Below are 60,948 nucleotides of genomic sequence, written 5' to 3'. Positions count from 1 at the left end.
GGGAGGGAATAAGTGTTTGGCTTGGCTTCTAATAAATGGATGGATTATTTTACTTGCCATGTTGATCCTGAGCATTTTGGGAGGGTGCCCATAACATGCTCTCAAAGTTCCAAAGGTGTGCACTGCCCCCCCCAAAACTATATACCTCTGAAAAAACAGTATGTATTTCAGTAAATACTGTTACTGAAATAACAGTAAGACATTGGTATCTGAAAGATCCAGGGCCTAAAGCAAAGGGTTTCTGAGTATTAGCCCCATTTAAGAGATCTCTAAGGTGATAACATCTGCCAATGTTCATGGACTCCGAGAGTCATGTTGGAGCCACAGTTTCGAACTAAGACAGGAGCTGCGTGCCAATGCAAAATGCGGTTGCTTCGGCTTTAGTGCCTCCACTGCGCGTTGCCCATATTTACTGCAAAGCATTACCAATCAAATATATATCTAAAAGGTTCACTACTTCATGTTGAATTACAATGTAATGCTACTTAAACTAACAGTTGTGATATTGAGGTCTAGTTATCTGTACTGCTTCAAGAGACATTTGAAAAGGAGAAGCTAATCCCATCTGAAAAATAGAGAAACGCACATGTATATCAGATCCATAGCCAAACACTGGCTAAGAAATGCACTTCTTGTCAAGAAAACTAAAGCTACAGCATTGCCCTGAGATGCCTGCATAAATTAAAAGGAAAAGGTTGCCAATTAACTCATTGTGCTTCCTAGCTGTGGGAGCATTTTTTCATACTTAAAATTGCTTCTCTGCATTGCTTAAGAATCCAGCAGGGTACTAGCCAAAGTAACATTACATTTGGCTTCATACAACATGCTAAGACAAAATGTGGTTTGTCTGCTTGTGGTTTATCATCTGATGTGTATCCAGCTAATGAGTTCTGTAAACAATGGTTTAGTGTGTTTTGTTAACACAGCCTATACTTTACATTTTTATGCAAATTGGAGGGGAAGGAGAGAAAAGAAAAACGGAGACGCAATTAACAAGCTGCTTTAATGTCTTTAAGGATTTTTAAAAAAAAGATAAGCTGCATTGTATGGAATGCTAAGAATTAATCAGATACACATTAAAAGCAGTTCTTAACAATTCAGAAATAGAAGTCAAATAGGCCAGCCTGGACAACTATTATCACTCTATATCTAATAAACACAGAATTACACAAAAGTAATGATGTGCCCAATTTCACATTAACATGTTTTTGTCTACGAACTCAGATATAGAACTGAATGTTTAAGATACTAAAACTGAGCTGATATGGACTTTGTTTTCACAGTCTTTATTCCTGTTTATGTTGCTTTTTTTGCTGCCTGATTAAAAAACTGGAGAAATACTCTATTTACATAAAATCCCAGCCCTCAACATTCATATGCACAAAAATTATACAAATTTTACAAACTGTTTTGGACATGAAATTATTTAGCAAACCTGCCTCAGCTGGAAAATGATATTTAAACTTTGGCTCTCTTCTCCCCTCAATTATTCCATCTTGAAATTCTAAGATTGAATAGTGAAAGCACTCTTTGCTGACACCTAATAACATAAAAATAATTGTGAAAACCAGTTTTTAGTAGCTGTCTCCAAGAGACAATGGAAAATTGGACAACAGTAATTCCATCTATCACCCGCTGAAATGCAAACAAAAATATTTTATGAAACAGCTGAATACTACCTCAGTATACTGTTGAAAGTTGTTAAAAAGGAGCATGGAGAATTTTGGGGAGTGGTGTGGTATAGTGTGATGAGCTGAGGGAGAAAAGGAAAATCAGGAAGTTTTTTCCTATTGTTTATGGAATACCTGCTGTCATGAACTCCTGCCTGGAACACTGAAGAGATGGAAGTTATTATTTTCACATTTACTTCACTCGTTTTGTTGCAATAGTGAAATTAACCAGGGTAAAATTGTGATTTGTCATAAAACTATGCCTCTGCCAGAGAGTGGTCAGACTTTTGGGTTAGTGGCGGTGGGAAGAATAGTAGCCAAGAAGATGTCTCCTCTTTAACAGGTGTAAAACACCACTACCACACAGAATTTCCATCTTTCCTCTACTTATGTCAGATTTCTGCAGCAATAAGAATGACCTGTAGGAAACATGAGAATAATAATAGATAAACCTAATGTTCTTTTCTCTCAAAATCAATTTATAAGATAAATATAGAGGGGTGGAAAGTTTAATAGTAATTTATTCTTAAATATGAGAATTATTTTGTCCAAGTATCAGTTTCTACAATAAAAAATTAAAATAAAACAGTAATTGAAATATGTGAAGAGCCACCTGAGAACAGCTTTGGCAACACTTCATCTTCTCTATGACATCTGATCAAGCTTCTATACTTTGCCTAATGTAAGAGACAGTTTTGTGTTTTATTAAAGTGTTTTCAGCTGTAGCATGTGGCATTTTGACTTGCTGCCCCTTGCCTACAGCTGTCAACATCTAACTTACATACGCTAAGCCAAACAAGGGCTGACTACTAACACACGACGGAATGTCGATGTCATCTTTTTCATTCATAAAATATAGTTAATACCTCTTGTACACAGCAGTTTATTAACCCAAGTAGCTTTCTAATTTAAGACTCCTCACTTCTGTCAGAGATTCCATTCCTCAGCCGGTTATGCCTTTCCAGAGAAAGCCGCTGAAGATCCTTCCTAATGTCTGGATAATCTTCTAGATCTTCATATAATGAATGAACAATGTCTAATTTCCTGTAGTTTCCTGGTTTCACTAAAGTGCGGACAACCTGGAGACATCTTTCTTTCAGAGTGAATACTGTAGAGAGAAGAGTGGCTTTTTAGTGCTTGGTTGAAGATACTCAAACACTTAATGTGAAGCAAGCTTAAATATAAAATATTCTTATTAGCTATCAAAACAAAAATCATGGTCCTCCATGATAAATTAGACTAACAGGAAATGTTACTAGGAAAAAAAGGGAAGTATACATGTAAGCTAACAACAGCAACAATTAACAAACAGCCTGAGAAACAGCATTTATCTACTTCCTCAATTTCAGTCCCTCCTTATTCAGCCGTATAATTTATGACTTATTTTGAATGTGAATATTGTAGGAAATACCTAAAACGTTTGGCAAATCAGATATTGAGATGATTATTTACAGAGCTTTACAATACTACAGAATCCCTTTGCAGGAATTTCCCCTGTGTGTGTTTTTTTTCATTCAGTGCCTTCGAGTCAGTAGTGACTCCTAGCAACTGCCTGGGCAAGTCCCTGCAGTTTTCTTGGTGAGGTTTTTTGGAAGTGGTTTACCATTACCTGTTTCCTAAGGCTGAGAGAGCACAACTGGCCCAAGGTCACCCAGCTGGCTTTGAGCCTAAGGTGGGACTAGAACTCCCGGTTTCTAGCCTGATGCTTTAATGACAACACCAAACTGGCTCTCCTAAATGTGATATAGCATATATTACAACAATTCACTAAAATACATGAACAAAGATTTGTTAAAAGAACGTTGTAATTCTACCACTTTCAGATTCCCACTTTCAGATTCTTGCCTGACAGCACTGTGACAGGAAATACCATCTGATCTGAAACAGAGCATTAGTGAATCAAATACTCTAAAGAAAAAGCATCTTCTTATTTCTCTAAGGGAACAGCATTTGGCCACAATTCCTGCACCATTTAAGTGCAGGAAACATCTTGTAAGGGTGTGACAACAACCTGAATAAAACATTCTGCATTCTGGTAATACCCTGTAAATAAACCCAGAGTTAGGGAGGACCTCAACGTATATGGTGTCAAAGTTATTAATTTGTTCTTATGCAGAAATGTGTAACTTGTAAAAATGTGAAACTTGTAAAAAAAGAAAATATGAATGTATGTGTACTTTTGTATGCAGACATTCCTGTGTTGTCAGCTGAGAACTTGACAGATCTGCAGTGAATTTTCAATAGACTGTAAGATGTAAGGAGAATGGCTCTGAAGATCATGTATTGAAGACTGAGGTAGTTGCATCTGAGAGAGAAAACAGACTGAACAATTGCAAGTTGTACACGAATGAATAACTAACTAATGGCCGGAGTGGGATGGAGGCAGTGCATCCATCCTCGCTCTCCTTGATCTCTCACCAGCTTTCGATACCATCGACCATGGTATCCTTTTGGGGTGGCTCAGGGAGTTGGGGGTGGGTGGCGTAGTTTTACGCTGGTTCACCTCCTTCCTCCAGGGCTGATCCCAGTCGGTGTTGATAGGGGAGGAGAGATCGGCCCCACGGCCCCTTCTTTGTGGGGTGCCGCAGGGATCAGTACTCTCCCCCCTCCTTTAACATCTACATGAAACTGCTGGGCAAGATCATCCGTCACCATGGGATGAGGTATCATCAGTATGCTGATGATACTCAATTGTGTATCTCCATCCCAGGTGAAGTAAGTGATGCCGTGACCACCCTCTCCGAGTGTCTGGCGGCTGTGGGGGCCTGGATGGGGAACAAGAGGCTTCAACGGAACTCTGGTAAGACCGAGTGGCTGTGGGTTAATGGTTCTTCTGTATCCGGGACATTAACATCTCTGGTTCTGGATGGGGTTGCACTGCCCCAGACAGACCCGGTGCATAACTTGGGGGTCCTCCTGGACTCACGGCTCCTGCTCAAAGAGCAGGTGGCAGCCATGGCCAGGAGAGCCTTTGTGCAGCTACGTGCTGTGCACCAGTTACGCCCCTTCCTGGACCGGGAGGCCCTTCGAACAGTCACTCATGCCCTTGTTATCTCTCAGATAGACTATTGCAATGCGCTCTACATGGGGCTACCCTTGAAAAGTATCCGGAAGCTTCAGCTGGTCCAGAACGCAGCTCCGCGAGCTGTTTTTGGTGCCCCCAGAAGGGCACATGTAACACCGCTGCTGCACGAGCTTCACTGGGTGCCAGTTTGCTTCTGGGTCCAATTCAAGGTGTTGGTTATTACCTTTAAAGCCCTACATGGCATGGGGCCAGGTTACCTGAGGGACTGCCTCTTCCCCATTACATCAGCCCGTCCCACCCGATTGTGCAGAGAGGGCATGCTGCGGACCCCGTCTGTAAGAGAACTCCATTTGGCAGGGTCCAGGAAGTGGGCCTTCTCTGCAGTAGCTCCCACCCTGTGGAACATGCTGCCCCCGGAGGTGAGATTGGCCCCATCGCTCCTGGCATTTTGGCGGAGTCTGAAGACCAGGTTCTGCTGCCTCGCTTGGGGCAGAGAGGGGAATAGATCTACATGGGGATGGCTGCTATAGACCACTCCTCCCACTCTTGGATTGTTTTAGATTCTTCGCCACCTGGATTCTTTATTTTTACCTTGATTTATATTATTTATTATTGTATTTTATTTGGTGTTTTTATGGTTATTGTTTTTAATTGATTGTTGTAAACCGCCCAGAGTTCCCCGACGGGAGATGGGCGGGGACAAATTAGATAGACAGATAAACAAACAAACAAACTAGAGCAAGTTGATGAATTTGTGTTGGTAGAATGTTTACTAAAGATGGAAACACAGATGGAGAAATTTTAAGATGTGCAAATGCTGGCAGTCAGGTAGTGGCTAGTATGTGATCTGTGGTAAGGAATGAATGTTTGCTGAAAGAAACAAAAAGGCTCTGTGTAAAAGGGTGGTTCTGGCCACTTTGTTATATGGAAGCGAAAGCTGGGTATGTCAGGAGAAACATAAAAGTAAGTTGAATGAAGCGGGAATGAGATACTTAAGAAGTGTATCTGGTAAAACAAGAAAAAATGGAGCCAAAAGTGAATGCTGAATGTTTAATGAATCCAAAGGAGTACATTGGGGTGGTTTTGTCAGAGAGAGTAAAGGAGACTGCAAAACAAACACATAAAGGAAGAATGAAAGAGATAACAGGGAAGGGAAGGCCAGCTGTGAGATTGGGTGCAGTTGATGTGATCTTCAAAAAGAGAGAGAGGTCAGGAGTTCAGAAAATTTCAGCTATACAGTATAAAACTATACTGTAATCTTATTATGGAATATCCACTGCTAACTTTACCTGGCAATGTAATATTTGCAAATAGGGGTTGTCCATTCACATTGCGAGTAGCTATGAATAGCTCTGTCTGGTTGACAAGCAGACTATCATCTGTCCCAGCATCTCTGAACAACCAAAGATGTTCTAGAAAAGAAAAACAAAGTATCTGCTAACAACTATCCAAGTCATATATATATTGAAGAGTCACACATTTTTGTAGACACACAAATTGCTGGAAGAGAATGTCAGTAAGTTACTGGGTTTAGCAAAATCCACAAGCACTTGCAAAGATGAAGCCTTCTATGGAATGGGAGGCAATTACCAGTATAATAAGAGTGTTGTCAGAACTGCAGTGAATGCAAAATAACTGTGGAGATGCAGTTAAATGTGTGTGTGTGTGTGTGTGTGTGTGTGCGCACCTTCGAGTCAGTCTTGACTCCTGGTGACTATCTAGACACGTCCCTGCAATTTTCTTGGTAGCATTTTCAGAAGTGGCTTGCCCTTGCTTCCTTCTTAGGGCTGAAAGAAAGCGACTAGCCCAAGGTCACCCAGCTGGCTTGGTGCCTAAGGCAGGGCCGTAACTGGGGGGGGGGGCGCAAGCGGGGCATGTGCCCCGAGCGCCGTGCTGGGGGGGCACCAAAATGAGCGGGGGAGGCACCTAAATGGGCGCGGAATCCATGTTTGCCCTGGGTGACACAGACCCTAGGTGCGGGCCTCACCTAAGGCAGGATTAGAACTCTCAGTCTCTTGGTTTCTAGCCTGGTGCTTTAACCACTACAGCAAATCGACTCTCCAGTTAATTTTTGATATATCAACAATCACATTGAAAGTGCTACTTTTTATGAAGTCATTGGGGTATAAAATGCCCTTTTTGGGAAATATGCTTATATGTAAAGGGCCAAGATACAGAGTTGTGAATCATAAAGTCTCTTATTCAAATTTTGTACCTACTATAAATTTATTGATACCACTTTGACGGCTGAAAGCGAAGAGGAACTGAGGAGCCTTATGATGAAGGTGAAAGAAGAAAGTGCAAAAGCTGGCTTGCAGCTAAACCTCAACAAAACCCACAAGATTATGGCAACTAGCTTGATTGATAACTGGCAAAAAGAGGGAGAAAATGTAGAGGCAGTGAAAGACTTTTTACTTCTAGGTGCGAAGATTACTGCAGATGCTGACTGCAGTCAGGAAAACAGAAGACGCTTAATCCTTGGGAGAAGAGCAATGACAAATCTCGATAAAATAGTTAAGAGCAGAGACATCACACTGACAACAAAGGTCCGCATAGTTAAAGCAATGGTGTTCCCCGTAGTAACATATGGCTGCGAGAACTGGACCATAAGGAAGGCTGAGTGAAGGAAGAGAGATGCTTTTGAACTGTGGTGTTGGAGGAAAATTCTGAGAGTGCCTTGGACTGCAAGAAGATCCAACCAGTCCATCCTCCAGGAAATCAAGCCAGACTGCTCACTTGAGGGAATGGTATTAAAGGCAAAAATGAAATACTTTGGGCACATAATGAGAAGACAGGACACCCTGGAGAAGATGCTGATGCTAGGGAGAGTGGAAGGCAAAAGGAAGAGGGGTCGACCAAGGGCAAGGTGGATGGATGACATTCTAGAGGTGACGGACTCGTCCCTGGGGGAGCTGGGGGTGTTGACGACCGACAGGAAGCTCTGGCATGGGCTGGTCCATGAAGTCACGAAGAGTTGGAAGCGACTGAACGAATAAACAACATAAATTTATTAGGTGGTTTTAGGCAAGTCACCCCCTGCCTTGAGAAATTATTTATCTTATAAATTATTGTAACAAATGTAAGGAGATACTGCATGCAAAGCTCCCTGTATAGCTGAAAGCACAATACCTGTATTGATTTCAGCCTGGATTTCTTTAACTGGCATCTTGCTTGACAAAATTCTTCCAAGTATTTTAGTTAGAACTAGTAGGAGAGTTAATTCTAATTCTTGATGTTGGGAGGGCCCACCACATATACACAGCAGTCCTGCAATAATTCTCATCATCCAAGCTTTTAAGCTCCTATAGAAAAACATATGTATTCTGGGCGGCTGCTCCTTGTGAGGAGATGGCAGGACAGTGGTTTTCTGTCCGTTCGAGTCCCAGAAGATGACAGGATCTTGCTAGCAACCCTGCAGAGCCTTTTACAGGACACTAAGTTCACAAACCTCACTTTCTAGTCACTTTCAGAAATTGCCTATTAACTATCTTAAAGCTATTAGAGACCTTCAGAACAAGTTTGAAAAGTCTTCATCGGGTAAGTTTATCTTCAACTCTGAACAAAAGAAAAATTAATTACAAGCTTAAGAACTTAAAGAATTTGAAATAAACAGCAAAAAGCTAAATAAGATTTTGATCTAAGAAAGTTATAAACAGATTGAAGGTCCAGATAAATCTAGAATATTGACTTTTACTATAAGATTTTGGAATTAACTATAAAAATAAACAACTTGTGGGAAACAGGTTTATTTTGGCTATCCTGCTTACTGCAAGTGATAACAAAAGATAAGTGATGATTTTAGAAACTGGACACTGGAGGGGACTAAACATTTTAAGAAGTAAAAAATAAATAAATATACACCTGATGTCAGTTAATACTGGGACTTACAAAATGAAAAGGAGATTTTTGAAGAATGGAGCCAGAAGTTAGTAACTATAATATCAACACTGTCAGTAATAATGTCTGCTTCTATGGATAGCCTATGTCTAAAAGATGTTAATGAAGGAATGATGGATGTGGAACAAATTTTATCTGGCAAGATAGAGAAAGTATCAAAGGTGGAACTACAACTGACAGGCCAAGATAATGATTTGGAAAAGGATGCTTTACTGGATATACAAAAGAAACTGGCTGAAGTTTTAAAAATTAAAAGGGAAATACAAATGTTAAACCAAGAGAATTACCTGGAAAATGTTTTCTTATTGGAGCTACAAAAGAGGCTTGTTAAAGCCTTGAAAAAATCTGTGTGATGGGATAAAGAAGAATTGAAATCAAATCCTATGACAGTATTTGACTGAATTAAAATTAAGACTGTTAGAAGTAAAAGGAATATAAAGTTGGTTTATTTGATCACGGTTAAAATAAGACCATTTTTTGGCAATGTTCTGGCAACCCTTTATGGACTTTTTGCTGACACCAGGATTGGAAAGTTGATGTTTTATAGATTTGCTTATAGATAAGGGATGGAATATGGGACAGAGAGATATCTGTTTAACTTTATAGGGGGTGAAGAGTTATTAAATTTGTTTATACTTCTTGTGATGAAGGTTGGAAATCCCTTTTTCTTTTCTTTTTATTATATTCTTTGTTTCCTGCACTATTTTTTCTTTCCATTCTATTTTCTTTCTCTAAGTTTAGTTTGTGTTAGTTTTTACTACTGTAATTAAAATTCTTAATGAGAATTTTATTAAAGAAAAAGTTATGGCCATTGCAGCACCCCTGCAGTGACGTGATCAAAATTCTGGCGGTTGGCAGCCTGCCCGCATTTATGACCACAGCATGTGCTTGAACTCCCCCTGCCTGCCTAACTCCCCCCCCCCAATCTCTGCCCTTTTGGCTGCTCTGCACTCCAGGGTGGAGGGCAACCAAAAGGGCAGAGATTGGGGGGGAGCTGAAGAGAGGCGAGTGCAGATGGGCAGGAGAAGCATGAGGTCCTCGCCTAACGACCAGAACCAGGGTTACTGGAATTGCCGTTGCTAAGCAGTGCAGTCATGTGATACTTTGCCTCAGAAATGCTTCACTTAGCTATGGAAATTCTGGTTTCAGTTAGGGTTGTTAAGAAAGAGCTACCTGTAGTTAGATAAAATTAGGCCAATCAGTAGAAACATATATGTCATTGCTTCTGAAGCTCTACTGCTGGTACCTAAAGAGTTGCCTACTGCCTCGGTATTTGGAGACCTTGTTGTGATGAACAAATGGTTAGAGGATCTTTGTTTTGTCCTTTGAAATATTTCCCACACTGAGACTTGTTTGGTAGCTAATTTGACCTTTTTCCAATAGTAACCCAAGGTTTATTTCTTTAATTTCCTAGATTTTTCCATTGATGAAAACATCTTAGTATTGCACATTACTTCTGTTTTTATTCTGTTTTAGTTATTATTTTTACTGTTTTTGATGCCTCAAATAGTCCTGGCAATTTTTACATTTACATTGAAATGCAAGGATATACATATACAGTTTTATAATAGAAATATTTTCCAGAATCAGTCCCTTGCAAAGAGATTTGTAGGGCTGTTTCTTGGGGTCAGAAATGTGCCATGACATTCTCAATTTACCCCCAGGCTGCTGCAAAGGCAGCTTCTGCTGCTCTTTTCTTACTCTGCATCTGTATTGTTTCCCAGCTTCTGCTGGTACAAATGGGGCTGTGCAGTCTGCCTGCTATGCTTCATTTGGTTGTAGGCCAATATCTTGGCTCCAGCTGGTCATTGTGTGCCTTCCTAGTTCACTGGTGGACCAGTGAAACCATGGACTTTTTTTTTAAAAGGTGAAATTGACAAGTGCCCCTCCAGCTTCTCCTTCTGGCCTGAGTGACAGGCCCAAGTGAACTGGAAGGAAGGTAACACTGAGGCCTTTTTCCACTGGCCCACCAGTAGATGCACCAGATGGAAGGTGTTAAGCATGAGCAGAAGTCTCCCAATGGGTTCATTCAAAAGGTTTATCAATAGAATCCTCATCCACTCAAAGACTGACCCAGGGAAAAGAAAGTGATTGGCATTTTCTTCACAGCACAGCAGGGAAAGATAAAGAATTGGGAAATTCACCAAGTCAGGGTGGTAGAAACCACTGTCAAGACATGCTTTGCATCATTGCAGACACTGAAGACCATAATTTTTCATCACAGAGGGAAGCATGTTAAAGCTGCAATGTGGGAGAGCCCACAGACTGAATTACACTACTCAGGCCTGCTCTTTTGCTGTCATTCCAATTCTTCATCTCCAGGAAATTCAGCCCTCTTTCTCACAGGCACCTCCCTCTGCCTCCTTACAATATCCTTTGCTTAAAACCTGCTGCTGCAGGTCTGCCTTTTCTCTACTACAGTACATGCTTAAATCTGCCAACGTCTTTCGTGGCCTTTTATGGAAGAGCATGACAGAACGTTCCTTTCAGATTCACAGCAGAAAGCTTCACCGACTGGATATAATCCGCCTTTCTAAGGATCCTGCCCTAAACAATAGATTGCATATTTTCAAGCATGGAGGGCGGGGAAGAAAAGGGATCATCCACACGTTGCTTCCTCACCCAGCCCTTCTACGTGGAGTCTCAAGTCACCGCAGGGCCAGCTGTTCAACTGAATGTTCCTGTTTTAAGGCTAACCGTGCAGTATCTCATGACTTCAGCATCACCCAACTGCTTTGTGCAACAGGTCTCGTGCAGAGGATGGAGCATCTACGGGTTTTAGCGTCCTCTCGTATGCTCCGAGAACTGAAGAACTTCCCTAACAAACATTTTGCAACGTTAACCCTTTGCAAGTTAAGGCAACCCCAGCGGCGGAAAGGCGGCGACCCGCATAACAAACCGCGCGCCGCGCCACGCCCGTTACGCCAACCGCAAAGCGCCTAAGCCGGCAGCGCCCCCTCCCCAAAGTACCCACCCAGGTAGCTGAGGATCCGACGGCCGGTCCCCGGGTTCAGAGTGGGATAGGGGCGCGGCTTCCCGTCGAAGTCCAGCCAGACGGGGCTCACCAGGCGGGGGGTGCGATTGCAGAAAATAACTTGGCAAGGCTGCCGCGTGTTTACCGAACACAGACGCCGAGCAGCCTCTTCCCGTTCCCGCTCCTCCTCCTCCTCCCCAGGTCTCTGTGGCATCCTGAGCGCCTCTGGCCCGAGCAAGCGGCACCGCCCGCGACCCAAATCTGGGGGAGACCTAGGCACGCAGGCGCCCCCGTACGCAAGCAGCCATTATTTTGCGGAGAAACCACCCCCGACGTTCTACGCATGCGCACCCTCAGCAGCCATTGTTTTGCGGAAATCCGGTTCCTTCGACGCAGAGGGTTTGTGAGCGCCTGCGCAGTTCGGGTTTTCTGGAGGAAGGGGGTGTAGGCTGACACCCTTTGGAATAAATCATACGTATATGTCTGTTCTGTAAGAATTGCTTGAAAGATACATTGTAAACCTCTAGTAAAATGGTCACTAGTAAGAGAAAAGCATTTGGCTGAGATTTGAAACAAACTGTAGAAAGCAATAGTCAAACAGCAGAGACATTAAAAAATAACCCACAACCCCAACACTAGCTTGTAAACCATCTTCAGTTGCAGATTAGTTCCAAGAAGCAGTGTTAATCTCCACTTTTTAAAGTGCCTTGAAAATTTACTGGCTGTTACTATTTTCTCCTTTGATGAAAAGAAACTCATTCATTGTAACTACATTGTTACCACCTTTATTATTTTTAAAATCCACCTCACAAAATGTTTTTAAGGTGGGTTACAAAATTACATAAAACATAACCTCCCCCCAGTAAAATAAAAAGAATAATCTTGCTGCCAGATACAGCAGTAATGACAGTGTTAAATGGAGCATAATCCCAAAATACAAAAATGAGAAATTTTGTGATTGCGCAGGTTGTGAAAGACAAGGGAATCTTCCATGTATATTCCAACACCTGAATTGTTTGCACCTATTTACCTGTATCATAGTAGTCTAGTGCTCATGATAGTTGTCCACATATATTTTGATAAAAAAAACCCTCCTCTTTCCACTCTGGGTCTAGAATATCCTCAAAATACCACAGGGAATCCATTGTCTAGATTGCATGGCAGGGTAAAATAGGTAGTTTTCTTTCTCTTTTTCAAACAAGGCCAAAGCTAGAATACAACTAACTGAACCGGATGGGCTTCAAAAGTAGCTTTCAGTACAGAATGGGCTTTTTCATGTAAGAGCTAATTGTAGAAAAGAGAGCCAGTGGTATCTTCTCTGCAGTCATTGTTGCTGCTGTTGAGAATCCCACTTCCACAGGAGAAATCTGTTGGGGTTTTAGGCCAATAGTAAATTCAACCACTCCTCTTTCTCTTTGGCCATCATCTTTCTCCCTTCTTTTATGCCTTGCACTGTCACTGTCCTTTCTGGTGGTTAAAAAAAACATTTCTCGAATAACCACTGCATGGGTTTTGTGACATAAAATTATGACAGTGTGAACTGGCCCAACAATGATATGTTGATTTAATACAGGTTAATAGTTGATAGCCACTGGAACGTGCAGCATTTACTTTATGATGGAGGAAGGAGGGCCATTTCTGCCGCCTTGAGCACCTGGAGGAAAGGTAGAATATAAATCCATTTTTTTTAAAGGAAAACTCTCGCTTCTTTCCAATTGAAATTTATCATGGGACTGAGGAGAGACCTAGTTCAGCTCTAAAAAGAGCTGAACAAAATAAGGCAGTTCCCAAGCTCTTTTTCTCCTAAGCTGTAAGTTCCACTTTTGAAACATTTTGTAATTCAAGAAAGGTCTTAACAGAAAATTTAATGTCAAGGAACCAAGTTGTGTCAGCAAACCTTCAGAAGTTTTACCTCAAGCCCACGTCAGAAAAAAAAATCTCCTTCCTTCTGCAATTTTGAGATGATCATTTACAAGGAAATTCTTAGTCTTGCTTACGCAGGCGGAAGCCTGTTTTATAAAACACTGAAGGCCGTACAATATTGAGGGCCACCTTTCCTTGCTTGGTGATGAACCATAATACTGTACTGAAATGCATTCAAGGCAACTTTCTAGCACATGCCTATAGTGTTGGACTCGGATGGGGGAGTGCCAGGTTCAAGCCCACTTTTAGCTATGGAAGTTCCCTAATTGACAATGGAGTAGTTTCAGATGCCAGAGACTGCTAGCCCAGCCTACCTCATAAGGTTGTTGTCTAGGGGGCAGAAGAAAAGGGATATAAATCTCATAAATATCTAAACATTCAGTAAGACTCAAGCTATTAGTACATATTAGCTCTTTAGGGATCAGCCCAAACGTGTAAAGTTAATTTTAGATCCCAAATGTATTTTCTTTGCTATCCGCCTCTAATAAATCGGTGCTACAACACTGCTTGAAAGACACAAAGCAGTTTCGTACTAGCATAAAACTGGGCTGGGTGACCTTGGGCCAGTCACTCTCTCTAAGTCCAACCCACCTCACAGGGTTGTTGTTGTGGGGAAAATAGGAGGAGGAAGGAGTATTAGGTATGTTTGCCACTTTGAGTTATTTATCAAAAAAAAATTAAGGCAGGATATAAACAAACAAATAAATCTTTTAGTCTCTTTAGAAGAAAGGAGATGGTACAAAATTTATACTAACTGTGTTTTCTATAGGAACTGCCAGATCTCTTTATAGTTTTCAAATAACAAAAGCAAAAAATTCCCTTAATAAATCAGGTCAAAGGACTAGGTTTAAAGTTACAGGTATTGGGCAGTTGAGATATCACTAAATAAAAAGTGCCCAATCACATCTGGTTTCAAAATTCTTCACTTACAAAATTGATGTTTAATTAAGAGAATTAGACTAATTATATGTACAGTATGTTGCAAAACATTTAATATGTAGTTACAATTTTGGTTACATTCCAAAAAGGTAAGTTCTTCAGTTTTAAAAGGTTGATCATTTGATAATGGGCAGAATAACAATCAAAACTGATCCTATGTCCGATTTTCTCAAAAATGCTTCATTGGAATACCAGATGCATTATTCAGTAAAAAAAAAAATGCAGGTAATAACATTAATCAAGCTAATAAAAATAAACTTGTCCCCAGAGACCCTCAACAGTTGTAGTCCTTAAATTAATTTCAGTGAATCAAACCACAACTGTGAAATTGTCATTAGTATTTTTTTTAAAAAATACTTATTTTAAACTGGAAAGTAAGGGTTTCAGAAAGTTCTCTCCCAACAATAGAAAACTTAAATTACTGTATCATATTTAAGAGAATGAATACAAAGGCCTTAAACTCTTAGTTATAAACTTGCATAAAAAGAATTAAGATAATTGTAAATATGAATAACAGGCTTCTGATTTTCCTCTGAATTACAATGTTAAAGAAGTAACAAGTATGCCTAAATAACTTGCTTTACAAGAAACTGCCAATATCATTTTATATGTATGAAAATAAACACCAGGAAAAAAAAAGGACAGATAATCCTGGTAAAAACTTTATTATGTACAAGTAAAAATTATAATGTTAGAATTCAGTGAACAGCAACAACTAATATGAGAACCAGAGAAAGCCCTGCAGGAGCATGGAATAACAAGCAGATGATGGGAGTTGGGACTGCAGATATGTTTAAAGAATAGACTGATCTTTCTACTGTACTAATACTGTGGCTTTATTTCTCACAGAGGATCAGTCAGCAGCCCAGTTTTCTTTAACCTCATGCCATGGAAGTATGTTTGGTCTACAATTTCAAAAATTCTCAGCTATATCCAATTCTTGAACACATAGTTCTAATAGAGGGCTGCAATAACATTTCAGGGCTGCATGATAACCAATGGGACGTCACACAGTTGTGAGTTCCCCTGTTCATTTCAAAAGACAAAGGCCATTTTTCAAATACAAATGAGTTTCAATCTCTACCTTTTGAACTGCATCCAATGTACATAGTTTAAAATAGTTTTTATGACCACTCATTTCACATTGCTGAAAAAAGCTTCAGATTTGACAGATGAGCTCTAATACACATATAAATAGTGGACACAATCCATTTATGGTATTTAAGCATAGCTATGATCTTGCATAAATCTCATTAATTTGGACCATGTTCAAGAATCATTACAGGTTACGGTTATTCAACTATTGAGCACATTCTTCAGCTGTTATTTTCAGGTTAAAATTAACTGTATTATAAATATTCTCATGTATCCTGCAGGTTCAAATCAACAATAGTACATGTGAAGATTACTACTGCATTTTTTACTTTTAAATCTGAATTAGAACAATGAGAATGGAAAATATGAAGGCTTAAAGAACACGTTCTCAGCTGTAGCTAGAAGTATCATATGGCATATGACTGTAAACAAAGGATTTAGCACTTACATTGAGACAGCTGATAAGGAAACATCACAAGTGAGATCAGACTGTAATTCAGAGCCCAATTATTTATGTTTGTAAAACTCTACTAATTTTATTGCCCCTGTTTTGGCATGCCAAACAAAATAAAATGGAGGTCATTCTCTAGTGACAAAATATTGTACACCCTCTTACCTAAAGATACTCTAAACTGAACAATACTAAAGGAAATAATCCTCGAACACTATAGTATTTGAAAGGAGCTCTTCTGAAGCTCCTATTAGCTTTTTTACGAATTTGGGTAACTTGCCTTATGAATATAATGCATTTAAGTTGACACAGTAACTGTCATTTTCAGGCTTATAGAAGAACTGCAAGCTTGATCAATTTACTACATTTTCCTGCTTAAGCCCTGAGAGTGCCTTCAAGAGTTTCAAGTTGGGTTTGACACAGTAAGTTTACTCAGTAGTTCATTTTGCTGAACCCATTTAATTCTAATATTGACCAATTTGGAATCTCAAGTTAAGCTATCAGATTATGCTAGATATGCCTAAAACGTTACCAATATGATCTTGTCTGCTCAATTATTTCTGAAGTGCGTTTCAGGAGATATACAGCAGCACAGAGGCCTCCAACATTAACCCAGATTGTGTGAGACTTTTGCCACAGGTGTCCCATTTTTGACAATGCCTGAAATACAAAAGAATTCAAAATTTTTCATGAAGATTAGCAAATCAACTTCATTTGGTAAATAAATGCCTAAAGCTAAAGCCTTATTGCAACCCTGAGCTGAAATTTCCATTATTTTCAGTCACCAAATAGATATATATAACAGGAATGCAGTTATAAAGCCTGCTTCTGTTTCTGTTACAAACAGCCTTCCATCTTTAATTCTGAGGTATGTTTTCACAATCCAGAACTATACAGATTATAATTAAGGAAAAAAGGATGGGGGAATGGAGAAAGAATGGAATATTAGCATTCATTGTGAAGATGCCTTTTCGTTGGTATGCAAAGACATTCATTAGTGGGTAACCTACATTTTTAAAATTGTGTTGTTCTTCCCATCTATAGAGCCCACCACTACTCTCTTTTTTTGGCCAAGCTAGTAATACAAGATTTACAGTTATTACAGGCAGGTATCTTAACTTTGCTAATGCATACTGAGGATAGTATTAAATGGGAAGAAGAAGGGGAAATATACTGTACTTGGAGCTGTCTTTAAAGTTCCCCTTGAAAGATTTTATCTAACTTACAGTGCCTCATGTGCAAGCTGCAATTTATCCTGGGCAAGGTAAATGTGACCTCTTATCTAGCTTACCAGTGTAGAATTGGGCTTGTTCTCATGAATGTGGGATGGATAAAAACCAAAGATTACTGCTTTTGAAGATGACTTGGAAGTTACAGTTGGTACAGAATGCTGTAGCAGATCTAGTGGGGAGAGAGTCACTACTGCAGCGTAACAGTGAATCTGCAGACGCTGCACTGGGTACAGATAGGCTTCTGGGTCCAATTCAGACTGCTGGTTTTAGCCTGGAATACTTAGGAAACATTTCATCCTGAGGAATTCTGCCCATGCTGTGTGGTCAGGGAGGCAATGCTGAGAGTTCCAAATCCTCATGTAGACTTTTTTCTATGCGTCCCTGACATTCTGGAATACTTTTATGATTTATTTATTGGATTTATTAAGACTGCCTGACTCCACAAAGACTCTGGGTGGTTCCCAAAGGCGCACTTCATCCTTCCACTTCCAGTTTTTCACAAACCAGCAGAAACTGTTCTGTTCAGGCAGGGTTCTGAAGCTTAAAAGAGATGGTGGACTGCCAGTTCATTAGGATTTCCTAGCATATATTCTGTCCATGAGTGTTTTTATGTATGATGTTTTACTGGCTTTTATGGTATTTTAACATTTGTAAACAGTGTGGGATCTCAGAATGTGCCCTAGGTTCTTAGGGCTATAGTGTCTTTGTAGAAGATGCAGAGGATCTTGCTGATACAGTATTATATTATGATACCCTCCTCACTAGAATGGCTATGAGGAAAGCTTGTTTGATGGGCACACTGGTATCAATCTAACAGTTTAGGAAGGCTGGTGGTGGTGGAGAGAAATTGTAAGGCCTATAGGACAGTATGAAGATTTCAGGAGGAAACTTAGATTGTAGACTTTTCAGAGGTATTTGTCAAAAAAATACTGTGAGATGTGGATGAGGCTGTAGTGGCTTTGTATCTATTCAGGGCAATACTGAAAATTAAGAATATTTGGTAACTCTCAGGGCCCTGTTTTTCTGTATTCAACCCTGTTTATTGTGTTTTTGTCATTGTCTTATGACATGGGACTGTTGTATAATAGACATGAATGCTGGAAGTAATCAATGATTTCAAAATTCCACCAAGATAAAGCTGTGGATTGTTTCCTCTCTTAATCAGAAAGCAGCAGTCATCTGCATCTAGGTTAAGAACTGGCTCCTGATGCTGGGAGCTTATTAGCCTTTATTGTGGGCCCTGCATTGGTTACTATCTCAGTTCCAGGTAAAGTGCTGGTGTTAACCTTAAAGCCCTTTATGACACCTGGGTACCCACAGGACTGCCTCCTCCGATCAGATTTGGTACAGCCTGTTAGATTATGTAGGAAGAGTCTCCTTACTCTCTCGCATTTCTGGGATGTCAGGGGATCCAAAGCTAGAAGGGGCGGTTTCTCTGTAGCAGTGCTCATGCTAAGGAATGGGCTCCCTGCTGAGATCAGACTGGCCTCCTGCCTGGTAGCTCTTAGGAAATGATTAAAAACAGAGCTTTTTCAAAGAGCTTTCAGTAACATCATCTCTGCCTGTTCTTATTATTTTTCTCTCTCACTTTGTTTTTTGTTTTGGATTGTATGTTGTATTAATTCTGTTGTTGCTTTTATTGTGACAGTGTAACTGCTGAGTGTTGTAAGATTTTGGTGGGATAAAAATTGAATGAATGAATGAATGAATTCACATACTGCCACCACAGGCTAGCCATCCATGCCTACCTTGGCAAAGCATTTCCTATCTTCAGTCAGCAGCACAGCTCTCCCAGTCCTTGGTCTACAAATTCGGGCCATCTCCATAAGGCTAGAGGGGTAGAGATCCCAATTCTTTTTCTTGGACCCCATCCTACAGTGAAATTGATTATCAGTAGAAAATGAGTATCTTTAGAAGCGTTCACATCCTTGATTTCACCTCCATATTAGTGCTTGTCCAGCAATGGTATTTCACAAATGTTATAACAATTTAAATTAGAATGAGAAACTAGAAGAAGCCAGTAAGTTGTACATTGTGTTGTAATTGTGAGCTAATCACCAAATAACCGAATCATGATCACATGACAGTGGGGATGCTGCGACAGCTGCAACCACGAGGATCTGTCCTAAATACTTCTCGTTCAACGTCATTGTAACTCTGAATAGTGGCTGAACGAGTGTACATTAAGTGAGGACTATCTGTCGTTTGATCATTTATTACAAAACAAATATACGAAGGAAGACTGATTTTTTTTTTTTTTTAAATCATATGGCATAGCAGTTTGGTGTTCATGCTGCTTCTTCTTGCTGGGAAATCCTTGTGAGGTCCAGCAGCCAGATGTGTAGACTATTTAGCCGTGACAAGTCACGTTGCCTGGGGTGCACCACGAGGAGGCTAGTCTACGTTGCACCAAGTTGGGCTGAGAGGGAGTGACTGGCCCAAGGTCACCCAGCCGGCTTTCATGCCTAAGGCAGGACTAGAACTCACAGACTCCTGGTTTCTAGCCTGGAGCCTTAACCACTAGACCAAACTGAATGGGTGGAAGAGGAAGATGAAAAAAGGTGTGATTCGATATTGTTAATAATTTCTTTCACTTACTATTTCTTATACAAGTTTTATTATTATTGTTAAATGCTAATAGAATCTTACATTTGCTTCATATAGATAAGCTTTATGGAAAATCAGAAATCAAAATCTGCAAGAATTTTTAGCACAGATATAGCAATGGAGTTTGGCCTACAGAAATGTGCTACACTAGCAATAAATCAGGGTAAAATCAAGAACAGTAATGGAATTGAAATGCCAAATGGCCAAACCATCAGGAGCTATCAGGATGAAGCCTACAAGCATCTGGGCATTTTACAGTTGGGTAACGTCAAGCGTGGACAAGTTAAAAATGTGATTAGTAAACAATACATCCAAAAAGTGAGAAAATTGCTAAAGACAAAACTGAATGGTGGAAATCATCAAAGCCATCAATACCTGGGCCACACCTGTTATAAGATACACTGCTGGAATTATTAACTGGACACAAGCTGAACTGGACAGTTTGGATTGAAAAACAAGAAAACTCATGACTATTCACTATGCTTTACATCCCCATAGTGATATTGATAGACTGTACCTGCCCCGCAGTAATGGAGGCAGACATTTACTTCAAGTCAAACACACTGTCAAAGAAAAAAAGCACACATTGGCTGATTATGTAAAAGACAGCCATGAACAAACACTGATACAAGTTAAAAACTGGAACTCACTGAATGAACAGGAAATAAAAAGGAAATATTGAAATAATGTAATAAAAACACATACAGAATGCTGGCAAGGAAAAGCATTACATGGTCAATTTCTACATAAGATTGAGGGGAAAGTGGATGAAGATAAAACCTGGCAATGGCTTACAACTGGAACATTTAAAAAAGAAACTGAAGGCTTGATTTTGACTGCTCAAGACAAGCTATTCAAATTAATGCAATCAAAACCAGAATTGAAAAATCATCAAATGCTTCAAAGTGCAGATTGTGCAAAGAAGCAGAGGAAACAGGAGATCATATACTCAGCTCATGCAAGAAAATTACACAAACTGACTATAAACGACATAACACAGTCACCAAAATGATTCACTAGAACATCTGTAAAATTATCATTTGCCAGTAATGAAAAATTGATGGGAACATATAATTGAAAAATAGTAAAAAATGAGGAGGTTAAATATTGTGGGATTTCCAAATACAAACTGATAAAAGTCTTGGTGCATAACACACCAGATTTAACTGTGGTTGAAAAGAAGCAAGTGTGGATAACTGATGTGGCAATACCAGGGGATAGTAGAAGACAAAGAATTGGAGAAGATCACAAAGTATCATGATCTGAAAACTGAAGTTGAAAGATTATGGCATAAACCGGCAGTGGTGGTCCCAGTGGTTATTGGCACACTGAGTGCCACACCAAAAAGCCTTGGACAACACTTAGAAAATCTTGGCATTGACAAAATTTCCAAATGTCAATTACAAAAGGCCACACTGCTTGGATCCGCACATATACTACGCTGATACATTACGACATCCTAGGTTCTTGGAAGAACTCGAAGCGAATAAAGGTCAACACCAGCTAAAGAACCAGCAGCTGTGATTTCACATTGTGTATATAATAATAATGGTCACTGCTTACTTCAAAAGAAAACGTGATAGAAAATACATAAACAGAATAATTTCTCTAAATTATGCTTACTTTGCATAATCAAACACTGTATTACTAATTAGCTGGTGACATTCGGAAGTATTTCAATATACAATTCCATACCGTGGGACAGTAACTTTTTTGTCCCAATGGCAATTTTTGCATCTGACAATAAAGGTCAAGACCCCTCTATTTCTTAATGATCAACAGGGTAGAGGAGGAAACTAAAGAAACATGCAACATTTTGAATTTGGATAGTAATTCCATGATCAGTAATTCCCTCCCACCTGAAGGAACAGAATCATCCAAACAGATTTAATGGATCTTTACCTTTTTCCAAATGGTAGATCTGTTACAATGACATCCACAGAGCTGGTCCTCAGGGGGAGATTGCAGCTATCCCATTGGATGGTATCTATGGGCTTTCCTATAGAAGTGCTGTTATAAATTAAAAATTCCCATCAGCAGTAAGTTATTTCAAGGAGAAAGAATTGCTCAGATCTGCATATCCATGATTATGAATTGCTAAATATTTTCTATTATTTGGATGTTTAAAAAATAAATATGAGATTATACTACTTTGTTCTTAATTCTTACCTTTCTTCACTTTGAGTTTGCTTCAGTAAAGAGGAGATATTATTTGCCGTTTTCTTCACAGCTTGTGAATGGTTATCCCCGGCAATATGATAACAATTTGACCATACAGTAACCCCCTGTTAACAAGAAACAAAGTGAACTTGGCAATGTAGCAATGCATCCGAAACCTATTTCTGAAAAACAATTTATATTATATGTTTTCATAAGGAAAACAGAGAGTGATGCTTAGTTCACCACTGTCCACAGCACTCACTTTAGAGATGGCCTGGAAGAGAAGGGATTTGCTTGCAACAATCCATTTGTACTGTTGGGAGGCTGGGTTTCTAATAAATGGTAGAGCAGCCTGCTGACCTGCCTGACTCTAAATTGCCAGAAGCATTTCTTTGCTGTGTACATAAGAGCCTGCCCATAACTAAGTAGCGTATATTTAGTATAAATCTAACTGGTTAGGTTGCTTAAGTATATGAGATCAAGATTAAGAATTTCTTCCCTATGTCCCTGGCCTTAGGTAGTCCTCGAGTTACAACGGCAATTGGGACTGGAATTTCTGTTGCTAAATGATGCAGCTGTAAAGCATGTCACACGACCACATCGCTTAGTGATGGCAACCCCAGCAGTTCTGATTGCCATCGTTAACCGAATCCCACCAGTCGTTAGCTGAGGACCCACCCCGATCCAAGCCACTCCTGGCTTGGTCCATCCCAGCCCTGAGCCCCGAGGTAAGGCAAGGGACTGCCTCCTCTTCAACTCCCCTCACCCACCTGTCTCCCCCCAATCTCTTCTCTTTTGGCCACCTTACACTCTGCTGCCTCTGCAGCCTTGCCACCCTGCACTCCACTGGCCCTGCCAGCCTGCTGGCCTTGTCACCCTGCTTTCACTTTGCCATCTCCTTCCTGCCGCTGCTGCTGAGGTGCACCCTGCCTGGCTTTTCGTGAGGCAGCTGCTGGTTGTGACAGGCCTTCTTTCCAAGGCTGTGCCCGCCCCTTGTCCAATTGCTTGTGGCCTTCTTGCAAGGTTTTAGAAGCCTCAGAACCCTTGCAGGGGCAGCAAGGCCAGTGAGTGCAGGGCGGCAGGGGCAGCAGGCTGGCTGGGCCAGCGGAGTACAGGGTGGCCAAAAGGGCAGAGATGGGGAGAGATAGGCAGGTGGGGGGAGTTGAAGCGCCCCTGTGGTTATAATTGAGGGTGGGTTGCCAAGCACTCAAATTTTGATCACATGACCATGGGGGTGCTGCAACGGCTGTAACTTTGGGGACGGGGCGTCACTACCATTTGTTCAGCACTGCTGCAACTTCAAACAGTCGCTGAACGAATGGTCATAATCAAGGAGTACCTGTAGTGTAATCAGATCTGAGCTCAGCCTAGAGTAGAAACCAACCTGCTCTTTTGGTCTTCTATCATTTATTTGCTACCCTCTTCAGTCAGGCAGTACAAAGACAATTCCTTTTTCAAATTCAGCTACAACGTGCTATTAGAGTACAACACACAGCACTGCAGTCACTGAAGAGTTTAGGCAAGCCCTAGACTCAACACCTCCAAGAATCAGGATGCTGTAAAGATTCTAAAAAGACACGAAAGAAATACGTACCTAATAGCAGTAGTGATTTACATTATATATAAAAAGCCCAGACAAAATCTAAGATGTGCAGACTACCCCCCCACATCAGCAAGGAATAACTGATCTCTGACTTCCAGGTAAACATGTTTAAAATGGCTATATAACCCCTTCTTATAACAGGCCATATTTCGTAACAATTAACAATGCCATGCCAGAGCATCTCTGCATCCTGATAAGACTAATATGGCATACTAATCTCAGCTTCAAAGCTGGAAGCTGAAGTTGCCAGTAGATATACACATCTACTCAGAAACAAGAAAGACCCCACATGCTTGGGGGCAAGGAAGCAGGAAAGAGCAGTACCTCGATTGGTATAGCGCCTGTCCCACACATGGGATCAATTATTACATCAGCTGGCTGAGGATCACCCAATCTAAACAAAACCAGGATGAAAAGAAGCAGAATATAGTATTAAGACACAAAAGAAACACCCACTGACCATAGCAAGGACTGTGCGAAGAGCAAAATAACAGCAGCAAACAAAAACAGAAAGCAAAAGACTAAAATAAATACAAGCTTAATATCATTAGTGTTTTCATCTCCCTCCCCTCCACCTCAATAGTAGATAGCACCAAGGACATTTTTAGAGGTTTTTTAAGAGTGTCAATAGGCATGAAAATCGCGATGACCCTGTCAACACTTTATCTATCAAATTTATATACTTGAATTTTCAAAAAGCCTTTGGAAAAGTTCTTCTTCAAAGGTGCTTCAACAAACCTAGCAGTCATGGGATAAGAAGACCTTCCTTTTATGGACTATTGGTTAAAAAAGAGAAAGTAAACAGTAGGAATAAATGAACATTTTTCTCCAATAAAGGGAAGAAAGATATGGAGTCCCTTAAGGAACTCTGTTGGGACCAGTGACCATAAATGATCTTCTCAGGGCTAAGCTGTGAACAGGCCAAGTTTGTGGATGATTAGTTATGTGCAGTTATTCAGATCTGAAGTGGATATGGTGCTGGAGGGAAGGTGTGCTTGCACGGTAACTGTGCAGCATCAGGAAAATATATCTTTGAGCTCAGAAGCTGGTAAGGGAATGGTGATAGGGTGCAACCATTTTGTTGCACTGTGTCCATAACTCAAACATGTATTTTCTAGGGCTACTCAGTTACGCTACTCAGTTACCATGTGAACCCAGGAAAAGGTGCAGCTTCTTAAAGGAGGCATCAACAGGTATAGCAGTGTGCTTTCACCTTCTTAAGTGCCTTTTCCACTTCACATCTGAATAGCTGCACATGCATAATGGTTTGAAACTTTGGACAGCTCACTGAATATTCCTATGAAAAACATTAAAATATTCTGGACTGGTAAAAACTAAAAATTATCATGAAGCACTCCAGAAGGATCTCTAGCAGTTCAATTTAAGAATGTTTAAAATAATGCAAACTGGATCAAAACCTCATTTCACATATATATACTGACATGATCTGAGTTATCTATAGCTAGCCAGGAAAAGAATAGTGGATAATTTAGTGATGATGTCAACTCAGTGGACATCAAAGTGCTACTGCCGATCTTGTAATACCCATGTGTGTGTGAGCGTGCATGTGGTATGCCCATCCATATCTAGAATTCCATATACCAATGGTAGTCATATCTGAAAAAGGATACAACAGAGCTTTAAAAAGTGCAAAAGAGGGCAACCAAAATGATTTGAAGGCTTCAGTGAAAAGGCTATAATATTTGGAACTCTCTAGCTCGTAAAAAAAAGTATTGGGGGGGCACATGATTAACGTATATAAAATCACGCATGGCATGGAGAAAGTGGACAAGGAGAAGTTCTCTCACTCTCAAAACACTATGACTGGGATCATTTAATGAAGCTGATTGGAGGGAAATTTAGAAAAGGCAATAAAAAGCAGTTCTCGCACCACATAATTAATCTGTGGAATTCATTCCCAGATTTGGTAATGACATTGAGGTTTGGATGGCTTTAAAAGGAACTGAATAAATTTATGGAGAACACATCCATCAAGGTCTATTAGTCTCGAGAGTCAAGTATTATCTCTGGACATGGGCAGAGATACCACCTGCAGGAGAACAATGGCAGAAGGGCATGTCTTCACCTCCTGCTTGTGAACAATACAGAGGCATCTGGTTGGTCTCTAAGAAACAAATGCTGGACTAAGATGGAATTTGGCTTGATATGGCAAGACTATTCTTATTTTTTGAGATGTATCTAATTTTTTAAAAAATCCCAAATGCATTTTCCACTACTAGAAAAACAGCTGTTTGCATGCAGAGACAACCTTACATAAAAGGGAGGGCTCCTTCTACCCATAGAAGTTCTAACTTAGGAAAGTATTTCTGTTGGGGACCAAGTGACAAAGCAATGTTGCCACTACACCCTCTGCATATGTCCTCCCCTCCATAAAGATCCACTCTAAAGAGTTTCCCAGAACAGTGGGAAAGTGCTCCAAGTGCTCCAGAGGAAGAGAATCAGTAGAGATCACCCATCTCTTCCTGCTCCCACCGGCAAGAGCGTTCCACTCAGGCAACACTACTACCGGCAGAAAAATACCTGGACTCAGCGTATCAGAGGTAGTTGTTTTTGCACTATGATACTAATAGGCTGTAGTTCTTCACATAAAAATGCAATGAAATCACATGAAACTTATTTTTTAAATGAAGCAAAAGAAACTACAGTAAAACATCCTGTGGAATAGTTTTAAATATCATAATGTATAGAATACTAAAACATATACACACCAGGTCAGAATGTACGGTATATTGCACAGTTTAGGGTAGTATGTCATATGATTTTGGTCCAAATTTCAAATAAATCTTCACACATACCTCAGCATTCCATATGCAAGAGTGGAGCGAAGAGTTGTGGGCCCAAAATGTGTAATATTTCTTCTATGAAGACTCTCCTCTGTTAATGCAATCCCCACTATTACTTCATTATTGTGGATATTGAGAAGAACCTTGAGTAAAGTATAAGACGTACTAATATAGGATTTTCTAAAAATTTCTCGTTCACAGGCATATATCATGTTAGAGAGGGACCTAGGGAGTGTAGAAAAACTTGTCTGTCATAAATTTTGGACTACAACTTCCACAATTCCTTGCTATTAGATACATTGACTAAGGCTAATAAAAGTTGAAGCACAAATTACCTGGGGGGTATCAGATTGCCTATTCATGGTCTAAGCCAGTCATGAGTAACCTCTGAAACCTCTGGGGTTCAAGGATTGCCCTTTCTAACTGGTGAGGTCTAAAAAATGAAAGGGCTACATCTTATGTGTGGATAGAACTGGTTGTTAATTTCAAGTCATGCAGGTTTTCTTTGTTTAAAATATGATATGCCAGTGGTGGGAAACTATGCTATCCATTTTCAGCAATCACATTCAGAAGGTCCTCTATGGTTAGCAAAAGGAAACCGGGAGCTGTATATGACCCTGGGGCCAACAGCTTGCCTGCCCCTGGTCTAGACCCTCCATAAACACAGTTGTATTTGGGGAATAAAAACCCTGTCCTTCCTCACTGTAGTGTACACTATTCATGCATCAGGATCTTCTGGGTGAATACCAGCTGTCTGAATAAAGCAAAAAAGCTCAAATGCTACCCAAGTGGTGACCCCACTATTTTGTGTTCTTTTAGGAGCTGTGAAAAGGAGTAGGGTAGGGATAGGCTAAGCATCACAAGTTGCGTGGGTTTATTACACATGTGAACAGAGTTGAGTTGGGGGGTTAATGGTGGGACACTGTGCTGTTTGTTTTTGCTATTTTGGCCAGTGGAGCTCTGAGAACTAGAAAAAAGAAAGTCAAGGACTATGGTTGTCCAATCTTGAATTAATACCTTTATTTCCGTAGTTGTCTGAACTTCAGACAGTATTCAAAACTTACTGAGATGGGACTGAAGCAGTAAACCTCTGATTCATACAGCCCTATCTATTCTCTCCTGCTATAGCTGTGAAGAAACTGAAAACTTTCATTTATCTTCCTGACAAACTAAAATGCATTTGTGTTGCATCTAAATCAAAATAACTGTGATTACTCCTAAATATGTTACTTGAAATATAGCTGCTCCATACCTCATTGTCTGAAGTTAGACTATCTGAAATAACCCAAATTATCCAGTGAATCAGGATCAGATAAAGCATAGTGCAGCATTGTATTAGAAATCAAAGTTTTCAAGCTCTTTTCAGTTGCATCAGAGAAAAGTGGGAGCCCACAAGCCGAAAGCTTACTGTAGTTCACTCCCATAACGATAAATCATAGTTTACAGTACTATCTGAAGTAGCCCATTGCTCAGACACAGAGTTAAATCTTACTGTATTTTAAACTATTGTTCCCACTGAAGATGCAAGAGAAGACTTTCAAAGAATGAATTTTACCTCCACATCGAAATTGGTCATGTCTGCTTTCCACTGAAAGAAGTCTTGCACAGCTCCTCCAAAATCTCTTGCTGCCTCATCTGATTTAAAGTTGTGGTTATCACCAGCTCTATTGCAAGTTACCCGGAACTTCAGGGTTTCAGCTTCCATTTCATGCTTCCTGCCATCACCTGCTTCATTTCTGTTTTCACCATTGGATGTTAACTCTTCTTTGGGTTCAGACTGTTCATCATCATCGGATGGTTCTATTTCGTTAGTATTTTCTGGGTCTTGGACTTCAGCAGATTTGAAATCATTTTGCACAGGTTTTTGCAATTCTTCATTTCCCTCTTGATCCTTGTTTTTCTTTAGCTTCTCCTTCTTTGCATGACTGTGATGGTTGCCCTTATTTCGTCTAGTTTTTCTTTTCTTAAGACTTGTATTTAACTTCCATACTTCCAAAGAGTTGGTCCAAGGGAGTTTCTTAACCAACCCCTCTAAATCCTTTAGAGCTTCTTCCTATAACAATTTAATCAAAGTTCTGAGACAAACTCATTTTATACAGTTAAACATTTTCCATATTTGCTAATTTCAGAAAATGAATTCATTTTTGGAGAGCAGAGGATGGTCTGCTGATACCTGTGCATTCTGTCAGTGCTGATCAGAGGACTAGCTTCATGAATGTTCTCCAAATAATGCTTAGTTAATACCCACTAGGAGCAGAGTCTTTTTAATTTGGTGCAAATAATACAGAATGCCTCTCTGAGGAAGGGTCACATGTTATGTAGTTTCAAGTGACTTTTAAAATTTGAGTTAAATGGGATTGAATCTGCTATCATTTGGGGGCTTTTTAAAGCTTTTTATATGGCTATGTTTTTTTATTTTAGTTTCAGATTTATTTATCAAATTTTGCCACCGCCGCCCCCCAAAAGAGGAACTCTGGGTGGTTCTATTCCCCCCATTTTTAGATGGTTCTATTCTCCCCATTTTTAGCTATTTATGCTTTTTGTTTCTATATTGTTTTGATACTATGTATTAAGCATCTTTGGTTTTTCTCTTAAAAAGTATGGTGAGTATATTTCAAAGAGAAGCCTACAGTTCAGATCAAAGCCCCTCAAGTCTTCATTTTTACAAACTGTTATAAAGTCAATATATCATCAAATCAAACCTTTATTATGGTCAAAGTTCAGTATATAAAATCAACACAGGTTTGAAGATATGCTGCCTAAGTTTGCTTGTTTTTCTCTTCCCTATTTCTTCTTGCACTGTATTTATTAGACTGCACATCTAGAAACAGAAATAAAGCTTGGTAAATTGTAGAAGCTTTGGAGAATTAAAAAGTATCAATACTACCCCCAAATAATAGACTAAATAAATACAATTTCTTATCGCAATTTCTATGTATACCAAATTATATAAGGCTGTAATGCATCAAGAAATTGTGGTATTTATTTTGGGGCTCCAAGGACCTGCATGAGACACCAATGAACACCGCATTGTCAGTCCTTGTCTCAGAGCTCGGGAAGACCGGTTACTCCGCCATTTTTCCTGAAATGGTATTTATTTTGTCTATTATTTGGGGTTAGTATTGATACTTCATCATTCCCTAAAGCTTCTACAATTTACCAAGCTTTAGTGGGCTCTAGTGGTTAGTGGTTATAACCCACTAATTATTGAACTATTTTTGTAATTTAAAAATTGAATTTGCTGAGAAATATGGAGTGAAAAAAATAACTTACCTTAGTTTCTTTGAACTGATAATCTCTGAATTCTTGAACAACGACAAATAAATTGTCAACTGATCTTAACTGGTGAACCTGGATGAAATTACAGACAGTTCTTAATTTTGGACCAACCTCTTATTTTGTTTACAGTACAGGTTCAAGGTAGCACCTACATTTAGCTTCAGAACTTCCAATCTTCAAACATGACAGATGTAGAGTACACTGTACAGTTTTAGTTTGCACAGCTTCAAAACTGTACAAGCTAAAATTGCTGCATTCCATAGTACTATGTTTTTTTTAAAAATTGAGGATTCTATTTAAAAGGTAGAATATAAATCTACCAAATAAATTAAATATACTAGCAGGTATAAATCCATTACCTTATGTAATTTGGTATAATGTGCTGTACTATGCCAATACCAGCTTGGCTGGCTTCAAAAATGGTTGGATCAATTCATGGAAGTCATGGGGATCAATGCTGATTAGCCCTAACGGCAGTGTGACTGCCTCTGAAGGCCATCGGCTGGGAAATTAGTGGGCTTCCTTGTGCGGTTGGTTGGCCACTGTGAGGAGAGACTGCTGGACTATATGGATCAGTGGTCTGATCCAGCAGGGGACTGCTTATGCTTATAGTTTATGATCTTAATCCACTCACTGTGATTTGTAACTATCCAACTCTAACTTCTACAACAAACCATGATTAAACAATATGTAGTGTATGAACTAAGTCCCAGCATGTGAATTTGAGATAATCCAGCATAATCAGTGAAGTAATATTATAGAATTTCTTGCCATGAGCTGGAATGATTGTTAAGCTATAAATCTGAAATTTGTAGCCATTAGGAACATGTACATGTGGGGAACCTCAAGGAATATTGCAGCCTCAAACCAATATAGAAATAGCAAATTGCATAAACAATAAAATGTCCAAACCTTTGGAAGACTTATAACTGGAATTTCAAAGTAGATCTTCCCACGGCCCTTGCTAATTCTAGACTTTGATCCTAGTTTCTCTTGTACTTCATCAGCTGCAGTCAGCTCAAACCCAGTTGGTATAGTAGCTCCAATAGTGATCACAGCATCTTTAGGACTTGCACTGGAAAGACCTTCTTTATTCTCATCTAGTGGTGTACATGTGTCACTGAGATTCGCTTCAGATAACTCATCAGCAACCTTTGCAACTTCAGACATTCTGGCAGCCTGGTAGCTTTTAAAGACCTTCCATAAAGAAAATATAAACGAATAAGCAAACATCTAAAATAATTTGCTTGTTACAGTCTTTGAAACAGGAATAGGAGTAAAATCCAAAGCCAATACAAGTTCTTGTATTTTTATCCATGTAAAAACATGTGTTCATAACACACAGAGTATCTTTTTATGTAAGATAATTTGATGGTATTTATTCAAAATCAATTATACTAAATTCAGTGAGCTTACAAAATCATCTAATGAGGCCCTCCTCCAGGTTCCCTTACCAAAGAAAGTGAGGTGGACCTCTACAAGGGGGAGTGTTTTTTCTGTGGTGGCATCCCATTTATGGAATTCCCTCCCCAGAGAGGCGCTCACATTAGCATTATTTGGTGTCAGGCTTTTAATTGTATCCTAATTCATAGTTTTAGGTTTTGAAGGTTATGAATAGCCTTGTTGCTACCTAGTTTATATGGTGCTTTTATTTTGTACAGGTAGTCCTCGTTTAATGACTGCCCTGTTTAGTGACCATTCTAAGTCATGACAGTGCTGAAAAAGTAACTTTACGACCAGTCCTTCCACTTATGACCATTGCAGTGTCCCTGCAGTCCCATGATTGAGATTGGGGCGCTTTGCAACCAGTGGGCATTTACAACTATCACAGCATCCCACAGTCACATGATCACCATTTGCATGCTTCACAGCCAGCTTCCAACAAGCAGAATCAATGGAGAAGCTGGCAAGTTGCAGTCACGTGATGACTTGTTTAATCATCATGGTGATTTGCTTAACGACCATGGGGAAAAGTGACACCATAAGTCTGTCACAGTCATGTGATGGCTCGCTTAATGAGCACATCACTTAGTGACAGAGTTGCCAGTCTCAATTGTGGTTGTTAAGCGAGAACTACCTGTATTTTATTTGATTTTATTGTATATATTTTTATTCAGATTTTATTTTAGTGTGTTTTATTAAAAATCACCCAGAGTGCTTTGGCTATTGGATGGTTTAAAAATTAAAAATTAAAAATAAATATCTTGACCTGGCATATAGAAAACTGCAACTTGGAATGTAAAAAGAATAAATGATGAACATAAATTAACAAATCAAATGAAAAATAGATATGTGTCTGTGAAATTAAGATAAAAAGGGAAGGTGCTAATAAATCTAAATGAAGATGGACTGATCTTATGGAGCTGATGCTGTTAGGTAACATGAATAGTGGATGGGATGAGAATACAGAAAAAGTGATTGGGCAATTCAGAGATGCGGTAATAAATGAGAGTGGTGATTGGTGAGTAACTGCTTAGAAAAGATACACGGTTTAAGTATATTTATATATACACATAAAAAAGAAATGAATAAAAAAGCATTGATGTTTTAATCAGCAGGATTAAGAGGGTTAAAGAAAAAGTGGTGAGAGGTTCTGAATGTGGGACAGATCATTATTTGGTACCATCAAGAGTAGATTTGGAAAAAAAAATACATGGAAAGAAAGGAAAGATGTGAAAAAAACAAGATTGAAAAAAGAACTACAAGAAGGGAAAATACCAGAAAAAGGGTTAGAAGACAGATGAACTTTCCAACAGAATGACTGGAAAATGAGCATAAGGAAAGAATTATAATAATTGTAAGCATGCAAATGGAGGTTTGGTGGAAGGATAAAATGATATAGGCTGTGGATGAGGAAAAACTACATATAAGGAAGTTATTCTTGTGAAGAAAAATACAAGGATAAGAGAAAGCTACTTTATAATGTGCATAAAAATGGTTGCAAAAATGTACTCAAAGAAAGCAAGGAACAGTTATGATTAAAAGAGGCAGAGAAAATGCAAAGTGATTTTGGTATTGTTTGGAAGTGAATGAAGAGGGCTAAACAAGGAGTTTCTGCAGAGGAATTAAAAATGAAAGTGATGAAATTACTGAAGATAAAACCAAAGTGAGGGGGAATGCTAAAAGAAGTTTTTTAGAGATTTGAACGATAGCAATATGTTGAAGAGTGGAACTAAAGAAATGCTATTAACATTAATAGCATAAACATTAACATTCATTAATGCCCAAGGGAAAAAATGATTAAAAGGAAAACACAATGCTGTGAGAAGGTTGAAAAATGATTGTAGGACCTCAGAGTTTCTGGTGAGCTATCATGGTAAACTGACGTTCCTCTAGAATAGAGGGACACATTGCAACTGAAAACGGCACTTGAATGCAGGATTCAGGCTGCTGAAATCTCTCTGGAGGGAAGATTGCAAGATTACCCGTATTTACTCTGCACAGCTGTTTTTTTGAGGGCAAACTGCAGGAACTGCATTTTTGCAGTCAGCTTGTGATAGGTTTGGAGTTGTGAGATTTCATTGTGCTTATAGCTGCTAATGTTGCCTATATGGACTTTAAGTTCACCCAAGGCTCATCTCTTAATCATTTCAGATTTAATTTTTCTTTTTCTTTTGTGTTTTTTAAAGATTGAGAATCTTCAGTCTGGCAAGTTTTATTGAAATCACTGGTTGAGTCTCCTTCAATCCTTTTAAAAAAAAAAAGGAAGTTTAATTACAAGTGTAAAGATTTGTAACAAAAAATTTTTTTGGAATATACAGCAAAAGGATGATTAATGTTGGGTTTAGAAAGTTTTAAATGGATTAAGGGCTCAAATGGACTTGATTTAAGACAGGTAGGAACCTAATTGAAAGGATCCTTTCTTGTGGGAAAATGTCTTTGTTTATACTTCAAAATAACTGATGACACTAGAGGGCACCAGATGACTACCTTAAAAGAGATTTTTGATGAATGGGTGCAGGTAGTTTTAAAGTTATTTACCTTTATAGAAGAATCAGAAGGTGTTACTGAAGAGGAACAAGCCCCACTGAAAATTGAAATTGACTTGCAGGTGGATTTAAAAATGATAGCTTACAAGAAAATGATGGAAATAATAGATTTACAAATGAAACTAGATGATTTAATAATCAAAAAAGACATACAAATAATAAATCAGAGGAGTGATGTGGATAATTTTTTTTATATTGGATTTGCAAAAGGGATTTCCTGGAGTTGCCACATTGGAATTACAAGGGGGACTTGATAAAGATGTCAAGAACTTTGAGAGAAGAGACAATGAGAGTATGAGACAGCAGATGTCAGAACTTTCTTTGAGAAACTTAAAGATTGTTGGGAGAAAGAAATAAAGAATACAAAATTGGTTTATTTGATCAAGGTTAAAATAATGGGTTGCTATTTCTGGTAATGTTTAATGGTTTTTTGATTGGGACTGAATGATGATGTCTTAAAGATTTTGTTTATTTGAAGGAATAGGAGGGATATATTTAAATAGAAATGGAGATATAAATATAAAAGGAAAGATTCAAATTGGGTGTAGTAGTTACGTTATTTCTGATAACGCTTAATGGACTCTTGCTGATTAATATGGAGAGATGAGGTTTAAGAGGGGTTTATAGAGAATGGGGTGAGGTATGGGATGAAGAAGTGTTCAGTTTTATTTTAAGAGATAGTGATAAGTTGTTAATATTGATTATACTTGCTGGGGATGAAGGGGAGGCTTTTTTCCTCTCTTTTTTTTTCTTTTTCCTTTTCCTGCACTTTTTAATTTTAATTATTTTATTTTTAAAAATATATTCCTATAATATGTAGGTTATATTAGTTTTATTTGTATAATATAATCTTCAATAAAATTATTGGAAAAAAAGAAAAATGATTGTAGGAGCTGACAGTGTAAACAGAGATATATTAAGGTACAGATGTGGCCTACTTATAGAGCATCCTAGTGACGTTTTTAACATGTGTGAAGACGGCATCCATGCCTGGAAATTGGAAGAATGCTATTTTTCTTCTATACAACAGAAAAGGTAGCAAAAGTAAATGCAAAAATTACAATGGGATTAGTTCATTATGTGTTCTTTGGATGTGTTTGGCAGAATTCTGACTGAAAGGATAAAGTAATAATGAGCAGAATTTTGGAAGTATAATGTGCATTTATGCCAGAAAAGTGGTACCAGATTTTTGCTCTTCAGCAAGTCACTGAGAAACTTATGAGTTAATTGTATGTTTGTTGATTTAGAGAAAGCACATAAAATGAATAGGCTTGAATTATGGAATGTTTTGCACAAATATGGGGTTGAAGGTTAGTACTAATGCAGTAAGAATGGTAAATCATGGAAATAAAAGTGTGCATGAAACTAGAATGTTTAGCAAATGGTTCAACACTGAGCTAGGAGTAGACAAGGATACGTAATGTCCACTTGGTTGTTTAATGTACTTATGGATAAACACATAAAGATTGTGGGGATGTTACAGATGTGTTAGCTGTGCACATCTGCATGTCCTTTTGTACACAGATGATGCCATGTTGGCTGAAAATTCAACTGATTTCCAGTGGATATTAAATAAACTGTATAATACAATGAGGAGTATGGATCTGAAAATTAATGAATTTAAAAAAAGGGCAGAAAGTAACGTGTAGCCTGTTGTATGGAATAAATGATTGTGGGAAGAAACAAGAAATACCTACATATAAAAGTTGTGTTTGCCCACTTTGTTATTTAAAAATGAGAGTCTGGCATCTCAGAAGAAAGATGAAAGCTGGATGCAGTGGGTATGGATTACTTAAAAACTATGTGTGGTAAGAAGAAATTAGGATTAAGAGTGGGGTACAAATGTGGACTGAGTATAAAGAGAGCCAGTTTGGTCTAGTGGTTAAAGCACCAGGCTAGAAACCAGGAGACTGAGAGTTCTAGTCCTGCCTTAGGCCTGAAAGCTGGCTGGGTGACCTTGGGCCAGTCCCTCTCTCTCAGCCCAACTCACCTCACAGGGTTGTTGTTGTGGGGAAAACAGGAGGAGGAAGGAGTATGTGGTATGTTCACCGCCTTGAGTTATTTATAAAAATAATAAAGGTGGGATAGAAAATATATAAATAAAAACACTTGACTGTACAAAAGAAGCACAGGTGAGGTGCGTTGGCCATACAGAGAAAACAAATGAGGATCAAACTGCAAAGCTGGCAGATGAAGAAAGAACGGATGGCTGGAGAGGAAGATCAAGAAAGCCGCGACTGGAGGGAGCTGGCAAGGTCCTAAAATACAGACACATTTAAAAAAAGGTGAAATAAGGACAGTTTGCGAGGACAGGAAGATACGGAGTGTCAAAGATGTGGATCTGTAATATTCCTTTTCCTAGCTATCGCCTTATTTCTTTGATTTACCATTTCTTATCCCTGTTCTGGGCTTTACGGAAACTGCTTATCCTGACGGCGAATACTGTGATGAGCACGTACCTCGGTATGCTGGTAAGAAATCGGGCTGCTTTGGGTTTTTCAGCCAAATTTAGAGAACACCCCCGCCCCACCCCACCCCCCAGTCCCAACCGACGCCAAGTGGGTGGCTTCGGAAAAGAAAAGGCTCTCCCTCCCCACCCGGTCAGGTCTGCCTGCCCGCGTACCCTGGAGCCCGAGGCGCTGCGACGGAGCGGGGAGAAAGAATCGCGGCCACGCCGGGAGAAGCCGAGGCCTGCGCGGGGCGCCCCGGCTTTCACGACGACCCGGCACGCTTTCCCCCGTCACGCCTGGGCACGCGGAGCACTCGCAGCCTCTTCCGGGAAACGGAGAGAGGTGGCGCGCGGACGCTTCCTGACGAAAGAGTCCACGCGACGTTGACTTGGCTTGCCCCCTGCGCGGAGACAGCGCCGCTTGGTGGGCGGTTCCATCTCCATGCCATGGGGAGTCTGCGTTGCCATAGAAATCCAGCGCGAGGATTTCGCCAGGGCGGGGTACGGGTCTGGCGTCTGTTGCAGCTGGACTGGGCTTGTTCCTTGCTGCTGGCCGAAAGGAAGGCTGGGCTCTTTCCCTCGGTTGCAGCTGCAGCAGCAGCAGCAGCAGCAGCAGCAGCAGCAGCAGCAGCAGCAGCATCCGGGCCATTTTTACTAGGGCAGTGGCCCCTTAGTAAGGACACTTAGTGGCTTCCCCCCACCTTTTAAAGGAAAATTAAAACGTTTCCTTAAAAGGAAGCATCCTTAGGTGAAATGGACCAGGCTTAGACTGGCTGGGTTGAAAGAATCGGGATGACCGGTAGGTGGCAGCAAACAAAATGAGTGGGTTTCGTAGGTTTCATGGTTTTGCTGTTCTCTAAGGGCTGGGTTCACATTATACACTGAACCACAAATGAGGAAGCGACATTTTAACCTAGTTCAATGTTTCTCAACTTCGGCAACTTTAAGATGTGTGGACTTCAACTCCCAGAACTTCCCAGCTGGCTGGGGAATTCTGGGAATTGAAGTCCACAGATCTTAAAGTTGCTGTGCTTGAGAAACACTGATCTAGTGTATTGCACAAGACCACAGTAGCGTCCCAAGTCTGTTCCTGCTTTTTTCCTCTCTCAGTGGCAAGATCCACAGACGGAAAAATTATGATGCATTTGTCTGTATGTTTTCATAATTACCATGACTAAGAGAACTTGTGGTTTGATTCACTGCCCAAGCTTACAGATGACTAAATGGAGCTAAGAAAAATTTGATGTATTTATTTCTAAGCTAGTTATCTCCCATTTTCAAATACAGAAAATATATAGCAGCAAAATAAAAAGTAATGGAAAACTGTATGTTGTTGTTGTTTATTCGTTTAGTCGCTTCTGACTCTTCGTGACTTCATGGACCAGCCCACGCCAGAGCTTCCTGTCGGTCATCACCACCCCCAGCTCCCCCAGGGACGAGTGTGTCACCTCTAGAATATCATCCATCCATCTTGCCCTTGGTCTGCCCCTCTTCCTTTTGCCCTCCACTCTCCCTAGCATCAGCATCTTCTCCAGGGTGTCCTGTCTTCTCATTATGTGGCCAAAGTATTTCAGTTTTGCCTTTAATATCATTCCCTCAAGTGAGCAGTCTGGCTTTATTTCCTGGAGGATGGACTGGTTTGATCTTCTTGCAGTCCAAGGCACTCTCAGAATTTTCCTCCAACACCACAGTTCAAAAGCATCTCTCTTCCTTCTCTCAGCCTTCCTTGTGGTCCAGCTCTCGCAGCCATATGTTACTACGGGGAACACCATTGCTTTAACTATGCGGACCTTTGTTGTCAGTGTGATGTCTCTGCTCTTAACTATTTTATCGAGATTGGTCATTGCTCTTCTCCCAAGAATTAAGCGTCTTCTGATTTCCTGACTGCAGTCAGCATCTGCAGTAATCTTCGCACCTAGAAATACAAAGTCTTTCACTGCTTCTACATTTTCTCCCTCTATTTGCCAGTTATCAATCAAGCTGGTTGCCATAATCTTGGTTTTTTTTTGAGGTTTAGCTGCAAGCCAGCTTTTGCACTTTCTTCTTTCACCTTCATCATAAGGCTCCTCAGTTCCTCTTTGCTTTCAGCCATCAAAGTGGTATCATCTGCGTATCTGAGATTGTCAATGTTTCTTCCAGAGATTTTAAACCCAGCCTTGGATTCCTCAAGCCCAGCTTGTCGCATGATGTGTTCTGCATACAAGTTGAATAGGTAGGGTGAGAGGATACAGCCCTGCCGTACTCCTTTCCCAATCTTAAACCAGTCCGTTGTTCCATGGTCTGTTCTTACTGTTGCTACTTGGTCGTTATACAGATTCTTCAGGAGGCAGACAAGATGACTTGGTATCCCCATACCACTAAGAACTTGCCATAGTATGTTATGGTCCACACAGTCAAAGGCTTTAGAATAGTCAATAAAAGAGAAATAGATGTTTTTCTGAAACTCCCTGGCTTTTTCCATTATCCAGTGGATATTGGCAATTTGGTCCCTAGTTCCTCTGCCTTTTCTAAACCCAGCTTGTACATCTGGCAATTCTCGCTCCATGAATTGCTGAAGTCTACCTTGCAGGATCTTGAGCATTACCTTACTGGCATGTGAAATGAGTGCCACTGTTCGATAGTTTGAACATTCTTTGTTGTTGTTTATTCGTTTAGTCGCTTCCGACTCTTCGTGACTTCATGGACCAGCCCACGCCAGAGCTTCCTGTCGGTCGTCAACACCCCCAGCTTCCTCAGGGACGAGTCCGTCACCTCTAGAATATCATCCATCCACCTTGCCCTTGGTCGGCCCCTCTTCCTTTTGCCTTCCACTCTCCCTAGCATCAGCATCTTCTCCAGGGTGTCCTGTCTTGTCATTATGTGGCCAAAGTATTTCAGTTTGGCCTTTAATATCATTCCCTCAAGTGAGCAGTCTGGCTTTATTTCCTGGAGGATAGACTGGTTTGATCTTCTGGCAGTCCAAGGCACTCTCAGAATTTTCCTCCAACACCACAGTTCAAAAGCATCGATCTTCCTTCGCTCAGCCTTCCTTATGGTCCAGCTCTCGCAACCATATGTTACTACGGGGAACACCATTGCTTTAACTATGCGGACCTTTGTTGTCAGTGTGATGTCTCTGCTCTTAACTATTTTATCGAGATTGGTCATTGCTCTTCTTCCAAGGATTAAGCGTCTTCTGATTTCCTGACTGCAGTCAGCATCTGCAGTAATCTTTGCACCTAGGAATACAAAGTCTTTCACTGCTTCTACATTTTCTCCCTCTATTTGCCAGTTATCAATCAAGCTGGTTGCCATAATCTTGGTTTTTTTGAGGTTTAGCTGCAAACCAGCTTTTGCACTTTCTTCTTTCACCTTCATCATAAGGCTCCTCAGTTCCTCTTCGCTTTCAGCCATCAAAGTGGTATCATCTGCATATCTGAGATTGTTAATGTTTCTTCCAGAGATTTTAACTCCAGCCTTGGATTCCTCAAGGCCAGCTTGTCGCATGATGTGTTCTGCGTACAAGTTGAATAGGTAGGGTGAGAGGATACAGCCCTGCCGTACTCCTTTCCCAATCTTAAACCAGTCTGTTGTTCCGTGGTCTGTTCTTACTGTTGCTACTTGGTCGTTATACAGATTCTTCAGGAGGCATACAAGATGACTTGGTATCCCCAGACCACTAAGAACTTGCCACAATTTGTTATGGTCCACACAGTCAAAGGCTTTAGAATAGTCAATAAAACAGAAATAGATGTTTTTCTGAAACTCCCTGGCTTTTTCCATTATCCAGCGGATATTGGCAATTTGGTCTCTAGTTCCTCTGCCTTTTCTAAACCCAGCTTGTACATCTGGCAATTCTCGCTCCATGAACTGCTGAAGTCTACCTTGCAGGATCTTGAGCATTACCTTACTGGGATGTGAAATGAGTGCCACTGTTCGATAGTTTGAACATTCTTTAGTGTTTCCCTTTTTTGGTATGGGGATATAAGTTGATTTTTTCCAGTCTGATGGCCATTCTTGTGTTTTCCAAATTTGCTGGCATATAGCATGCATTACCTTGACAGCATCATCTTGCAAGATTTTGAATAGTTCAGCTGGGATGCCGTCGTCTCCTGTTGCCTTGTTATTAGCAATGCTTCTTAAGGCCCACTCAACCTCACTCTTCAGGATGTCTGGCTCTAGCTCACTGACCACCCCGTCAAAGCTATCCCCGATATTGTTATCCTTCCTATACAGGTCTTCTGTATATTCTTGCCACCTTTTCTTGATCTCTTCTTCTTCTGTTAGGTCCTTGCCATCTTTGTTTTTGATCATACCCATTTTTGCCTGGAATTTACTTCCAATGTTTCTAATTTTCTGGAAGAGGTCTCTTGTCCTTCCTATTCTATTGTCTTCTTCCACTTCCGCGCATTGCTTGTTTAAAAATAATTCCTTATCTCTTCTGGCTAACCTCTGGAATTTTGCATTTAATTGGGCATATCTCCCCCTATCACTGTTGCCTTTTGCTTTCCTTCTTTCTTGGGCTACTTCTAGTGTCTCAGCAGACAGCCATTTTGCCTTCTTGGTTTTCTCTTTCTTTGGGATGTATTTTGTTGCCGCCTCCTGAACAATGCTGCCAACTTCTGTCCAGAGTTCTTCCGGGACCCTATCTACTAAGTCCAGTCCCTTAAATCTATTCTTCACCTCCACTGCATATTCCTTAGGAATATTAGTGAGCTCATATCTAGCTGATCTGTGGGTCTTCCCTAATCTCTTGAGTCTGATCCTAAATTGTGCAAGAAGAAGTTCGTGATCTGAACTACAGTCAGCTCCAGGCCTTGTTTTTACCGACTGTACAGATGTCCGCCACCTTTGGCTGCAAAGGATGTAATCAATCTGATTTCGGTGTTGTCCATCTGGTGAAGTCCATGTATAAAGCCGTCTCTTAGGTTGTTGGAAGAGAGTGTTTGTTATGCAGAGTGAATTGTCTTGGCAAAATTCTATCAGCCTGTGTCCTGCTTCGTTTTGTTCTCCCAGGCCATACTTACCTGTAATTCGAGGTGTCATTTGACTGCCCACCTTAGCATTCCAGTCTCCTGTGATGAAAATAACATCTCTTTTAGGCGTGTTGTCCAGTAGGTGCTGCAGATCCTCATAGAACTGCTCTACCTCAGCTTCTTCAGCATTTGTGGTTGGGGCGTATATTTGGATCACTGTGATGTTAGATGGCTTGCCCTGAATTCGAATTGAGATCATTCTATCATTTTTTGGGTTGTATCCAAGCACTGCTTTAGCCACTTTACTATTAATTATGAAGGCTACTCCATTTCTTCTGTGGTCCTCTTGTCCGCAGTAGTAGATCTGGTGGTCATTTGATGTGAAGTGGCCCATTCCAGTCCATTTCAGTTCACTGACGCCCAGAATGTCTATCTTTAATCTTGACATCTCACCAATAACCACATCCAATTTGCCCTGGCTCATAGATCTTACATTCCAGGTTCCAATGGTGTGTTGATCCTTAGAACATCGGATTCGCCGTTCACCACCAGCACCGTCGGCCGCTAGCCGTCCTTTCGGCTTTGAGCTAGCTGCGTCATCACGTCTGGGGCTAGTTGAGCTCATCCTCTGTTCCTCCCCAGTAGCATTTTGACCATCTTCCGACCTGGGGGTCTCATCTTCCGATGGTATACCGACATATCTCTGGTTGTACTGATCCATTTAGTTTTCACGGCAAGAATACTGAGGTGGGTTGCCATTACCTTCCCCAGGGATCACATTTAGTCTGACCTCTCTGTCATGACCTTCCCGTCTTGGGTGGCCCTTCACGGTTTAGCTCATGGCATCGAGGTGCTCAAGCTCCAGCACCACGACAAGGTAACGATCCTTTGCTGAAGTTTTATATGTACATTCTTAGAAAGAAGTCGCACGTGTTTTAGCAGAACTTATGGCTACTTAAGAACTGGGTATTTAGGACTGCGATATCATTGCTATTGATCAGGGACAAATCAAAGATCTTTTCCTAGTCTAACTCATCATTTTCAAACATCCTTAAAATTAATCCTCTTTTCCTAATTACAGTGTGCAACATAGAACGGGTTTTTTTTATATTCCTTTCATATTAGCCATCAGAAGTGGCAGTCTTTGGCACGAAGTGAGATAAACTCCTATAAAAATGACACTAATGGGTGCCAGCTGTGAAACCAGATTTAGATGGACGGTACCGAGTTATTTTCCCTATGAAAAAAAATCTTGGGCAACACTTAAAATAAGTTGTAAATTACTACATCTCCAATAGGCAAGTTGGAAGAGAAGGCTTATTAAATATGAATTCATATGTAGAGCTCTGCAAAATGTTCACAGGTTTGGTAATTGTCAGTTCCCCCTACAGTGTGCATTGTAGAAGCTGGATACATAGGGTCACACCTGGGACAGAATTCTATTTAGATATACTAACTCCATTTTCCCTGTAAACAAGGAAATCACTTATTCACAGGCAGAAGGATAAGGTATTCCTGCAGATGCCAGGATGTGGCTAACATCAGGACCAAGCACAAGCTGCTGCTCTTACAGATAGAAGAATTCCTCAGAAGCTAAGCACTAACTGCAATAACCACAAAGAGAAGACTTCCTGGTTCTCTTAGTAGCACAGGAATGGGTGAAACTGACTAGATGCTTGTCATAGCCAATGCAGTTCCTTTCTCTGTTTTCTTGTATAGGAACCATCTGTGTAAGCTTGCTTGACCTTGTTCCTGAGGCTTGCTCAAGGAAACGTTGCCAAACATGTTCTTTGTGTGCTTGACCAGACTGGAGACTCTTAATATATTGTGTCCTGACTGAGTAGCAGGCAGACCTGAACCTTGTCACTTTGGAGACTGAGAAGGAAGAATAGTTCTGAGGGAACTCAGGAATTTTTCTCCAACGGATACATACTGAAGCACTGATGGGCTGTCTGCAAATTATATTGTCATTTGATTGTACTTTATTAGTAGCAAACACCAATAGATAACACAAATATACACTAATAAAGAAGCAAACTGGAAGGCTGATTTTCATTTCTTTGCATCCCATTATGTCTCTGCTTTCAAACTGCAAGTAACAGTCCAGCCAAGGGCTAGGGCTTTTTCCCTGGATCAGCATCTTTTCTTTCTCTCAGGCTTAATATTTTATTTATGTCCAAGTACTGATATCTAATAAGTAAAACACAAACACAATCAAATTATATGTTTTTTTAAAAAAGCAGACATGGTTTTTAGATGATTTACAATGGAAGATGAAAGGTGAAATAAAATTGAAAATAAAATAAATTACAATGTTGAAAGCAGACACAGAACAGTAGTAAATATAATCATTTTCAATGGTATAGAAAACCTTATCCTGGTACCCACAAAATCTCCAGCCAGCATGGTTGGGGACTCCACTGGTTGGGAATTATGGCTATTGGCGTGAGACATCTGACAGGCTTCAAGGTGAGGAAGGTGTTTTATGCTTAGGAATTAGCAAACTAGAGATAGGTGTGTGGATGCAGGAAGAGTATCTTTGGTGGTAGCATCACAGCTATTGAACTATACTGGGGAAGGGGAAACTTATCCTTCACAATTGCTTCAATTCCACCTTTGGGTATAAGAATCTTCCAAAATCAGTTTACAATCAGCACCTACAATTCTAATTTAAAAATGCAATAACTATTATTTTTAAATAAACAAAGACGCTTCTAGGGTTCTTTCTGCAGAGCAGTTGGTGGTGATGGTCCAAACAAAAGAGGTTAGAATCCAGCTCAGCAGATGGCCAGGAAGGCTGAGGCCTGCCTGCCTTCCTCTCTTCAGGGAACCCTCCTGCGCCTGAAATTACTGTATGGTCCTCTACCCAGAGAAGGGTAAAAATAAAAAGATTCCTCAAGGGAAAGAGAGAAAAGTTAACTCTCATAACTTCTGTGCTTGCATAGACAAAACTTAATCTAGGTTATTTGTTTAATTTATTTGTATACAGTTTTCCCTTCAGCAAAGGATCGTTACCTTGTCATGGTGCTGGAGCTTGAGCACCTCAATGATGCCATGAGCTAAACCGTGAAGGGCCACCCAAGACGGGAAGGTCATGACAGAGAGGTCAGAGTAAATGCGATCCCTGGGGAAGGTAATGGCAACCCACCCCAGTATTCTTGCCATGAAAACTAAATGGATCAGTACAACCAGAGATATGTCAGTATACCATCGGAAGATGAGACCCCCAGGTCGGAAGATGGTCAAAATGCTACTGGGGAGGAACAGAGGATGAGTTCAACTAGCCCCAGATGTGATGACGCAGCTAGCTCAAAGCCGAAAGGACGGCTAGTGGCCGACGGTGCTGGTGGTGAACGGCGAATCTGATGTTCTAAGGATCAACACACCATTGGAACCTGGAATGTAAGATCTATGAGCCAGGGCAAATTGGATGTGGTTATTGGTGAGATGTCAAGATTAAAGATAGACATTCTGGGCGTCAGTGAACTGAAATGGACTGGAATGGGCCACTTCACATCAAATGACCACCAGATCTACTACTGTGGACAAGAGGATCACAGAAGAAATGGAGTAGCCTTCATAATTAATAGTAAAGTGGTTAAAGCAGTGCTTGAATACAATCCAAAAAATGATAGAATGATCTCAATTCGAATTCAGGGCAAGCCATCTAATATCACAATGATCCAAATATACGCCCCAACCACAGATGCTGAAGAAGCTGAAGTAGACCAGTTCTATGAGGATCTGCAGCACCTACTGGACACGACGCCTAAAAGAGATGTTATTTTCATCACAGGAGACTGGAATGCTAAGGTGGGCAGTCAAATGACACCTGGAATTACAGGTAAGCATGGCCTGGGAGAACAAAACAAAGCAGGACATAGGCTGATAGAATTTTGCCAAGACAACTCACTCTGCATAACAAACACTCTCTTCCAACAACCTAAGAGATGGCTTTATACATGGACTTCCCCAGATGGACAACACCGAAATCAGATTGACTACATCCTTTGCAGCCAAAGGTGGCGGACATCTATACAGTCGGTAAAAACAAGACCTGGAGCTGACTGTAGTTCTGATCACGAACTTCTTTTGCATAATTTAGGATCAGACTAAAGAGATTAGGGAAGACCCACAGATCAGCTAGATATGAGCTCACTAATATTCCTAAGGAATATGCAGTGGAGGTGAAGAATAAATTTAAGGGACTGGACTTAGTAGGTAGGGTCCCGGAAGAACTATGGACAGAAGTTCGCAACATTGTCCAGGAGGTGGCAACAAAATACATCCCAAAGAAAGAGAAAACCAAGAAGGCAAAATGGCTGTCTGCTGAGACACTAGAAGTAGCCCAAGAAAGAAGGAAAGCAAAAGGTAACAGTGATAGGGGGAGATATGCCCAATTAAATGCAAAATTCCAGAGGTTAGCCAGAAGAGATAAGGAATTATTTTTAAACAAACAATGCACAGAAGTGGAAGAAGAGAATAGAATAGGAAGGACAAGAGACCTCTTCCAGAAAATTAGAAACATTGGAGGTAAATTCCAGGCAAAAATGGATATGATCAAAAACAAAGATGGCAAGGACCTAACAGAAGAAGAAGAGATCAAGAAAAGGTGACAAGAATACACAGAAGACCTGTATAGGAAGGATAACAATATCGGGGATAGCTTTGATGGTGTGGTCAGTGAGCTAGAGCTAGACATCCTGAAGAGTGAGGTTGAATGGGCCTTAAGAAGCATTGCTAATAACAAGGCAGCAGGAGACAACAGCATCCCAGCTGAACTGTTCAAAATCTTGCAAGATGATGCTGTCAAGGTAATGCATGCTATATGCCAGCAAATTTGGAAAACACAAGAATGGCCATCAGATTGGAAAAAATCAACTTATATTCCCATACCAAAAAAGGGGAACACTAAAGAATGTTCCTTCAGCAAAGGATCGTTACCTTGTCGTGGTGCTGGAGCTTGAGCACCTCAATGATGCCATGAGCTAAACCGTGAAGGGCCACCCAAGACGGGAAGGTCATGACAGAGAGGTCAGACTAAATGCGATCCCTGGGGAAGGTAATGGCAACCCACCCCAGTATTCTTGCCGTGAAAACTAAATGGATCAGTACAACCAGAGATATGTCGGTATACCATCGGAAGGTGAGACCCCCAGGTCGGAAGATGGTCAAAATGCTACTGGGGAGGAACAGAGGATGAGCTCAACTAGCCCCAGACGTGATGACGCAGCTAGCTCAAAGCCGAAAGGACGGCTAGCGGCCGACGGTGCTGGTGGTGAACGGCGAATCCGATGTTCTAAGGATCAACACACCATTGGAACCTGGAATATAAGATCTATGAGCCAGGGCAAATTGGATGTGGTTATTGGTGAGATGTCAAGATTAAAGATAGACATTCTGGGCGTCAGTGAACTGAAATGGACTGGAATGGGCCACTTCACATCAAATGACCACCAGATCTACTACTGTGGACAAGAGGACCACAGAAGAAATGGAGTAGCCTTCATAATTAATAGTAAAGTGGCTAAAGCAGTGCTTGGATACAACCCAAAAAATGATAGAATGATCTCAATTCGAATTCAGGGCAAGCCATCTAACATCACAGTGATCCAAATATACGCCCCAACCACAAATGCTGAAGAAGCTGAGGTAGAGCAGTTCTATGAGGATCTGCAGCACCTACTGGACAACACGCCTAAAAGAGATGTTATTTTCATCACAGGAGACTGGAATGCTAAGGTGGGCAGTCAAATGACACCTCGAATTACAGGTAAGTATGGCCTGGGAGAACAAAACGAAGCAGGACACAGGCTGATAGAATTTTGCCAAGACAATTCACTCTGCATAACAAACACTCTCTTCCAACAACCTAAGAGACGGCTTTATACATGGACTTCACCAGATGGACAACACCGAAATCAGATTGATTACATCCTTTGCAGCCAAAGGTGGCGGACATCTGTACAGTCGGTAAAAACAAGGCCTGGAGCTGACTGTAGTTCAGATCACGAACTTCTTCTTGCACAATTTAGGATCAGACTCAAGAGATTAGGGAAGACCCACAGATCAGCTAGATATGAGCTCACTAATATTCCTAAGGAATATGCAGTGGAGGTGAAGAATAGATTTAAGGGACTGGACTTAGTAGATAGGGTCCCGGAAGAACTCTGGACAGAAGTTGGCAGCATTGTTCAGGAGGCGGCAACAAAATACATCCCAAAGAAAGAGAAAACCAAGAAGGCAAAATGGCTGTCTGCTGAGACACTAGAAGTAGCCCAAGAAAGAAGGAAAGCAAAAGGCAACAGTGATAGGGGGAGATATGCCCAATTAAATGCAAAATTCCAGAGGTTAGCCAGAAGAGATAAGGAATTATTTTTAAACAACCAATGCGCGGAAGTGGAAGAAGACAATAGAATAGGAAGGACAAGAGACCTCTTCCAGAAAATTAGAAACATTGGAGGTAAATTCCAGGCAAAAATGGGTATGATCAAAAACAAAGATGGCAAGGACCTAACAGAAGAAGAAGAGATCAAGAAAAGGTGGCAAGAATATACAGAAAACCTGTATAGGAAGGATAACAATATCGGGGATAGCTTTGACAGTGTGGTCGGTGAGCTAGAGCCAGACATCCTGAAGAGTGAGGTTGAGTGGGCCTTAAGAAGCATTGCTAATAACAAGGCAACAGGAGACGACGGCATCCCAGCTGAACTGTTCAAAATCTTGCAAGATGATGCTGTCAAGGTAATGCATGCTATATGCCAGCAAATTTGGAAAACACAAGAATGGCCATCAGACTGGAAAAAATCAACTTATATCCCCATACCAAAAAAGGGAAACACTAAAGAATGTTCAAACTATCGAACAGTGGCACTCATTTCACATCCCAGTAAGGTAATGCTCAAGATCCTGCAAGGTAGACTTCAGCAGTTCATGGAGCGAGAATTGCCAGACGTACAAGCTGGGTTTAGAAAAGGCAGAGGAACTAGAGATCAAATTGCCAATATCCGCTGGATAATGGAAAAAGCCAGGGAGTTTCAGAAAAACATCTATTTCTGTTTTATTGACTATTCTAAAGCCTTTGACTGTGTGGACCATAACAAATTGTGGCAAGTTCTTAGTGGTATGGGGATACCAAGTCATCTTGTATGCCTCCTGAAGAATCTGTATAACGACCAAGTAGCAACAGTAAGAACAGACCACGGAACAACAGACTGGTTTAAGATTGGGAAAGGAGTACGGCAGGGCTGTATACTCTCACCCTACCTATTCAACTTGTATGCAGAACACATCATGCGACAAGCTGGCCTTGAGGAATCCAAGGCTGGAGTTAAAATCTCTGGAAGAAACATTAACAATCTCAGATATGCAGATGATACCACTTTGATGGCTGAAAGTGAAGAGGAACTGAGGAGCCTTATGATGAAGGTGAAAGAAGAAAGTGCAAAAGCTGGTTTGCAGCTAAACCTCAAAAAAACCAAGATTATGGCAACCAGCTTGATTGATAACTGGCAAATAGAGGGAGAAAATGTAGAAGCAGTGAAAGACTTTGTATTCCTAGGTGCAAAGATTACTGCAGATGCTGACTGCAGTCAGGAAATCAGAAGACGCTTAATTCTTGGGAGAAGAGCAATGACAAATCTGGATAAAATAGTTAAGAGCAGAGACATCACACTGACAACAAAGGTCCGCATAGTTAAAGCAATGGTGTTCCCTGTAGTAACATATGGCTGCGAGAGCTGGACCATAAGGAAGGCTGAGCGAAGGAAGATCGATGCTTTTGAACTGTGGTGTTGGAGGAAAATTCTGAGAGTGCCTTGGACTGCAAGAAGATCCAACCAGTCCATCCTCCAGGAAATAAAGCCAGACTGCTCACTTGAGGGAATGATATTAAAGGCAAAACTGAAATACTTTGGCCACATCATGAGAAGACAGGACACCCTGGAGAAGATGCTGATGCTAGGGAGAGTGGAAGGCAAAAGGAAGAGGGGCCGACCAAGGGCAAGATGGATGGATGATATTCTAGAGGTGACGGACTCGTCCCTGGGGGAGCTGGGGGTGTTGACGACTGACAGGAAGCTCTGGCGTGGGCTGGTCCATGAAGTCACGAAGAGTCGGAAGCGACTAAACGAATAAACAACAACATATAAAAATTGAATATAAAAAATAATAGATAAAAAGAGATTAAAACTGTTCTCTCTCTCTTATCTCTGTATATATTTATAAAATTGCATTATATTTTATTGAACAGTAAATAAATGACATAATCTAGATAGCCCAGAGAAAACCTTTCTTATCTCAGAAATGGTAATTAAGTGGTTAGAGTCCTGCATAGCTGCCAGGGAGCCAAATAGAATTTTATATATACAGTATACCTGTATATGTATACAGTATATACTGTATGTATGTATGTGTGTATGTATCAGACGATCTCTTTCACGAACTTAGGGAATGCCACATTATAGAGAAGACAACATTGAGACATCAGACAAAATTAGACTATATACAAAATTACTTTCTTTTTTGCATGTTTAAATTGTCTAAAATTCTATTTCATACGCAGCTGTACTGGCTTAAGGCTGAAGTTTACATTGCACTTACACCTATCTGGAGAGGGTGGGAAGCATGTTCGGTTCCTTTGGAGACTATTAAGAAAGACAAGTAAAATGACTAATGATACCCCGGACGGCACCTCTACAAGGCTGCTGTTTGGGTCAGATGCCTGTCCAGTGGCTGGGTCAATTTTATATGCACAGAACAGGAAAGAATTCAGCCATGTATTCCTCTCTAGTTCTACATATGAGCAGATTATTACATTGTAAAACTAGTTTTTAAAAAGTATTGTTCACTAAATGTCTCCTGGAGCATTTTACTCAAGTGGCTTTTCTGTCTACAGGGTATTAGAGAAAATAACTCATTTCTGGGAAAGGTTTGGCTGTTTGAGTTTTGATGAACTCCACTACTGTCCAATAGTGTTGCCTCCAGATTTGGGCTGTTAACTCATTTGGAAGTCAGTGTTGGTATCTGGTAAAATAAATGGCTGATTTAGAAGGTCTGGACATGGAGGGCTTTTGAAGGAAATATCACTCCTGTTGGTGTCAGTATATTTTCCTGACACTTCGTAACAAATTAATGAAATTATAATAAACAATTTCTTATAAAATTATAATGTATTGTAATGGTATGACAATACATGTATGCAAAAAGTATCAATCATTCAAGGCAGGCCAGGTCAGGAAATAACACAACATGAAGTACTGGAACTTTATTATTGTAGGGCAGTGTTTCTCAACTTTGGCAACTTTAAGATGCATGGACTTCAACCCCCAGAATTCCCTAGCTGGGGAATTAGCTGGCTGGGGAATTCTGTGAGGTGACGTCCACGCATCTTAAAGTTGCCAAGGTTGAGAAACACTGTTATAGGTATAATATCAGAATCATGAAAGCCTGATTCTTTTCTTTCTCTCTCCCTCCCTCTTATATGAAAGACAGTCAAGGAGAAGCAGTCTTGAGTTTCTTCTTAACGCCTCCCTCTCTGGGCTAAGTTCATATTTCATTTTTTAATATATAATTTTTTTATTAAAGCTTTTAAACAAGAAGATTAAAAACTAACACAAACTAATATAAAGTAAGAAAGAAAAGGGGAAAGGAAGGAAATCAAAGAAAAAAAAACAAAGTGCAAGGAAAGAAAGAAGGTTAAAGAAAAATAGAAAAGAAAGAGAAGAAATACATAAGGGAGTAGCTTCCAATATTCTTCACAGCAGTTATATGTACAATATATTTTAACCTCTTTCTAACAATACATCATATTACTGTTCTTTCTATAATCTGCCCTGTCTAATCATCAAAACCATAAATCACAAGTTTATTTTTTCATTTTTATTCAAAAGTCCATAAGAGGCTTCCAGTCACCAATAAATGTAGATACAGTAGTATCTTTTTTCTAATCAAAGTAGTCAATTTATCCATTTCAGCAAAATTTGTCAACTTCACCAACCATTCCTCCATAGTGGGTAGTGTTGAATATTTCCATGTGTGTGCATATAGTAATCTTGCCGCAGTAATCATATATTGAAACCATCTTCCATGGCTTTTTTTTTAACTGTTTATCCATTAATCCTAAAAGGAAAAGTTCTGGCTTCAACTGACGATTGATCTTTAATATCCTCTGTATCAAAGTATGTATTTGAATCCAAACATTTTTAGCTTTTTCACATGTCCACCAAGCATGATAAAACATCCCTTCATGTTGTTCATATTTCCAACATACATTTGAAGTGCCTTTATACATTCTTGATAGTTTCTCTGGCAACATGTACCAATGATAAATCATTTTGTAAACATTCTTTTTCAGATATTAGCACAAGGTAAATTTCAACCCTTTTAACCCCATATTTTCCCACTGATCCATCTGTATATTATAACCAAAATTCAGGGCTAAGTTCATCTCTTCCTAATGGCTGCTGATACCTTCTTCGAGGCTATCTCTGTACTCCTCTACAAAAAACAACTTACTATGAAATGGATAACGTTTTAATCCTAGATCCAGAAAATATTGTGATGAAGAGAGATTGCCAGGATCCAAAGGAGACAATAGGCTGTTCTGGAGTGGGAAAGAGAGGCAGGAGTGAGAGCTGGGAACCTGTTTCCACCAAGGCAACTCAGTATCTTATAAAAAGGATTTAGAATGATCCCTTCAGTAGTTGTGACTGATGCATGTATGTCATGTTGCTTCAGTAATGTTTTGGCTGTTTAACCCCTTTCATTAGTGTTCTTCTGTTTTTTTTTCCCCCTGCAAAGGTTACCATGCTGGCTGGTTTCTCATACCTTGCCATACTGTAAGGTCTGAGTCTGAGTCTGACTCTGAAATCGAAACTTATGCTGAGCCAGAAGGGAAAAACAAAACTTACCTGGAAGGAATTGGGGAAATAGAAACCAGGAGTGACTCAGCAGGGCGGGAAAATTCGGAGATGTTGATTGGGCAGAATCCGGAGGGAGGTTTGAATCCTCCAATCAGCGCTTGAGAGAGGAGAGATGAGAAGCGTGCCAAGCAAAAGGCAGCCCAATTGGCTACAGAAGAGAAATGGCGTGAAAAGCGTTATATAAAAAGGCACCAGCACAAAGAGCAAACTACCAGAGACAACCGATCCACTGAGCTAACAGCTTCTGCAGAAGAGTCCTTGCCAGAACGCGGAGCCTTGCCTTTAGCCAGCATGGAATCAGAGCCACCCCTTCCACCTCCCTCCCTCCCTTGCACTCTGTTCCAGCCGAGTCCTGTCTTGCCTCCTCAGTCAAGCCTTGTCCTAGCACCCTAGCTGAGCCTCCTCTTGCTGTTCCAGCCAAGTACAGCCTTGCTTCTAGTCCTAAGTCTCCTCTTGCCGTTCCAGCCGAGTTCAGCCTTGTCTCCAGTTCCGAGCCTTGTCTTGTCACCCCAGCAGAGCCTTGCCCTGCCTCCATCGCCAAGCCTAGCCTTGCCTTCGTGCCGTGTCCTGCAGTCAAACCTCAAGCTTCCTCCTTGCCACGCGCTCGAGCCACACCCAGTCTTGCTGCTTCGATGAGAGGGTTAGCCAAGTCCTGCCTTGCTGAGTTGCCACAAACTCCTTCTACTCCTGATCTTGCAGCCTTGCCTTGTTTTCCTCCACGGCCTGGGTGGACTTGATTGAACTGTACTGTCTAATCTAATAAGGACTCTCTTCTGTTGTAAATAGTTGGTTGTTAATAAAGAACTTCCTTTTGTAATTCTGCCTGGCCATTGCTTAGTTGGAACAGGGCACATGCCATTGATTGTTTTAACTATGGTTTGTGGAACAAGATACAGTGGCTGGTTCAGAATAATACCGAGCTATAAATAATGTCTTAGAACCACAGGAGCCAGAGGGACTCATTGGCCACGCCAAAACAAAATGCCTTACAACTTAATGTTTGGCGTGAAACCAGCCATTGGGTTTGGTACACTTTTGCCTATCTGGCTTTTGTTTTAGCATATTTTATTTTATTTATTTATTTATTTCTCTATCAATAAATAAATTTATCAAATTTATCACTGCCCGTCTCCCCCCAAAGGAGGGACTCTGGGCAGTTTACAACAAGACAAAGTTAAAATTCAATATCTTTATTAATACAATAAATATAATACAATAAATAATAATATAAAATATGATAAAATCTCGATGGCTAAAAGTTGTATCTCAGTCTGCGAGTGAGGGCCTTCTAGGGTGCTAGCCATCCCCGTGAACAGCTGTTCCCCTTCCTGCTCCAAGTTTTTTGCAGAAGCCCAGGAGAGAGGGGGCCTGTCTCACCTCTGGGGGAAGGATGTTCCAGAGGGTGGGAGCTATTGCAGAGAAGGCCCACTTCCTGGACCCCACCAGATGGAATTCTCTTACTGATGGGGTCTGTAACATGCCCTCTGTTCATGACTGGGTGGGACAGGCCGATGTGATAGGGATGAGATGGTCCCTCAGGTGACCTGGTCCCACGCCATGTAGGGCTTTAAAGGAGATAACCAACACCTTGAATTGGACCCGGAAGCAAACTGGGAGCCAGTGCAGCTCGCACAGCAACAGTGTTACATGTGCCACCCTTGGGGAACATAAAATTGCTCACACGGCTGCATTCTGGACCAGTTGTAGCTTCCAGATATTCTTCAAGGGTAGCCCCATGTACAGCACATTACAGTAGTCTATATGGGAGATTACCAGGTCATGAGTGACCGTTCGAAGGACCTCTTGATCTGGGAAATGACATTGATAGTAATTTATTCAGTCTTTTTTGTCAAGTTGGAAAATATGTAACTTGAGTTGCCACACATCATATTTTTACAGTCTTGGGGAAATGGGTAGAATTGGGAAATGGGGGAGCTACAATCTGAACATATATTGCAGTTAGCAGAGTATAGGTTCAGCGTGTTCAGATCCATAGAAAATGTAATTCTCCTCCTCCTCCCAGTCCTAACTCCTAGTGACTGCTTGGACAAAACCCTGAAGTTTCCTTGGCAGCATTTTCAGAAGTGGTTTGACCTTGCCTCCTTCCTATGGCTGAGGGAGAGTGACTGGCCCAAGGTCACCCAGCTGCCTTCCATGCCTAAGGTAGGAATAGAACTCATGGTCTTCCATTTTCTAGCCTGGTGCCCTAACCACTACACTAAACTATCTCTCAAACTTGCACTGGCTTCTGTTTAAAAAGGTAATGTGAGATTGCTAGAGAATTAATTATTTACAATTTGGTTCTAAATTTGAAATAGTCTTGAACCCCTTAATGAGGACTGACAATTATTTCAGTTTGATTCCCTCATTGATGGTGTTTATTCTGTGGATAGCTTTGAATGACTCACTAGAGGGCAGTCGTGCTTGGACATATACCAGTGATAAACTCAGTGACAACCCACAGCTGTAATTCTGAAGAAGTTTTGATTTCTCAAACTCAAAGTTGAATTAAGGACTTTCTTTAGACTATATTATTGGGTCGATCTGCAGTATTCAGTCAGTTTGGGAATTTAAGGTAACAAGCATAGCTTACAGTGTGGAGTACTCCTGTTCAGGTTCAACCACCAGCCATGCTTCAGGGCACTCCATTCCATACCAACCTATCGCATAGTGGCTAGTTTAATTCAGTTTGTGTATTTTGTTGGGAGGAGAAGATTGTACTGTAAATGTTTCAATTTTTTTTGTTTTCTGTTCACTATCCCATTTTCCCCCAATTTTTCTGCTTTCTCCCCTTTTTCCACCTTCTCCTCCTCCTCCTATCAGCCACCATAAGCTTTCCCCCTATACCTCAGAGGCATATACAGGTTGAATCCAGCTGATTCTTTAAGTTTGTCTGAATGAACCTACACTTCCAGATTTGGTTTCTATTTTTTCCTTCATTTTTTTTCCTTTGCATGATCCTATAACAACATCCTTTCTTCATTCACTATTTTCCAGATTTTTTTCACCTTCCTCCCAAACTGAGTTTATTTTTTCAGTAAGGAAACCTAAGTTGAAAAATGGAAAAACAATTGAAAAGAAATAAAATTATAGGGGACGAAAGAAATCCTGGCATCATTTTCTCTTTTATGTCCACTGCCTTCTTGAGTACAGAACGGTTGGCAGCCGAACTTCAGTACCGATAGGAAGAACTTAACCACATAACCATTTCCCATAAGGCAATTGCAATTACACAGAGATACCCTGATACTTTGAAATACTGAGTCAGTGTGATTTTAGTATTTGTAATAGCTTCTGCAAGGTAGATTTCCTCCGACTGTGACAATTGCTCTACGACATATACTTATGTGTAGGGAAGTGTGACTGTGATAAGTTATCTCATATGCTAATCATTATATGAACTCACTGTGTGAACCTTTCCTTGCGAACATAAGTAACTGTGATTAAAAATAAACTGTTTTCAACACATTAAGCACTTAATGAATGATGCATGTGTTCATATTAAATGCTTTGATACTCCTGTTCCATTTTAATAAAAAAGAAGTTGCTGTAAGTTCTTGGTTGTCATTAAATTCCACATATTTAATTGGATTTTTATTAGCAGGTTATGTTTGTAATATATAGACTTTTAAATACATAGTTGCAAATTAGAAGTGGTATGAACTACTAAATGAACACCTACAGACACTAGGCTATGCCCATCTTAAAATAATTACTGTAAGGTGACTTCACAGCAGTAGCTAAACCAGCCCTCCAGTTTTAATTTCAGCATTGAGCTTGTTTATTTATTTTAAATATAACTCTATCCTCCATCCTAGAAGCCTCCCAGAAACAGGAAGAGATAGCCCCTGTCTTCAGGCATGGTACAGAAAAGGGATGGGTGACAAGATAGGAAGCAGAATAATTCAGGCACTAGTAATTAATATTACATTATTAAGTGGATGCAACATTGGGATAGAGCAGTGTTTCTCAGCCTTGACCATTTTAAGATGTGTAGACTTCAACTCCCAGAATTCCCCAGCCAGCATGGGAAACACTGGGATAGAGTAACCATGCAGTATTGGGGGTTCTTGGTTTTAAGGGAGACTTGGTTGACACAAACATCCTAAGAGGAAATGCTTTTTTTGTTCTTTCCCACGAGGCAGTTGCTGCATGAGGAGGGGCCTGGAATCCAGCAGGTCATAGCAATTGTAAGAGGAGAAACTGATGGCTTTATCACATGAATTGCTGCTAGCTTTGCATAGCAAAATATCTTTTAATGTCTGATATAATGTAGGACTCCATTTTTTACACTGTTTACTAATAGCAATATTCAAATTGTTCTATGCATGGACTGTCCCGTGTACGGTATTGCCAGGTTCAAGAGGTCAGTACTGGACTAAAATATATGTGTCTATCTGGACCCAGACCTGAAGTCTGTATATTTGGCAATTAAAGTACATGGTGATATCCTTGAAGTCACCAGAATCAAGCTCAACCTGAAGAGGGCTTTATTTCTACTAAGATTTAGGGAGGATCACTGTGTGTCTTGATGGACTTAAGTCTTCTAGAATTTGGAAATCAACATAAGAGGAATCTATGCATGCATTATATCCTGATAATATATCAACTGCCTCAGTTAGAAAACACACATTGCACATGCTTACCTGTTCCAGGTGTTATTTTTTTCTCAAAATTCTGGTTTAAGAACACCCCATGTGTCTCAAAGTTGTGATGTGCTATTTTACTTGTGGGATACTACTGGGGAGACACACACATTACTTATATAATAAGCAGGACAAATCAACCTTGCAGTTAGATCTGGTGGCCTATGTTTATAGTCCCTTCCAGCATTTTGAAAGTATTGTATGATTCTATGTCATTTTGCTGAGAGAGGTGACAATAATTTATGTGCCCTCGTTGAAGATTTCAGTGATAAAGATATTTAGAGCATATGAAAACCAAGAGCGTGACTGAGATTTTCCACCAAAATATCTTGTTTCACATTCTTTTTCTAGAAGTTGTAACTTTGCATGATTATCTTTATCGGTCCCAAGATATTTTGCTGTCTGAAGCAGAATATGAATTTCCTCCACCTCTGCAAGATATCTCCACCACCTGTTGTGTCCTTTCCTTCAGATCAATATCATAAATTGAATAAGAAAAACTGCAAAAAATAACCCCCCCAGCACAAATAGATAATGCGTTTCTAATCACACTTTAGTGCAAAGCAGCCTGATATGATTTTCGAATTTAATAGCACTTTGTCTTTTACATCAGCTTGGGTTCCATTCTGAATGTAGATTTTTGTACTCAACTTTCTCTAACCATCTTACCTTGTATCATTTTAAAATTAAAACCGAAGCATGGGATTAGAGGCATCTCTCACCACTGCCAACAGAGTCAAATTACAGATCTTACCTACAGTATGTAATGTCTCAGCAGAAGGCAGTACTTCTCTGGACCTGGAAGCTAAGCAGGGTTGGTCTTGATTAGCACTTAATTGGGAGACCACCAGACAATTCCAGGGATGGAAGCTACACTGGGAAGACCAAAAAAATCTTGGAAGAAAGAAGGCAGTGACAAATACTGTACTGTTGCTAAGAAAACTCTACAGTTATGTCTATGCAGCCACTCAAGCTTGGAACCAAGTTTAGTTTCAATCTATTTAATATTTCTCCTTTCATGAACTTCTCAAGCACCATTGCCTCACTGGCTTGTTGAAACTATTAAATGTAAAGGATTTTGAGCCTGGAAATGTCTCAATGCTAATGTCCCCATGCTGGTTGGGGAACTCTGGGAGTTGAAGTCCACACATCTTAAAGTTGCCAAGTTTGAGAAACACTTATACAGAGAATGGGCTGCCTCTTCTGGCCCTGAAACAGTGCAAATGTCTATGTTGGGCCAGGAGGAACTATTCCAAGCCAAATATTAGTGAAAATTATTGCCTAATGCAGTGGCTTTCAGATGGTTTGGGGGTATTTGAACCAAATGGTTATGTATGCAGAGCTATTGTTAATCAAACAGCTTGCATGGACAGCTTTCTCTGTGTGCCATGGATGAGGGCCCTGGCATTTACAGTGAAATACCAATTCTGCTTGAAGGATATCAGTAAGTCAAGGATGAAATATCAGCAGTCTGTTTGAAAGGACGATATAGACTGCTGCAATTTGACCTCACACAGTCTAGCTTTTGCCTGGCTTTACTACAGGGGATTTCTATTTCCATAGTTCCCAGCTAGCATAGCCCTCAGGATTATGGAAATTGTTTGAACACACCTGGGGGGCTACTTAAGCTGCTATAGTACAATGCTGTTGGTTAGATCTTCTGCTCCAATCTGCCCATTTTTTTTTTATTATGGGGCAACTTTGATTAATGCATCTCTCCGTAAACCCTTTAAGTGAGAAGCTCAGCTTGCCTTGTCTTATTTTGGAAATTGAGCACTTGAGAATTTTGAATTATTCTCAGTTCAGCATAAACACTTTACTATTGTGAAACAGTATAAAGAATGAAGTGTTTGATGGCTGACAAAGAAAAAAAAAAGAAGGCCATCATTAAGAAATAAAATATGGCAATTGGAAACCAACTTAAAGAATCTCTGTTGGAGTTAAAGAACAAATGGGAATGGAAGCTGTGAGCCACACAAGCTGTGTCATTAAACAGAAAGACAAGCATCAAGCACCTTAAGGTGAAGGATTGTTTCCATGGCAACAGATTGCTGCTAGAGCTGTGTCTAAAAAAAAAAGAGAGAGAGAGAGAGAACTTTCTATATGTTTTGTAACTCCTGTCTTGAATAGTTAGAAATATACAACTTCCATGAATAAGATCTCACAATTTTAAAGGCAATTTTTCCCAAACGTTTCATATTACAACACTTGGGTGCCCTGATATGATTTCTGTCTGACAAACTTGATGGGTCAAGAAATCAGCATTTGTCACCCAGATGAAAAGTTCGCAATGGAGTGTGAAGCTTTATAAAGTATCTACACAGAACAACCTAGTGCCAAATGGCCCGATTTCAAAATGGGTCCATCTCTGAGTTTGCTTGCATTAATCAGCTTGTGTCTTCTGACTTTTGACAGGGACATCCTGAAACATTTAAAGGCTTTCATGAGTTATCGGAAACACTGATCTAGATTATCCTTCCCCACCTGGTTGTCAGGCTTCACCCAACTTCTGCTGGAACTAGAAGCCACCCTGGCAGCAATTAAAGGACAAACCCATTGATAAGTGTTGTTTATTGCAGGAATAAAAAAAAAGCCATTTAAGAAGAGCCTGACAACTGCCAAGACTAATACGCAAGCTAAGCCATATTTATAACAGAAGGAAGAGTCCATTTTTGTGCCTCTTCCTCTGACCCATGTTATGTTACAAGCTGAGGGCTTCTTGCTTTTGGACAGGAGGTGCAGTTGGCACCATAGGTGACTGTAGAAGGGGCAAGGGGTAGCAAATAATGAAATATGTCCTGAGATGTCACGATGCAAATGCCGCTTCTTTTGGTCTTGCAGGGGTGCACACTTCCAGTGTAAGTACAAAAAGATGGAGCTTGTGTCACGATGCACATTTCAGTATCATCATGGCTTGGGATGGAGACTTATTGTTATACTCTAAATGTCTCTTGTTATTGTAGCATCATAGTCTGATCTCAGGTAGTTTACCTCTGATCTTGCCAGACCTAGACTCTCGCTGGTGGACCATCATTATTAATCAGCACAGCCACTTCAAATTGCTTTTAGTTGAAGTAAAGTCACATGTATATGCATAGTCACCTATTGAATGCAGGAATTATGATAGAACATAAAGTAGTTTATTTGATTTTGGCACAGAATGGTAAGTGAACCCAGCTAATATAATTCTGGGATTTTACTTGATTTCAGGGGAGAATTGAACAGTTCCACACAGGGCTTACATGCTATGCCAAGAGCAGTGCGTGTCTGTTGTAAGAAAATGGTTATATAGCTCTTCTGATTAGCTGTACTCAGCTGTACAACTCTAAAACCCAGGATAAGACTTTACATTTATATGTTCACTGCCCTTCTCCAAGTGCAACAAGGCTGAGTAAAATTATATTTTAAGGATTTATTTCACAAAAGAAAATTTAGTACAAGAGAATATTCATATTCTTAATTATTAGTGACAAACAATATAGCTGAATGTTTCCATGTATGTAGAGTTCAGTCAGGATTATCAAATATTCAAGAGGAATCAATAGTTTTGACCCCTATGCAGTCTGAAAATCATTATTTATCCCAAATGCTGTGTCGCCCTAAGCTATTCCCAATGTCATTATTAGGACCTTATTTTGATTATTATGGGACAGACCAGCAGCATCTACTCTTCTTCCTTCTTATTTTAGAGTGATAATGGAAATATATGTTGAGTTTCCATCTTGACATATGAAATAAAGGTGGAATTACTTAAGATGTGGTATTGTATGTTCCTGGGCACAATAGTACCTAAAAGAGAAAAATTCCCCTTAGTTTCCTATGGTGCCAACCTGTTGTCCAAAGATGGCATATGTTTATTTGACCCAGATAAACTACTTAATCTATCTGCATTCAGTCTGTTGTCTTTATGTACTGTTGGCTGGCTAACACTTAGTCTAATCTAATTAAGCAGAATTAGGTTCTGCAGGATATTTTAAGCTCAGCCTATATTCCTCAGGTATGTTCATCAAATTCTCCTTCCCCCTTGATTCCCACGCTGACACTGTCAGTGATTCTTATCCCCGAGGCTTATTGGTGGGTAGCTTTCCCAGTGGTGAAACTTTGGCCAATGTCTTCTTTCCAGCAACTTGATTCTCCCCCCCCCCCCCGGTTCCCTCCCAGCAGCTGCAGATCCTCTGTAGCACTATTCCACTGTTTCTCTGAGAATTCAAAATAGAGCAAAGAGGCCAGTCCTGCCTTTGAAAAATGTTCTCCAAAGTAACTGAGCTGAAGTAAAAATAGGAAGGAGGGCCTGGCATTATATAAGGAAGATTTGGGACCCTTCTAAG

The 60,948-nt window shown here is 40.3% G+C and overlaps 2 protein-coding genes across 3 annotated transcripts; both read right to left on the bottom strand.

Annotated features, from left to right (window-relative positions):
- Positions 1-985: 985 nt before the first annotated feature.
- On the bottom strand, positions 986-11,911 carry VHL (von Hippel-Lindau tumor suppressor). The gene is made up of 4 exons (XM_063291626.1): positions 11,567-11,911; positions 5,985-6,107; positions 2,593-2,778; positions 986-2,089 (listed from the first exon to the last, which is right to left on the bottom strand). Exons 1-4 carry the CDS (start codon positions 11,778-11,780, stop codon positions 2,058-2,060), a joined length of 555 nt encoding a protein of 184 aa, XP_063147696.1. The 5' UTR covers positions 11,781-11,911; the 3' UTR covers positions 986-2,057.
- A 3,157-nt stretch (positions 11,912-15,068) lies between these two features.
- Positions 15,069-36,427, bottom strand: THUMPD3 (THUMP domain containing 3). 2 transcript variants are annotated; one of them, XM_063291625.1, is made up of 10 exons: positions 36,272-36,427; positions 30,572-30,856; positions 29,654-29,731; positions 27,936-28,433; positions 26,393-26,523; positions 23,901-23,970; positions 21,983-22,098; positions 21,716-21,823; positions 18,955-19,078; positions 15,069-16,634 (listed from the first exon to the last, which is right to left on the bottom strand). In XM_063291625.1, the coding sequence occupies exons 2-10, from the start codon at positions 30,827-30,829 to the stop codon at positions 16,503-16,505; spliced, it is 1,515 nt and encodes a 504-aa protein (XP_063147695.1). In that variant the 5' UTR covers positions 30,830-30,856; positions 36,272-36,427; the 3' UTR covers positions 15,069-16,502. The 2 variants fall into 2 exon arrangements, with proteins under 2 accessions (XP_063147695.1, XP_063147693.1); XM_063291623.1 differs by lacking the exon at positions 36,272-36,427 and adding an exon at positions 36,108-36,261.
- Positions 36,428-60,948: the final 24,521 nt, after the last annotated feature.

The sequence above is a fragment of the Candoia aspera genome, chromosome 2 (genome assembly GCF_035149785.1).
Source record: "Candoia aspera isolate rCanAsp1 chromosome 2, rCanAsp1.hap2, whole genome shotgun sequence".
Taxonomy (NCBI): domain Eukaryota; kingdom Metazoa; phylum Chordata; class Lepidosauria; order Squamata; family Boidae; genus Candoia; species Candoia aspera.
This window is presented reverse-complemented; position numbering and strand designations above follow the sequence as displayed.

Excerpts from the sequence above, each read along its gene's own strand:
- THUMPD3 (XM_063291625.1), bottom strand. The coding sequence starts at position 30,829 with ATGTCTGAAGTTGCAAAGGTTGCTGATGAGTTATCTGAAGCGAATCTC. Across the intron at positions 29,732-30,571 it reads CAGTTATAAGTCTTCCAAAG|GTTCACCAGTTAAGATCAGT; the intron begins GTTTGGACATTT and ends AATTTCATCCAG. Across the intron at positions 16,635-18,954 it reads ATAGGAAATGCTTTGCCAAG|GCATTGTCAAAAATGGGACA; the intron begins GTAGGCATGGAT and ends TTTGTATTTCAG.
- VHL (XM_063291626.1), bottom strand. The coding sequence starts at position 11,780 with ATGCCACAGAGACCTGGGGAGGAGGAGGAGGAGCGGGAACGGGAAGAG. Across the intron at positions 2,779-5,984 it reads TGCAAATATTACATTGCCAG|TATTCACTCTGAAAGAAAGA; the intron begins GTAAAGTTAGCA and ends TTCTCTCTACAG. Across the intron at positions 2,090-2,592 it reads GAATGGAATCTCTGACAGAA|GTCATTCTTATTGCTGCAGA; the intron begins GTGAGGAGTCTT and ends TGTTTCCTACAG.